Source organism: Pituophis catenifer, unplaced genomic scaffold (genome assembly GCF_029215685.1).
Source record: "Pituophis catenifer annectens isolate HBS135680 unplaced genomic scaffold, rPitCat1.0.hap2 SCAF_6, whole genome shotgun sequence".
Lineage (NCBI taxonomy): Eukaryota > Metazoa > Chordata > Lepidosauria > Squamata > Colubridae > Pituophis > Pituophis catenifer.
Genome location: NW_027256886.1, coordinates 26,207,124 through 26,279,212, shown reverse-complemented (window position 1 = coordinate 26,279,212; position 72,089 = coordinate 26,207,124). Strand labels below are relative to the sequence as shown.

At 36.0% G+C, this 72,089-nt stretch overlaps 1 long non-coding RNA gene across 1 annotated transcript; it reads left to right on the top strand.

Annotated features, from left to right (window-relative positions):
• The first annotated feature begins 27,117 nt into the window (after positions 1-27,117).
• Positions 27,118-50,450, top strand: LOC139318753 (uncharacterized). The gene is made up of 3 exons (XR_011600526.1): positions 27,118-27,192; positions 28,744-28,823; positions 50,379-50,450. It is a non-coding gene; the product is annotated as an uncharacterized lncRNA (long non-coding RNA).
• Positions 50,451-72,089: the final 21,639 nt, after the last annotated feature.

The window sequence follows — 72,089 nt, the reverse complement described above, 5'->3', positions numbered from 1 at the left end:
TGAAGGCTGGACATAAGGCTAGAATATGGCAGTGGGGCTGCAGAGGACGCCTCCCCCCATGTCTTCACGCACACCTGCCCCCTAACCTTGTTCAACCCTAGGAAGTTACTTAATGAAATCGGGCCAGCGCTGACAATTTCTACAATAGGTCAGTCCCTGCCACGGTTGCTTTCAATAGGAGCCCCTACTCCTCCACTCCCCCCACCCCCAGCATTTTGACTAAGAGGTATTCACTTCAGGCTTTCCCTGGTTCCCATGGTCAAGTTTCTCTCTGGAGCCAGAACACGAGTTTCCATCAAGTCTATGCTTTTCTCACATTTGACGAGCAGTGGTTTTCCTCCCAGGCTCACGTCGGTGAGACTCACGCCTTAAGCAATGTTGCACAAGGCTCAGGTCTCTTGGAATTGGGAATAAAGGCTCTTCTATAGGTAAGAAAGGCGGAGGAAGGGATGCTGTAGGCGGGCGAACTATCTATGAGGACCAGACAATTTGTGGGATGCCAAAAGTTTATCCCCTTGTCGAAATTCCGGCACTTCTTAGATGAATACACCTTCCTATTTGGAAAGAAACCTCATCCGTCTAATACAGGGATGGTGTCGATCCGTTTCACCCCAGCCCTTCATGAGCTGCTTATATCCCAAGAACGTCGGTACTATGGATGGTTTCGTGACCCAGGAGAATTAACCCAAGGGCGAAAGAAGACCCTACACACCTAGCGCTGAGAATCTCCTCTAAAGCAGTTTTGGGTTTTCTGTGCCCTGTGAAATGAGAGCGGTGCCTCCCCTGAAAGTTTTGGAAAGTCTGCTTTTATTGATCCCTTCCCTTCCTTCGTTGCACTGTTTGAACCAAAACAAACCGGATGTGATTGTCTCTTTGAAAGACGGGCATTCCAAAGGAAATGCGAATGAAAACGGTGTAGGGCCAAGAAAATGTATTTAAGAGACCAGCGAGAAGTGCAATCTTAACAGCACTTAACGGGTTTGCTTTAGCAGACCTTGGCTTTCCTTTGCTCAGTGGAGATTTGTTGCCGGTGGCTGCATTCCGATGACTCACCTTGGCATTTAATTTCCAACGCCGAGTCAGATCAACTTGCTTCCAAGAAAAAGCCTAATTTAGCCTGTTGGAAAAAGCGTCTCAAGGCTGGCTAGTCCTATCATGAAATAGTGCTTAAGCTATTAGCTCGATGCCCCCAATCTTTTTTTTTTCAATGGGACCCCGTAAGTAGTTTTAAATAGGCTTGGAATCGATAGGATATCCGTCTGAATCGAATCTGTGCTTGGTCCTCTGTAAGAGTTCGAATCCCATTGTCATCAATGATACTGAATTCTTTCTCGGGGGGACAGTTAGAAGCGGGGCTCCCCTGTCGACCGACCGTACTGTACTTCGTGGGTTTGGGATTCGGATGGAGATACAGATCTTCCAAAAAATATTTGTACTGTATTGAGAACAAACCCCAAATAGCTGGCTAGGCTGTCGGTGCTATCAGTCCTTCTCACATCCCTTTTCTTGTCTGAAATTTGCCAAATACAAAGGCTTGCATTCAAAAGATCATACAGTTTGATCAGAGCTAAATTTAACAGACAAAACATCTGCCACCTTAATAAACCAGTGTGTTTTACAAGAGAAGGGTAAAAATACCAACCTTTCAGAATGGGAGAAATCGTGGCAAGTTTAAAAAGTGTTAATAGGGCAACTTCTGTTGCAAAAATTGGGTTCTAACAGATAATATCCGGCAAAGAGGCATAGGCTGTAAATAAATTAAACTGTTTAAATAAGTTAAACTGTTTCCAACCAGGTTTTAATTGCAAAAATTCACATTAAAGCTGATTATAAATCCTTCCTGTCCTATCTGCATTCTGCAGTCTGTCATTTTTTAGGCTGCTTTGTTATCTCTAGAACATTTAGTTAATTAATCATGCCTACATTTTTCTTTTCTTGTCTGGAACACACAGTTTATGGAAAGCAAAATCGCTCAGCATAAAGTGCTCTTTTAAAAAGGCTGTTTACTTCTCTCTCTTTTCCCCCTCCCTCTCCTTATCACCGTTTTAGCATGCTTGGTGTAAGGCAGAAGTTCGTATCCCAAGGCAGGACTATCGCCCTATTGGTATGCTATGTCCAGACTTAGAGCACAAGGATCATTAAATGGGTGGAAACTGGAAAAATTAAGTGTGTGTCTCTTTGTGGGTATAAGCAATGTCTTCTAACCTAATATTCATTGACAAATTTAATGTCGATTGTATTAGCATCTGAAAGAAGTCCATATCGATTACAACAGAATTTCTTTTGCCTATTAAAATTAGGATCGGGAGGGGGGGGAAGGGGCTGTGTATTTATTGGAAGATCAACTTCCTTTCTTCCTGCATCTCTTTCTCTTTCTCCTTTTATTGGAGACAACCATTATAACGAACACCGGTCATCCTATAATTCAGAACTAATCCTATTAGTTAATTCTATTGTTTATATCTGGAAACTGGAAGAAAGTATTGTGTGAAGTTATGGATCTGATGCAACATTGATGTCACTGTCCCCACGAAATGTTAGAACAGTCAGCTTAGCCTGTCTGAACCAGTATTCTTCCTATTTAATCAGTTCTCCTGGCTTTTTTCGCTCTTGCTTATCGCTGAATGTTCCTGACTGCAAGGCATTAAAGGCTGAATGGTAGATACATTTGAAGGTGTGTTTCCATAGACTTAGGGAAATCCCTTGTATATCCTTTGAATTAACTGGTTTATGGATTGGGGTAGTTAAGAGGAGCAACAGACAAGTTCTTTTCCCTCCTCTCACACACAAAGTATTAACATATTATTTGTAATGGGATTCCATGCATAGGATACTTCCATCCATCTTTCTTATCCTCAGTTGGGACATTCCTGTTGCTTTATTGGGCTCCAGGTCAGATAATAAATCACAGATGCTGATAAAATGAATTCAGGAATGCAGAAATGCTTTTGATGATTGTTATATTTCCCTTGAATTGAGCGTTTAGATTGCAATTCGGCAGTCATTGGTAATGTACCAACAAACTTAATGTTTTTAAATATATATATATACATATATATACAGAGAGAGAGAGAGAGAGAGAGGGAGGGAGGGAGGGAGGGAGGGAGGGAGAGAGAGAGTGTCCTGGGATAAATATATGTACTTTATAATGATGATGTTGATGATGATTTTCAGTTCCAAACATTTCAATTAAGAAATATAATTGTCTCCTCTACATGGGAAATGGGAAGTGACTGTAATGAATATTAAATATATTTCCATTAATAAATGTACTTAATTCTAACCCAGAAGAACTATTGAATTGCTGTTTACTGAGTCTATTCATACTCTTTAGTCAACATCTTTATGATTCTAACAGGCCAAAGTAACCCTTAAATAATTATTGTGAAAACAATTCTACAACCAATACTTGCATAATCTTTAATATTTTTGCTTATTTTTTTAAAAAAACTACCAACACAGTTACAAAAGAATTAAGGCAAGAAGAAACATAAAAGCTTTGTAGTAATGTTTTACCACCATTATCAACAAATGAAAACTCATTTACCTATCTTCTTTTAAAAATAATTTAACAGAATGAATGAAGGGTTATCAAAACCAAATAATTAACAACATGCATTTGATGCATTTATGACAAAATCATTTCAAAAATGCTTATGATTTTCTTTTTAATGTCATAAAGTCAAATTCTGTAATTAATTTCAAAGTATATTGATAATATTTATGGTGTTTTCATTTCTTACAATCTTAAAGTATCCCTTGTCTTACTGATTTCAAAAACTTTTTCTCAGAATGACACTGAAAGTATAAAGAGCAATAATAGTTTTTATTTTAAAAATACATATCCATGGATCATCTCACAATTGCTTTTGACAAAGGGCATAGGTAAAGGAATAAAATATTGGGAAGGAATATCACTGATTTCACTGTTATCTTAGTGTGTATGTTTTCTAGTAATATTTTATCCTTTTCTCCATACATTTTGGATTATGACATCAAGACAGGCACAATTTTATTTCTTGTTTTAATAACAATAGTGAATTTAAAATATATGTCTAAGCCTCTCTCTATGTATATACATTTATAGATATCTATCCTTCTGCATATCTGTCAGTCTAGATACATGCATAAAACACAGGTGTATTTTGGATCCCGTGTATTTGGATCTCTATGACGTTATTCATGGGTCTTTGTCCAATACAGAATCTGCTGTGCTTTAACTCCACTGTCAGGAACAAGTTTAAATATGGTCAATTGGTATTGTGTCATGGCTAAAATTAAACCATCAATGTAGATTATTATAGAATGTTATGTAGAAAAAAAAATGGGATGCAATATCAGGAAGGAAGGGAAAAAACCCCAACATTTATTCTGGTTGGAAGTAAGCTGTATCAGTATCAGTTGCACTTTTTTATAAGTAAACATAATCAAGGTCAAGCCCCTTTGGAGGACCATTTATTACTTATAATCAGTAACTATTAATAGATATTATTGATACATTAATGGCATATCAGGATAAATAAAACTAATAATCCTTAAAGATTGTTGGCTTGTACTTTTACACACAGAATACTTATATAAGAGGCTTTATAATCAATGGTCTTAACCATAGATGCCATAATGATTGCTAAAAATTTATGGAATGAAGAGATACACACTGTATATAGCCCCCGCCCTTTCCCCAATACATTTACTTGAATAGCTATATACCCATATAGGCATTTAACAGGCTGGAAGTCTGTTAGAAGTATTTTTTTTTTCACATATGCAGAATGTGGACTCCTCTTCTCTTCTCTTCTCTTCTCTTCTCTTCTCTTCTCTTCTCTTCTCTTCTCTTCGTTTGAAAAACTTGTATGGGAGTAAAAGAGCAAATTTTTTTTAAGGGGCAGTATAATATATATGTAGAGAAAAGAATGCAAAAGGTAATTTAAAAAAAAAGTCAAAGAGTTTAAGGAAGGCAAATTCTATATTAGAAAGCAGGCTATATGCAGAATTTATGGGAATGAATTGAAAGAATATAAACAATCTGGTGCTATAGAGCATATTTGCATGTGTTTCGATATATTTTTCTTTTTTTTTTATCTATTTTCTTCCTACAATGATGACTTTTAAACCATGCAGTGCAATTTCTCTAAATAGGTGTACACAAATGATACCATCTTTCGAATAAAGACTGTGTAAGCTGTTTGATAGCTTGCAATTATGGCAAACCTGGATCTATGCTTGGTGTACAACTATAAATCCTAAAAACACCTTCTGTTATTTGTAACACACCATGCTGTATTTTAGAGAGGTCCAAGAATGTTGTTCCAAGGAAAATAAAAATAAGGAAATAATATAACTATTAGATTCTATCGCTTCAGCATACGGCATGGTAAATGTATGAAGATTTACAAAAAGGGTTGTGACAACATGGTGTGCAGCTGTGCACAGCACCATTTAATTGTCCGATTTAATAAAGTAGTTTCTCAGAACCTCACTGACAAACAGGGATTGCACACCAAGTTTTGGAATGTCCCTTTTCCAACACCTTTATTATTATTCATCCTCAAATCAGTTCAAAAGCCCATTCTTCTCTTGCTTTGAAAATAATATTTATGGCACTTCAAAGGGAAATCTAAGAGAAGATTGAAATGCTTTCTGTAACACCTTTATGCAGCGTTTTGTCCATGTTTCCTCCTAATAATTTAAAAGAGAGCTTGTCAATTTTCTTGGATTACATGATGGAACACACATGCTTCTTTCTGGAAAAGACTTCTTTCTTTTTTTCAAGACTCAACAGATAGTTCTTTTAAGTTTGTCTTGGGCAATAAGTGGTTATTTGGAGTATATGCAATATGTCTGTGATTAGCAATATATTCTGCCATGAAAGTCTCACATACTTAGCATTCATGTAAAACTATTATCTTAGAAACCATACAGGTTTAGAGGAGGATTTAGATTGCCATGTTGTGACCAGAAGATTCTGTCTGCAGCTACATTCCACACTTTGCTTCCTTATTGCTTGTGTCTCTTTTTCTTCCTTGTCATCTTATAAAGTGATCTTATAAAGGACAAAAAGCTAATAATATAAATAAAAAGAGAAACCGAGCTGGGGCATATCATGCATCAATGCACCAAGGAGCGATATCATTTTCCCAGTCTTCTATCTTCCTACTCAGAAACAAAGCAAAGTGTTTTGCTTTGAGTAAAAGTACTACAAAACCCTTCTGTAGACACAACTCCCAATGTTTGAGGTTATGTCTCATTCCATTTTTATGCAGTTGCCCAGGATTCTTAGATGCGTCCTAATTTATTTGTCTGACAAAAAGCACTGCTAAAAATGTTAATAAAAATAAAGCTTCCATTTATTAATAGGTGCCACTGTGGTGCATAAATACCGTGTATATTTGTGTGATTCCCACAATCATAACAACAAGCAGAGATGATAGAAGCCAAACTAATCACGTAAGCATTGAGTGACAACTCATTCACTCAATCACTCAACATAGGCAGATGCAGGATATGCTTTAAATACAGGAGAAATGTTCTATAAAGCTATGAGCCAGCATGGAGTCAGGCAGAGGTGAAAAAGCAGCAGTATAGACAAGGCCCAGAGGGGAATATTGCAGTGTAATAAGTAAACAACAAATAAACAAAACAGATTGGTTTTCCAGCACGGAATTTAAAATCCTTATTTCTAAGTTCTACATAAGCAGTTAAATTCTTCACTGAAAGCTCAAGACATAACTTACTTTATTTCACTGCAGTTCATTGAACTGAAATAAAACTAACTCCTCTTAAATTATTGGGGGGGGAGGGTTAACTCATTTAATGCTTTAATTCTTCCTATTTTGCCAGACTTTGGAATGATACTAGAATTCTAAAGATGGGAAGAAGATAAAGTGATGTTTTGAGGGAATATGAAAATTTGGTCTCTGAATCTTAGTGGAAATTTTACATAAGCATACAATATTGTTTCATTTTTGCCTCTGGCATAAGATAGGGAAACTTCCCCATATCTAGTTACTTATTATGTGATGAAAAAAATCATGGAAGAATGATTGGAGCCTTGTTAATCTTTAAGAATACAGGAAATTAAATACCGTCAAAATGAATTTTACAATAATCTATGCATAACATGATTAATTTTCAATTGATTTTGCTATTTTTTTGAACAAATATTTGTATACTATATACCTCTGGCTAGATTCCATTCAATAGGATTAACTGCTGAACCTTGCTTAAGCTATTGGTTGTTATGTAACCCCATAGGGGCAGATACTTATTTCTCAAGATAAATGCAGCCTAATTCCAATTTATGCAACAATAGCTCCATTAAATACATGAACAATCCATTGTGATATATGATTTCCTACATGGAAACATTTTGTGTATAAATAACAATACTGGAAGACTTGCAAGGGTATTTTCTAATTTATGACAACATACATTTTCTACTAAGATGTTAACTCCAACATATAAAAGGAAACTAAACAATCAGAATGATTAAAGAATGATCATGTTATGCTGAAGCATTTGAAACGTCTTCATAATGCAAAGGTTTGATTTCTTTAAAACATTTATCTATCAGATAGCCAGAATTTTTTGACAGCCACATACAAGAAATTATAATGAGAGAAAATCTTGTATCACTGCAAATCTTATATGGGCTTTTAGCTTAGGGGATTGTGTCCCACAATGTTTCATATATTGTCTTTGTATTGTTAAGTGAAGGATCACATTCAGACACACACACACACACACACACACACACATACACACACACACACACACACACACAGAGAGAGAGAGAGAGAGAGAGAGAGGGAGAGAGAGAGGGAGAACTCCATATTTTTTTTTAAAAAAAAGACAATTTCTTTGACTACAATTTTAATAGCAATAACACTTAGACTTATATACTGCTCCGTAGTGCTTTATAACACTCTTTGAGCAGTTTGCAGAGTTAGCATATTGCCCCCAACAAACTGAGTCCTTGTTTTATCAATCTCATAAGGATGGAAGGCTGAGTCAACCTTGAGCCCATCAGGATCAAACTCCAGACCGTGGGCACTGGGAAGAGTTAGCCTGCAATACTGCATTCTAATCACTGTGCCACCAAGGTTCTTACAATTTTAAAAACATCAGAAACAAACATTTAATTAAAAAACCCCTGAAAGTCTCACCTATATTATTAAAGGAATTGTTTATTTGGAATACAGTGGATATAAAAAGTCTACACACACCTGTTAAGATGCCAGGTTTTTGAGATATAAAAAAAATCAAGCCAAGATAAATCACTTCAGAATTTTTTCTGCCTTTAATATGACTTATAAGCTGTATACCGTATTTTTTGGACTATAAGATGTACCTAAATTTAGAAGAGGAAAACAACCAAAAAAAAAAAGTTTTTGGCCTACCTTTTTTCGGGTCTTTTCCAGTCTTTTTTTGGCCTGTTTCTGGGGCTTTTTTCGGTCCATTTTTTTTGGCTTTTTTCGGCCTGTTTTGAGGCTTTTTTGGCCCATTTGGTGGGCTTTTTTGGCCTGTTTTGGGGGCTTTTTGGAGCCATTTTCAAGGCTTCTTTCAGCCCATTTTTGAGGCTTTTTTCCAGCCCATTTTCAAGGCTTGAAAACGGGCTGAAAAAAGCCTAAAAATGGCTCCCAAAAGCCTCAAAAACAGGCCAAAAAAGCCCCCAAAATGGGCCAAAATAGGCCTGAAAAAGGCCAAAAAATCCTTGAAAATGGGCTGAAAAAAGCCTCAAAAATGGGCCGAAAAAGGCCTGAAAAAGGCCAAAAAAGGCCCAAAAAAGACCCCAAAACAGGGCATGCGGAGGCAAAAAAATGGCTGGTGGATGGGCAGGGCTTCAGCAATATTTGGTCTATAAGATGCACAGACATTTTCGCCCCCTTTTGGGAGGCAAAAAAGTGTGTCTTATAGTCTGAAAAATACGGTAATTCAATTAGAAAACAAATTGAAATCTTTTAGGGTGGGGACAATAAAAGAAGTACATTAATGTGGTTGCATAAGTGAGCACACCCTTAGACTAATCCTTTGTCTTTTGGAGGTGGGGTCAGCATGACACATCATTATTTACCAGCACTCTTCCTGGTAAAAGTGCTCTGAATCTGTCAGATTGTGAGGATATCTCCTATATATAGCCTTCTTTAGGTCACCCCACAGATTTTCATTTGGATTCAGGTTTGGCTCCTGCTGGGCCATTCCAAATCTTTGGTATTCTTCTGATGAAGCCATACCTTCTTGATTTGAAGGTATGCTTTCAACCATTGTTATGTTGAAAGATGAAATTCTTTTCTACCTTCAGCTTTTTAGCAGATATCTGATTTTGCCAACAGTGACTGACATTTGGAACTCTTCATAATTCCTTCCACCTTGACTAAAACCATAGTTCCAGCTGAAGAAAAGCAGTCCCAAAGCATAATGCTGCCATCACACATGCTTCACTGTGAGTATGGTTACTTTTGGTGATACATAGTGTTGTTTTTGCACCAAAAATAATGCTTGAATGATGGCCCAAAAGTTCAACTTTGTACTCATCAGACCATAACACATTTTTCCAGTGTTTTTGTCAGACTTGATGTAGGTTTTTGCAAAAATGTAGCCAGGCTTGGGTGTTTTCTTTTTAAGAAAAGACTTCCACTTTGCTACCTTACTCCACAGCCCAGACATATGAAGAATATGAGAGATTGTTGTCAAATGTAGTACACAACCCAGCATTTGCCAGCAATTCCTGCATCTCCTTTAATGTTGCTGTAGGCCTCTAGGCAGCCTCTCAGACCAGTTTTCTTCTTATTTTTTCCATCAACTTCAGAGGGACCCCTAGTTCTTGGTAATGTCACTGTTGTGCCATATTTTTCCACTTGTGATGACTGTCTTTACTGTGTTCCATGGTATGTCCAGTGCCTTAGAAATGTTTTTGTACCATTCTTCTGATGGATATCTTCCAACAATGAGATCCCTTTGTTGCTTTATAAGCTCTTTTCAGACCCTGGCTTTTGCTGTTAGAGACAACTGAGTAAATGTTAGAAAAAAAATCCTAGTAGAACAGTTGAACTTTATGTGGGCTTGATCAAAGTCACTTTAATTGGTGGCAGGTATGTACTGACTACTATTTAACATCAATTTGAATGTGATTGGTTAATTATGTACATAGGTATATCCTTACTTATAAGAGGGTGTGCACACTTTCACAACCACTTTATTGTATGTTTAAATTTTTATTTTTCCCTCACAAAGATTTCAGTTTGTTTTTCAATTGAATTATACTGCTTATATATTATATTAATAGTGGAAAAAAATTGAAATGAATTATCTTGGTATGATTTTTTTTTTACATCTCAAAAACCAGACATTTTAACAGGCTTTTTATATTCACTGTAGCTATGGACTACATTTGTTACATCTAATTAATCCTTGTCTCTAAAGAATGTCTTTGAGCAAGCTTGTTAGAGAGCTAGGTAAATGAGTAGAAGAAATTATTTGTTTTGAGCAGATCATATGTCCTTTTTGTAAACTTATGCAATTGTGTGAATGAGTGAGGAAAAACTTCTAAAGCATCTGAATGAACATTTGGAGGTTATGAGCAGAAGGAGAAAGAATTACATTTGAATCCAGAAAGAGTGGAAATGATAAAATGAACTTCTTCTCTCTGTTCCCCTCTTACTCCCCATCCTCATCATCAGAGAAAACATTTTGAAAAGTTTCCTGAAATTGGGGTTGATTGTTGAGACGCAGGTTAATTGTTACTGAGCATTCATTTTAGATTAATATAAGATCTTTTTCTTCTTCTAGACATCACAGATCTTGCTGCATTGGTCCATTTTTCTAGGAGTGTTCAGTTTGCTATATATGGGACAGACTGCAGCTAAGATATTTGACTGCTTTATATGGAAGCTCTACTGAAAGCAATTCACCTATTTTGCTGTATCCCATAATATAGTTAAAATTGGACCCTAGGGTAAAAATTATGTAGCAAGGGACAAACAGGTCCAACATGACCAGATGTGTAAATATGGTCATTATAAAAATATACATTATTTTTTTAATATATTTGTTAAATCTTCAAGAATTTGAATTCTATATAATGCAATCAGAATAATTCTAGTAAATAAATAAAACAGATATAGAAAAAGGACAAGATTTTTTAAAAATTTCATCATGTATTTTTCCTTAATTCTGGTCATACCTCTAAGTCAACATAAGCTGCTAAAGTCTCAACAAGGTTAAATAGTCATCTCTTATTTTTTCCCCAACTGATCCTTAGTAATTTAAAAATAACTTAAAAACACAATTATATTTTTGTTTATATAGAAACTCCACCAGTTCTGAAAAAAACAATTACTTTTCTCTATTATATAATTTTGCTGAGAGATACAGATTTATAGGCCCCAAATTATTAAAACTAATTAATATAATTATATGAAATAATTAATGTATGAATTCCACGCAACATGTTTCTAGTATATTACAATAGCTCCTTAAGTTCCTGCTATTAAAAATAATAATGGGGGATCTGTGATGAAGAAAGAAGCTTTATTCAGGCTTTGATGGCTCTTAAAAACAGTAGTTCCCAACCTAGCATTCTCCATATGGGTTGGGAATATAAGTCTTAGCATTTCCAGCCAACAAAACCAAAATCCAGGATTCAACTGAGAAAATTTTAAAATGGTAGACCAGAACATTTGTTCTTATTCTCTTGCTATTCAAATATACAGTAATAGAGCCACTGGGGGAAAAAAAACCCCACTTGATTGATTGAAATTGTTATAATAGAGTGTAATAATATGCTGTAGTATACAAAAAACTAAGCAAAGCGAAATTATGTAGCAAAACCAGCACACCAAATCAGACTCAACAGGAAGTCACAGCAAATCACAGATTATTGAGACGTGAGTATTTCTCAACCTCAGCAACTATAAGCTGTATGGACTTCAATTCCCAGAATTCCTTAGGCAGCATTGCTGAGGTAAAGACCATACAGCTTAAAGTTGCTGAGGTTGAGAAACACTACATTAATTAAGTGTAATTCATATTACCTGTCATTTAAATTTCTTTTAGGACCCATTTCTCATATAGTACTTGATTCCAACCCCCAGTGCTCAATCCTATGTGAAAATGAAGCATGTTAATTTTTTTTTAAAAAAAGTTTCTATGGCACTGGTGTCAAACTTGTGGTGTCATGTTGCCATCACGTGACGTTTCGCGATGTTTTTCCCTTCGTGGAGCTGGGGTGGGCGTGGCCTGTGCATGACGCATCCGGCCCATGGGCTGCCAGTTTGACACCCCTGTTCTATGGGCTACCATTTGTTACCATTTTTCCCCCAGCTACATGGTATTTATTATAATCTCTTCTTTCTATGAAGCCATTATTATAGTATATGCTGTGTAAAGGCTTTGGATAATGAGTGGTGAATTGTTATACATATTAAGACAAAACTTGTAAAAGCAGAATGTTTTAAGCCCATTATTTTTAAGAATTAATAGTCACTACTTAGTAAGTGTTCAAACACTCCTCTTTATAACCCAACAAGCTTATTTTTACAAGTTGCTCCAAAACATTCAGCTCAATTAATTACTGGAAAACCCAAACACCAAACATTTTTATAAGAAAAGACAGAAGCTAACACACTTCAGGATTATTGGCTTGTTTTCCAAACACCATCCTAAGGAATTACTCAATTTCTCCACTGCTATTTAGTTACAACAGCACATTGTCTATACTGCCTCTCTTGAATTCCAGTGAGAATATAAAAGTTTTCAATGTATATTTTTATCTTCATTAAAAACAAACACAGTACTAGGTTTAAAAAATACCCACAAAAGAAGATGGAGACATTTCAGTGCCACAAGTGAGACATTTTTATATAAACCTCAACTGAATTAAATCATTTGGCATGTCATACTTCTTGCATGATAGAGCACATGTTGAGTAAAGAGTCATTTTTACAAGGTTGTATGGAAACGGGGCTAATACGATGACAATTTTTCAGGGCCTGACCTTATCGCAGTTGTGCACTGAGGCTACAAATTGGACACTTGCAACCCTATTACATGGAAATAAATTGGAAATGACATATTATTTATACAGATGTATACATGCCTCTTGATATTTGGAGGGAAGAGCATTTAACTTTTATTTATTGCTCCAGTAAAATATAATTAAGTAGTTGCTACCTTGACATGGCAGGTTGGCAGGATACAATAACATTGCTTACATATCTGGGTTGGCTTATTACTTTGCAGCTGAATCAATTCTTTACAAAGGCAGAGAAGACCCATCCTGGAAAGCAGTCCAAGACAGACCTACAAGCTATTTTTATTATGTTTATAAGAAACAGGTTGATACCCGACACATCAATATTTGTTTGAAAGCAAGTCCTATTATTTTTGATGGAACACATTTTAAAACAGGCTGAAATCTTCTGTACATTTAGTTAGAAGTAGGTCTCATTGGATTCAGATAAATTGGATTGCTCCCTTTACATTCTGCGAATTTTCATAATTTGAACAGTTGGAATCAGATCCCTTTTGTTATGAGATATAAAATTATCTGATAGCAATATTATCTGCAGCTCATCCCCAGTGAACCAAACAAAGTCTACACTGGTGTGTTGTAATCCCATGTACATTTATATGTAAGAAAACTCAACTGAAATTAACAGGATTTATTTTGAAGAAACAGCATTTGCTTGCACAAATATTTATTGTTCATTTTATAGTATCTGCAAATCCTAGGGTTGTGCATATTTCAAAAATGACTCTGGAAAAATGTTTTGCACTTTTTATCAACGTACACTTCACAGCTGTTAATTACAGAAACCTGACTTTTCTGGCTCCATATGAGTCTGAATAAAGATGTCACTGCTTTATGGAATAATCCATAAAATTAATGTGACCGTTAACCCCTGTCGCCTCAAATCCTGACCCCACATAATTTAAATCAGAATTGTGCATGTCTGCATCCCACTTTTTCTTTTTTCTTTTCACAGTCCTTGAATCTTGTTTGACCATGTCGAGGAAATGTATCACCACAATACGCAGCATTTTGGCAACAAGAACCTGCTCAGATCATCCCAACCCTCCCAGAAAGCCCTACCCTTGTCCAAGGATGCGATGAAGTTCTACACACTCTCAGGATCCCAACGCCTATGGCTTCCATGAACTTCTTGCAAATGTATTTAGAGGTAGTCCTTGATTTATAACAGTTCATTTTATGACGGTTTGAAGTTTTAACAGAACTGTGAAAAAGTGACCTATGACCATTTTTCATACTTACGATCCTTACAACATCTCCATGGTCACGTGATCAAAAGCAAAATTCAGATGCTTGGCCACTGACTCATATTTATGGACGGTTGCAATGTCCCGGGGTCATGTGATCTCCTTTTGTGACAAGCAAAGTCAATGGGAAAGTCAGGATCACTTAACAACCAAGTTACTAACTTAACAACTGCACTGACTGTCTTAACAACTGTGCAAGGAAGGTCATAAAATGGGGCAAAATTCACTTAACAAATGTCTCGCTTAGCAACAGAAATTCTGGGCTCAATTGAGGTCATAAATCGAGGACTACCTATACTGTATTTCCAAAAAAATTGATCATCCCTGAAGCAAATCTAAAGGCAAATAAACCAGTGGTGAAATTTAAAATTTGTTACTATCGGTTCTGTGGGCGTGGCTTGGTAGTGGGGTAATGTGACTAGGTGGGCGTGGCCAACCTTTTTTTTTCTTTTTTAAAGCATTTTTTTACAACCTATTCTGGCGAATAGTTTGTAAAAATACTTTTAAAAGGTAAAAAAAGGCTCTAACAATCACAGCTATGGTGTGTGATCATCAGAGCCTTTTATTTACCTTTCAAAAGCAGGAAGTAACGATACCTGAGTGGGTGGGCGGAATCTCATGCCGCCATTGCTATGGTTCTCTGAACCACCTGCCACAATTGCTACCGGATTACCCGATCTGGTCCAAACCGGGAGCATTTCACCCCTGAAATAAACCCAAAGGAGCTGACATGCTGCAGTTCATTGCTACCACTGCCTGTGGTTCACACTCAAGGTCCAGAGCAGCCTTTCTCAACTTTTTTTTTTACCTAGGAAGAAGCCTTGACATAATTTTTAATTAGATTTTTTTTGATTAGGGATGATCTTTTTTTGGAGTATGATTATTGATAAGCTATGAAATACTGTGTTTCCCCTAAAATAAGACGGTCTTATTTTCTTTTGAATCCCAAAATAAGGACTTGGCCTTATTATTGGGGGGGGGGTTATTATTTATTATTATTATTATTATTTCTTATTATTTTTGGGGTGCAGGAGACCCGGGCAGCCTGCGCACTCACAGCCGGAAGTCCGGCAGAGAGAGGTTCCCTTTGTGCACCGCCATCAAGCCCCTCCCCTCCTGGGGTGTGTGTATAGAATGTGAGCACCAAGCCGCGCAAGTGCCCACCCCCTCTGCTTGCGCGCCTCCCAGGCCTCACCATGTCGATGTGGGGGAAGCTGGTGAACACCAGGTCCTTGAGCTCATAGCAGAAGCCATGGCCTGGGCCAGCTCTCCCTGCAGGCTCCAGTCCAGCTGTCACCATAGAATGGGAAGCACATTCCCAGAGTGGCCGTTGCCCTGGCTGGGGTTTGGAAGCTGCAGACGCAGAGTTTGGGGGAGAGAAAGAAAGACTTCTGCTGCTTTTGGCTGCATGCAAGGAAAGCAGTAGAAGCACCAGAAGTCTTTCTTTCTCTCCCGCAAACTCTGCCTCTGCGGCTTCCAAACCAAAGCGCAGGCTATGTGGACGCGGTACCTAGGCGCGGGGGAGAGAGCAGGCGGGCTGCTACCAGGGAGCAGGAGCAGGCACTCAAAGTTTATGGTTGGTGCCATGGGCGGTGAAAGGGGTGGGGGGGCCGCAGGAGTTTGCAGGTTGCAGCCTTGGGAGGACTGGGGGAGGTGAGGGACCTGTGTGTGTGTGTGAGAGAGAGAGGGGGGGGTTATTTTCAGGGGAGGGCGTATATTTAGGCCCACCCCAAAAATAAAGCTTAGCCTTATTTTCAGGACATGTCTTATTTTTGGGGAAACACGGTAGGGAAAGAAGAGATTTGTTAAAATTAAAGAATGACGGAAGAATCATCCAAATTGCTTATACAATGCCTGGAAGGAGCGGGGAAGAGTCATTTTAATATTTTTTTTCTTTTCTTTCTTTCCATTTCTTTTTCACTTTTCTTTTAATATTTTCTTTAGATTCTATTAGATTTTCACTGTGTTTGTAAACTTTAATAAAATTATTGTTAAAAAATTAATAATTTTTAGCCCTTAGGAACCTTTGCATAGGAATGATTATATCTACAGCTAATATTGCACAGCAGGCAAAGTTAAAAAAAAAACCAGTGTGTTTGTTTGGGAATGCATGCTTGTGTGTGTATGTGTGGGTTTGCATGTACGTCTTTATGTGGTTTGCAACGTCTGTTACAGGGTTTATAGGATCTATAAAATCAGCATTGCTTCCTTTTGTTCTAGAGTCATGGCTAGCGCGATTCCTTCTCGCCAAGTGAAAGGGGAAATGGCTTGCTGACATTTGTCATTCTCAGTTGTGAAGAAGGTTCACTCTTCCGAGTCCATCACCCAAATAATAGAATTAACTCTTCATTGTTACCTAATTATGTTTTATTCAATGAACTCAATTGCTGGGGCTGGCAGAAGATACTTAATCATAAATTAGCCACATAGACTGGGCTCATGCAACTCACCAGATTTAATATAATTGGCTATGTTAATAGTTCACGTGTCATGTAAATATAAGCAACCTTTTCCCTTTTCATCTTGCCACTGACTTGACAAGCTAAGTTTTAACTACTGACATAGAGTCACATTATTCTTTAGGGCACCCAGTGTCTTCCCCCCTCCTTTTAAATATCAAGGCCCCGAAATGCTTGGATGTTGTATTTCTAAAAGTAGAACTGCAGATATAGCTTTTCCTATTTACACAGCTCAATGGCATCAGGGCCGTATCTGGGTTTCTTTCTGTCATGCAATTCTTGTTCAAAGTGGTCTCATTTCAGATCTGGAAGATCAGAGCAGATGGATCACTGTCTTGTTATGTAAGGAATGAGAGTGTCCCATCTGAATGCTGCCAAATATGCTTGTCAAGCACAGTAAGTAAACTATATGACAGATAACTTCCTAGTAAATTATTTTGGAAAAGGAGCAAGCCAGATTTAGTGAAGAACTGTCTACGTTTGATCAATGTCTGGTTCTCCATCATATAACAAAAAAGGGCATTTCTTCCTCTTAGGTCAAATGTTGTATGTGCTTTACGGATTTAACGGCAGGTTTCAGTCTGATTCTTAGAAACAGGCTATAGGGGAAATTGCCTGTTGATTCTTCATCAATTAGGGTTGTCTCACCTTGGTCATAAAATACAACAGAATAGAATAACAGAGTTGGAAGGGACCTTGGAGGTCTTATAATCCAACCCCTTGCTTAGGCAGGAAACCTTATACCATTTAAGACAAATGGTTATCTAATCTCTTCTTAAAAACTTCCAGTGTTGGAGCATTTATAACTTCTGGAAGCAAGTTGTTCCACTGATTAATTGTTCTGACTGTCAGGAAATTTCTCCTTAGTTCTAAGTTGCTTCTCTCCTTGATTAGTTTCCACCCATTGCTTCTTGTTCTACCCTTGGGTTCTTTGGAGAATAGCTTGACTCCCTCTTCTTTGTGGCAGCATCTCAGATATTGGAAGACTGCTATCATGTCAGCCCTAGTCCTTCTTTTCATCAAATCTCATGAAAATAATTCTATGCAACTCTGTTGTGGTTCTCCAGACCTTCTCTCCCTGTCTAATCCCTAAGTGAAAAGGAATGAAACAAGAATGCACCTTGTCATTTATCCTTTTTCAATTCCAATAGGTTCCCTGGTTTTGTCTGAAGTGGAATTTCAATTACAATGCCTTCCAAGGAACCTATTTCAATTCTTTTGCATGCATAAGAGATAGCCTTCTTCTCTATAGCTCAAGTGGGCTTCAGATGTTTTCTACAAGCATCCTGTAGGGAAGAAAGTCTAGTCATCAAAACATGGCAAAATCAAAACTGTTGTATTCTCCAAAAGACCTGCAACTTGCCACCACTCTGGAAAATTGATGATATCTGCAATGATCAGTCCAACATATTCAAAGAGTGGAGTCTTTTTTCATGCAGTGCCATTAAGAATGAACATTAAGGGCTGTTCATATAATGTTGCAACTACTAGAAGGGCTTGGGTATATAATGTTGCAAATACTATTCTGTGTTATGCAAATTATAATGGTAATAATCATATCCCCAGCTGCAATAAAAATTTATAGAGCAAAGGTCACGAGCCTTTTGGCTTATGGCACCCAAATTACCATAATTTGGCTTGTCTGTAAGCCATCAAATGTAAATGTTTAAGGACCTTGCTGTGATTTCCCAGTGTATTCTCAACCCCTTGCTAAGGCAGAAATTCAGTTTCGCTTCCACAGAGACTCATATGTAGCTTTGATGCTTGAAATTTGGGTTGAAACCCATTTTCTTTGAGAGTTTCCTGGCTATCTTGACCTTACACGAGAAATTCACATCATGGATGGCAAAAATCAATTAGAATTTAAATGTTGTGGCATATCTGATGGAACACATGGTTTCAGTTCAAAAAAGGTTTGCACAAATTGAAAAAAAAAAGTATTTTCAACTCAGATTCTGAAAGATTTAAAGGATAGGCTAACTTGTTTAGGTTTACCTTGATGACATGTTCCACTTGAGTCACAAAATAGCTCTTTAATATTTTTTTATTTATGATTTTGCTATTAGCAATGCTGAAAGTTTTAATAAAAATTTTCAGCAAATTGCCTATTGGAAGAATTTTAATACTTTCTGCAGGTACTTCTTCACTGCAGGTACTTCTTGTACAGCTTGCCACAAGGATCTAATAAAGAAGGTAGGATGATCACAAGAAAAACATGCACATTGAGGAAATACCTTTATGAAGAGTTACATAGTACTTGCAGAGTTAACTGATGTGGGATGCAAATTCTGGATGACCATTAAATTTCAACAAAGTATTTTCTCTACTTCTTTTCAGCCATCTAGTTGTGACCCATATTTTGGTAGCTCATCTATATGCTTAAGTCTCATTTCAAATGTTAGGTCATAATCGAGATATTTTCCCATAAGATAAAATTCTAATTGTAAAGGACCGCAGGGGGTAAGATAGTTGGGTGGAGCTGAATCACTGGTGTACAGGTGAAGGTGCTGACCTAGAAACCAGGCGCAAAAGCCATCTGGTTGACTTTGGGCCAGTCACTCTCTCTCAGACCAACCTACCTCAGGAAGTTTTTATTGTGAGGAAAATAGGAGGAGGAAAGAGTATTAGCTATGTTTGTTTCCTAGAATTACTTATATAGTAATAAAGGTGAAAAGATAAAAAGATAAAAATCAAGCAAACAAACAAATAAATAAACTTTGGGTGATTATTTGTTTTAATGATGTTAGACCTTCCTTCCTTCCTTCCTTCCTTCCTTCCTTCCTTCCTTCCTTCCTTCCTTCCTTCCTTCCTCCCTCCCTCCCTCCCTCCCTCCCTCCCTCCCTCCCTCCTTCCTTCCTTCCTTCCTTCCTTCCTTCCTTCCTTCCTTCCTTCCTTCCTTTAAATTTGGAAGTAATTATACTGCTTCAAAAAGATAGAAAATCAAAATCTGGCAGAGTTGATAGAGAGAGGCTTGTCGGCTTTCTTTTTTTTAAGTGAGTATAAGTCTGGTCTGTATAGTGTTAGGCATAAGAACCAAGGTTTAGAAATATTGAATTTGGCAAAGTTTCTTCTTCTGTACTGCTATGAAAAATAGAGCTCCATCATTGCACCCAAGTAGCCATATGCAACTGATGATGGCTACATTATGTGGTAGTGATCTTATAGATATTGTATTCATAGAACATTGAATCCAAGATTAACATACTCACAGCTTCTTCAATTTATCCAATTTTGCTGTGTACTTTTGACACATTAAGCCATAAATTAACTACACTGTTTCATTTGTACAGTAACATGATTATTTTTTGGACATTAATATATTGTGGAACATAGCTAGTTTTCATCCCTAGAAAACTGATCCAAATTTGCTGTGTTTCTGCTGTGAAAAGCAGTCCAGGAAGAGAGATCAGTTGGGCAATGGGGGAAATGGCCAAGGTTTTCTGGAGTTGTTTTTCTGCATCCTGTGTGCTGATCATCATGTTGACCATCTGTGATCTGGATTATTTTCTCTTCTGACAGCTGATGATTTTCTATTACCTGTTCATTTAACAAAAGACATCAGATATTGAATCTGGGTTTGCTAGCTGAACTTCCTTTAAAGGTTATTGACATTACCTGGACTGATTTGATAATATAAAACTCAGGATTGCTTGCACTGAAACTGAGATTAATATACCTTTTAGAACTAGAAATAGGACATCATTTATTTCATATACAATTTACAACATGGCATGCATGCATCTGTGCCATAATTCTGAAGGATTCTTGGTGTTTAAACATTCACAAAAATTAAGATTAAATTTTAAAAAATCATACAACATCTCAACCTCTCAATAATTCATCAGTCTTCAATGCAGTGGTGAAATCTGAACCGGTTTGCTACTGGTTCACTGGTTGCGCATGCATGTTTCGTGCCAAGCACGTGCTGCGTGCACACACATGTGCAGTACGTGCCAAAAGGAGGCTTGGGAAGGTAAGTAGAACAGTGAGGGGGGGATCAGCTGTGCCGCGTGGTTTAGCTTTGTTAGAAAGCAGGATTTCCTGCTTTCTAGAAATGCTAAACTGCACGGCACAGCTGATTGTGGGAAATACTGGTTCAGACGATCCGTGTTCTGTCCCCCCACCTCACATAGGCAGACACATGAGCAAAAGACGTCTACCAGTAATTTATTTTTACAAGCTGACCTGAATCCTTTGGCAGATAAAAGTTCTGGCAGCTGCTTTCCGAATGCCTGACAAGTTTCTTAACACCTCTAGAAACAGGAATCAGCTTATCTGTAGTCCATTGCTGGGGCAACCAAGAGTTCACAAGGCACAAAAGAGTAGTCAGAAGTCATTCACAAAGTCCAAGCCTTAATTTCAAAAGCTATCCCATCTGAAGCTCAGTTTTTGTCCGTCACAGAGCCTGCAGAGCAACCCCACTCACTTTTATCCCTTGTGGGACATGGCTCAGTGACTCAGCAATCTCTGGCCCTTCCACACCTCTTCCTTTGCTGCGCATGCCTCTCCCTCCGACGCTGCCTGGGATCAATCCAAGATTGATCTTCATCACTCCCTATTAGTGGGTGCTCTGACATACCTTCCTCCTGGCCTTCAGTTGGAACCTGAGGCGTTGCCAGAAAGAAGGGTCCTGGAGAGGGAGCCCTTGTCAGTTCCTCCCCATCACTTTCAGAGTCATCTTCCTCCATGAGGACAGGCTCGGGAGCCAGAGTCACAACAATCCGGTAGCTTTTTTTTTATACAGGTTTTTTTTTTATTTGATTTATATGCCGCCCTTCTCCGAAGACTCAGGGCGGCTTACAATGTGCTCAGCAATAGCCTTCATCCTTTTGTATATTTATACAAAGTCAGCTTATTGCCCCCACAAACTGGGTCCTCATTTCACCTACCTTAGAAAGGATGGAAGGCTGAGTCAACCTTGAGCCTTGGCGAGATTCGAACCCTGCAGTAATTGCAGGCAGCTGGTCTTAATAAGCTTAATAACAGGGTGCCTTAAACCCCTGTACTACCAAGCTCTTTGCCCGAACCGGTAGTTTTTATCATTACTGGTTCGCCTGAACCAGAGCGAACTGGTAGCATTTCACCCCTGCTTCAATGTACAGCACAGATAACATTATGTGACAAATGTTTTCCATAAAAGCTCTGTATTTAGTTGATTCCAGAAGGTAGCCAAAGTAGGGCTCCATCTAATTTTTGTTGGGGGCAGGGGCTATTCCAAAGGCCTGGTGTTATTATTGAAAATCATCTACAAGCCTCAACTTCTTTCAGCTGCCAAAAGTAGTATTTCCTGGCATGATGAAATTGGTTGAGTATCTCTAATGGAAAATGTGGTCTTGAAGGTAATTTGGTGCTAAGCCATAAAGGGAGAAGAAAATTAAGAAGCCACTTTGTAAGAAATGCAGGCTCTGATGTCCCCCATCAACAAATGCTGACTAACATGGGGTGTGTGTGTGTCACAAGGATTATAAGGAAAAATGTAAAATATCCAGAAATATTGAAACTGTGGGGGGAAAAGTCTATGTTGGAAGTAGAAAAACACTAGAAATTTGCGGAAAATAAAGTATATCCATTAACAATCACGTAAACCTTTTGTGATCTAACATTTTATGAATACACAATGCAATATATTGAACTTGGTTTATTCTCACTGGTGTCATTTATTCATTAAATGTGAAAGTATAATTTAATCATTAATTAAATTTTAAAAAGTTTTTAAATATTTCTCTGTGCCTTTTTTTTGAACCTAGTCAAGAAAAGATCCACTAATTTCTAGTTTAAAAGTCAGCCATCAACAAGCCCCAAGCTAATCAGACCTTCTTTCCTTCCTTTAATGGTAGAATTGTCTCACCTACTTGCGAGAGCATAAATGCGTCTTTGTCTTGCAATTGAGAGATGTCTTCTGTGTATAGATTCTGTAGTACAGGTGGTCCTTGACTTACAACAGTTCATCTAGTGACCATTCAAAGTTACAAAAAGTGACTTATGACCATTGTCCACACTTACGACCATTGCAGCATCCCCATGGTCACGTGATCAAAATCCTGATGCTTGGCAAGTGGTTCATATTTATGACAGTGGTAGGGCCCCTGGGTCATGCGATGAGCTTTTGTGACCTTCTGACAAGCAAAATCAATGCAGAATCCAGATTCACTTAACAACCATGTCACTAGCTTAACAAATGCAATGATTCACTTAACAACTTTGGCAAGAAAAGTTTTAAAATGGGGCAAACTCACTTAACAAATGTTTCACTTAGCAACTTAAATTTTGGGCTCAATTGTGGTCATCACTCAAGGACTATTTATTCTCCTGTGCTCTCACTCTTTAATCTTTCTATTACAAGTTAATATAAACCATTTTTGGAAAATGCAAGTTGGCAATATATGCACATCTTATATTAATGGATTAATTATTCTAACAGGAAACATTTTGTTAGAACGTCTTAACTCTTTTCATTTTCATTTTTTTTAAGACAGCACATACCTTGGGGAACATAAATAAAAACCACAGCCTAGGCAATGGTCATGAAAAAGGTATCTCAACCCACAGAAGGAAAAGAGGGTAGGAAACAACATAGATGGGACCTTCTCTAGTTTTCTGGAAAGTAAAAGCAAGAGGAGGAGAACTGTTTTCAGACTTGCAAGATTCTGTTACTGTAACCTTGCAATAGAGGTGGTGTTAGTACTCATGGTTTGTGCTTCTTGTATAAACTACCTCCAAGGGCTCACATCAATCTTGCATACCTCCACAATATAAACAAAATCCATAGAATTTACATCCTGATGAAAATTCAGCCACCTAATGTGCAGCTTTTTAAAATAATGATGGCACGGAATCATTCTTGGGTGCAAAAATGAATTTCTGTATTTGGTATTCATGTTTTTTGTATTCGTGTTGCCTAGCAACCAGGTGGAGTTAAGAAAGTTTTGGCCTGACTTCTGTGTTGCTTGCTGCTCTTCTTTTATTCTGCAGTAAGCCTTTCTATATCTGATAGTACTTAAAAACTGCTTTGAATCTGTCCCAAATATATTTTATTTCTGACAAGAAAGGTTTCCGAAATTCTTAATTTAGTGGGTTCTGTCTCATTGTTGAACCAAGTGAACAGATTAGTATCTGGTTCTTCATTGTTTTCAGCAAGAAGAAGAAGAAGAAGAAGAAGAAAAAGAACACTTTCAATATTTTTATATACTTTTTTAAAGCAGGCTTTTCTAATCTGATGCCCTCCAGATTATCATTATTATCATACAGGGATTTTGTGAATCCAAGATAAGAAAGCTTTCCAAATCATGCTTTTTTTTTTAATTTGATTTATATGCTGCCTTTCTCCGGAGACTCAGGGCGGCTTACAATGCATCAAGCAATAGCCTTCATACTTTTGTATATTTTATACAAAGTCAGCTTATTGCCCCCACAAACTGGGCCCTCAATGCTTTTGATTTATTATTTGTATATTTCTCTTAATTATTAAGATTTCATTTGTAAATCAATTATGTCATCTTTTTCCACATCACTCTTATAATCTCTTTTTTTTAAAAGGCCAAATCCACATTCAAATTAGCCTCAGTCTCTATTTTTTGCAATAAAATCTGTTGTTCCATATTATCTATTATAATATCAGACAATCTTTTAAGTATTTTCTGAGCATATTGTTACTGAACAGCCTTAATTTCTTCAATAGTCAAATAGTATTGTTCCATTGCGTTAATGGGCTGCTTCTTTAATTATATCTAATTCTTTCTGGTTCTCTCTAGTCACCCTTCAATGTCTCTTCTTATCTTCTATTTATTTTCCAATCACCAAAATTTTCCCAAAGAGGATTTCTTACAATTAATTTCAAAGTCTTCATATATTTTTAAATAAAATTTTAAACACCTCACAGGAAATATTCTTTCAAGACCATCTAAACCCTTAACTTTCTAAATTCTACATTCTACTCTTCTTTTACTGTTTTCCAAAAAGTAATGCTTTTAAAAAGAAAAGTCTTAAATTTACATAAAGCTTCTTTCATCCAGGGTTAAAGGAGATTCATCTGGCATAGTAAAGCTTGCCTTTCACAAGGTTCTTAACTTCTAGTAAATCAGTAATGAACAACTTCCTAAACTAGTTAAGACAGGAAGTGGGTGAACCCAGTATCTCTTTAAAAGTGCCAAACTGTGGCTTAACCAAGATGTTTTTTCCTCATGGTTCCTAGAACTCTCAAACCCACTAGAAATTGCTATTTTACAGTATCTTCACAGGGAGATTCTATATGGAACAAATTTATGTGTGATCCTTGTCATTTCTTTGATATGGAGAGAAGTTCCAAGGAGCAGATCCATTCACCATTTCTTCTATTTTCTGTCATCAGTCTCCCACTCCAATCACAGAGTGCAATCATGCAAAAAACAAAATACAGTCTCACATTCATTTTCCTGAAAATATTCCTGAACAGATTTCAGGGAAACATTAAAAAATATCACATAATAACTGTTGACCATTGAGACCGGAGACTATATTACAATTCAAATTGTCAGACAGATGGGCAATCAGGGCTTTCTATCTATTTTAATTTCATAGACTTACTAATGTTTTAGTATTGCTTTAATATTTTGCATTTTAGACTGTATGGAAGACATGAACCTATAAAAGAAAATAAAGAACTAGGCAGAATCCTGAAAATTGTTATGGCCAATTTTATTTCAATTAAACCAAACTGCACTTTACCAGTTTAACTGCAGAGAGTAAAGAATGATATTTTCTAAGTAACTTCTATCAGCCTTGAGTTAAAATAGGAGTCTTATTATGCCTGGTGAAAAGTAATTTACTTTTAGAAAACTCTCTACTTTATTAATACCTCATCACGCATATTTCAAAACTACAAGTCAGTATTATGCAGTTTTTTTTTTTGTTTTTTTTTTAAATTTGATTTATATGCCGCCCTTCTCCGGAGACTCAGGGCGGCTTACAATGTGCTCAGCAATAGCCTTCATACTTTTGTATATTTTATACAAAGTCAGCTTATTGCCCCCACAAACTGGGTCCTCATTTAACCTACCTTAGAAAGGATGGAAGGCTGAGTCAACCTTGAGCCTTGGAGAGATTCGAACCAGCAGTAAATTGCAGGCAGCTGTGTTAATAACAGGGTGCTTTAAACCACTGTAGTACCAAGGCTCTTAGTTTCCCAAATAAAATGCACCTTCATAGCTTATAGAGGTAAATTGAAAATGAAATTTGTCAAGACAGTGATTGATATCTAAAAGTGTTTTGTTTTCAGTGACTGGCACTGCCAAGTTACAACCATCTATCATCTAACAGGTAATTAACCATATTTCTCATCATGAGCTTTCAATCCTGCTGTTTCATTATTGAAATATCACAAATCAGCACCTGAATGCAGATAGAATTCCTTGTCATGGCCAAAGAAAATGCAATGTGACTCTAATATGTTCGAGGAGAAGTCAATGAAATGTAAAGCTCAAAATGTTAAGGAGACACATTTCTGTTTTGTGTTTTGTAGAGATGTTCGTAGGTTTCAAAAATGCTTATTAAATCTTGAAGCACTCAACAACTCATTTTTTTATTTCACCGATTTTAAGAGTGGAAGTATTCAGTAACTCATGATTTGGTTAACTGTTAGTCTTTTCAAGATACATGAGAAGCAGGGGTGAAATGCTTCCAGTTTGGACCGGATCACCCGATCCGGTAGCGATGGAGGTGGGTAGTTCGGAGAACCGGTAGGAAAAATCCCTGCCCGCCCCCTATGTCCAGCAGAGGCTTTTTCTTTTAAAAGACTTTGTCGATCAGGCAACTCAGCTGGGATCGTCAGAGCCTTTTAAAAGCATTTTTTTATAACCTCTTTGGCTGAAGAGCTTGTAGAAAAAATAGTTTTAAAAGTAAAAAAAAAAAAGTTGGCCATGCCCACCCAGTCACATTACCACCCCCCACCAAGCCACGCCCACAGAAACGGTAGTAACAAATTTTAGATTTCACCACTGATGGGAAGTATCTGCTATGCCTATACTTTTAGTTCAATTTCAGCAGAAACTAGAGGAAAAGTATAAATACATTGAAAAGTCAATTGTCATATCTGAAGTCGATCAACTTCTAATAATTATTTGCTATTTTTTTGTGCTTTACACCTTTAGATAAAATAAGGACTAAGGTAGTATTTATTGGATTAGTGATTATGTGAAATGGAAACTGAATTGTGTCGAAAGGGTACAACTGGCTTACAACATGAAGCTGTGCAAATACCCTCCTATCCATGATTACCACCTATTCCTTGAGTATGTAAGTCTAGAAAGAACCTAGATTGCACACTGGCTCTGTTTGGAGTAGTGCCACCTCATTCATTTGGCAATCTTTTTTCTTTAACTGTAGGGCTTTTCAAAGGGAATGAAATATCATCATCATCATCATCATCATCATCATCAACAACAACAACAACAACATCAACATCATCTTCAACTAGAGCCAAGTATATGAGGATTCATAGCATTATTGGTCCACCATTAAAAATATATATATATATAGTTTGCTTTGTAGCAAACCAGTCACTAGTACTTTAGGAAAATATGCAAAAAAATTAATATAATAATGTTAATGGCTTTTTAATCAAGTAGAAAAAAAGGGCAAGAACAGATCTAACTTAAATCTGAATTGATGTCTGCCTCTGTCTCTCCACTAAGCTATATGACTTATCATATACTCATGGATATCTATTGCGTTCACTTTGCATGGATCACATATTTTTTTACAATACAAAAATTAAACTGGAGAATCAAAACAAGAAATAGATTTAAAACTATGTGACCTGAAAGGGGGTCTATGAACAAGAATGGGAAGTCACATAGAAAACAAGACAAGGACAATAAATATATTTTTAAATGATTGTTACACACTGGCTCTTTTGGTTTACTCCAATTTCTCCCTGTAAGTTTCTTCTTCAACTATTGAACCATTTTGTTCCCTGCCATCCTACACCTATCAGCAGGTTGTCTGCATTGCTTATACTTGACCTTTGCAATTACATAATTCATAAAACACTTTCTCTCTAGGCAACCACTAAGATGCTAAACATTTCTTCAATAGAGCGAATTTATATAATGCTATATAATCAGGATATTTTATCCTTTGAGTTACTACTTCTTACATTTCCTTTGTTTCAAATAATTGCAATTTCACCAGGGCTCTGAAATTTTGTGCATAAACGAAATTACATCTTTTATATAAACATAGAACTATAGCCAAGTTTGAAACTTAGCAAGATCTTTATTCAGAGAAAACAATTATAAAAAGGTTCAGGAGATGTCCTTCTTTTTCTTTCTCGAGTGTGTTTTACCTACTTGTGTACTTTAGACCTATAGATTAATGCACATTATTATGACAAATCTGATTTTAGGATCACAAGTACTGAAGAAATCAACCAGTCTTTTGAAAAGCCCAGCAATGAGTAAAATAAATATTATAGAAGTGGTCAATAAAGGTTTTTGCAACTAATGCTAATGCAAAAATCAATTGATAACATTTTTAACATTCTGTTTTCCTTTTTAGCAAATGTGTTCATGCATAATTATTTTATTACTGATTAAAAGTTTTATATCAATAAAGTTAGATAATGTAAGAGAAATAGAATATTTCCTAAATCAGGCATATAATATTATTTATTTAAAATAAAACAAGAAATGTAATTCTTACTTCAAGCAATCAGGACTTCCCAAAAAGTTAAGAAGCCTTCTGAATCTTTTTTTAAAAGAAAAATATAACTTGGATAGAAAATAAATATCAGGGCAGCATTTGAAATACTTTTATTGAACTCTTGTGGTCATATCCTCTGTGAAATGGGTAGTGAATTATTTCTAAAGAGTTTTACAATGCTATTTATATTAAATTCCACATTAAAAATGGGAACTTCCTATATTCTTATAATAAAACAAGAGTGATAATAATTAATGAAATGGATTAAAATAGCACTTAGACTTGTATACCACTTCATAGTGCTTTACAACCCTCTCTAAATGTTTTACAGAGTCACCATATTGCCCCCAACAATCTGGCTCCTCATTTTACAACCTGGGAAGGATGAAAAACTGAGTCACCCTTGAGCTGGTAAGAACTGAACTCCTGGCAGTGAACAGTGAACTAGCCTGCAATACTGCATTCTAACCACTGTGCCACCATGGCAATACATTGTTATATTGTATGAAAAAGGGCCTGTGCATCTGGAACTAAGGTGATATGACCTGAGTTCTATCCCTTACAGATTTGTTTATGATGTCTCAAAGCAAGTACAAAATGGCAGAGTTTGCATCACACTATTGTGATACATATTTATTGTGTATTTGTCCCCTAACGTCTTGACAATTCCTATGAAGTGAATGTCTGAGCACTCTTTTCAATACAATCTCAGAGTTTACCTCTAGTGTGATAAATTATCTGCCTGGTTTTTTGGATCCCATTAGCAAGAATCGTTAGGGCAAATCTAGGAGAAGTAGAAGACAATATGTTTTAAAGCAATGATGCTTAAAAAATCCTATATTACGTGAGTGAAATTTTACATGCTTTATTCCATCATAACACAGGAAAAATTATTCCACTTGTGAAAAAAACTTAGGATCCTATTAGAATATGTGTAGGGTAAAAGTAATAAAAGGATCATAATGCTTAAAAATAATATTGTACTCCCAAATACTGATACCTGGCATGGTTCAACTTCATGTTCACATTTGTTTTTGTGATTTGGATTGTTCACAAATGCTTTACTGAACAAGTTCCTAGTGGGGCTATATAGTAGAGTTCTACCTTTTCTCTGTGTTATATATTTCGTCTAAACAATTTGGAATAGTCATAGAGGAAATAGCAAACGGAAATGGCTTGGATGGATTAAGGAATTTCAGCTTTAAGACATTTTTAGTTTAAGTCTCAAATGGTAGAAAACACAAAGGACAATAAATGCAGCTCGAAATGAGATTTTGGCAGAGAAAGCATTATTCATGGTCTATTAGTTGGCCATAAATTACTTGAGGAAAATTTGGGAGACAAGTAAATAACCAGTGAACAAGACTGAATTTGGGGAAAGCACATTGTCTTACCCATATATATTCTAGAAAGATAGGAATTTGTCACAGAAAAATGGAAACAGATTGTAACAGGTTGACAGGCTGGGAACATAGAAGGACCCACATAAACTTCATTATACCTTTCTTTCACCAGTTTAAAGTGGTCTAACTTACATTCCAGGGTGATCTATTACAATGGGATGGTAATGGCACATAATGTTACAAAACATGAGTATAAAATTGGAGCCATAATGCTGTCAAGGACAAAGAGTAAACAACATCAGTGGAAAGAATCTGAGCAAGAGAAACTGTTTATGAAATGACCAGTTTGAATATACATGGGGTTCTAGCTGCTTTTCAGCTACCTGGAAGACCTTGCCACGTCTTCCATCAATCTCCTTTTTAGTAAGCCTATGTTTCTTCATGAGACATGGTTTCTATGTCCCCTGATTCCCTGTATTTGTGGCTGCACTCTGAATCTATTTTATCGTAACTATATCTCTTTAAAAAGGTCACATCCTGATGTAAACAAATTACTTCAGATTTGTTTGTTTACTCCTTGTTTACTCAGAATTCTCACAGGGTTTAATTGGTTTTATTCAATTTAAGAAGGATTACCTCTGAATAGATATGTGGGTGGCACACAACTCAAATAAATGAATGAATGAATGAATGAATAAATGAATGAATAAACAAATGAACAAAAAACGAGTGAATGAATGAACACATACATACATACATACATACATACATACATACATACATCATATTGACTTTGTGATGCTTGAGAAGTGAGGAAATGCAACACAAGATTCCTTTGAGATTGGACTCCTTTCTATAATGGTATAATAATTATAATAAGGAAGATGGTGATGAAATTGTCTGGATTGCTTGTGTGGCTGAAACCAGAACTGCAAGCTAGCAGATGAGTTCCCCTAATTTTATTAAATTCTATATGACAACGCAGTTAACACTTCAGTCTGTACTGAGATTTAAGCCTTACCTCCCTTTCTCCTCCCTCCGTTCCTCCATCCCTCCCCTTTTATCTTTCTCTCTCTCTCTCTCTCTCCCCCCCTCTCTCTCTCTGTCTCTCTCCCTCTCTCCCTCTCTCTCTCTCTCTCTCTCTCTCCCTACCCCCCAGAGCAGGAATGAGCAACCCATAGAAATATTACAATAGTCCTCACATCCTTACTTTACTCTACTTTTCCTTTTATTAAATTTATATACCGCCCTACTCCCGAAGGACTCAGGGCGGTGAACATCCTTTTAAGATTATGTGGCTAAAATTTGGTACCAGTGTGATTTTTGCTTTATTAGACAAAAATAGCAATGAAAATAGATGTGCTAAAGCTCTGCTCTGCACAATATCCTATTTTTGCATTGAATTTCCCAGGTGTCTTTGCCTTCTCCCCACCCAAGCCAATAATTTCATCCGTACCCCTCTAGAGAAGTCGCGGCTGATGATCTCAGAGGACAACTTATAAACAAAAATTATTTCTCCTTCAGCCCTGCAGAAATGCTGCCTGCCCATATAAACAACATTGGAATAGTTAAGACAATTGCATTTTAGGATGAACTGATATAAGAAAGGAGTAGAATTAATTCATAAAGTAAAATAATATAAAATAAATGATGAATAAAATAATATGGTTAGATAGTGAAGAAATTCTAAATGTTTTTTTAAAAACAAATCTTCGGCAAACATCTGTTCAAATGAATTTACTGTTAACATTCACAGAAAAAATATAAAAGAGTGACATGTGGCACTGAAGATTTCTTATTATATCCAACAGCAATGCACATACGTGATATATGACATCCTTCCATAAATCCTAAACTTACACAGTATGCTAATCCTTGATTCCATATTTCTTTTTTAAAAAATGATTATACCCTGCTGCTATGAGCAAAGGCATACTAAAATCAGTTTTCTATGCTTTTCCAACAATGAAATGCAAGGCTGCACGCCATATAGCCAATACTTACCATATGTTAGAAGTTAATCCAGTAGTCTTTAGTCACTGGTATGATTTGCGTAACTAAAAATCTCCCATTTTTAAAGCAGTAACCACAGTCTCCTTTATTATTATTATTATTCTTCCTCCAGCAAACCATTAGAAAAATGTTACTATTAGACAGAGAATGATCTCCTCTCCTGATACCACTCTAATTTTTTTTTATGGCTCTTTCTATGACATAATTCCAGCTAGATATAAGGAGGGGGAAACCAGCATTTAAATCATTCATGGAAATTAATAAAAGCTCACATATTTATTCATCGTATTATGCAGAGCAGCTTTAAGACTGACCTAGTATATTGCAAGTTTTGTGAAGCAATTAAGAAGGATATTACCTTATGCAGTTAAAAATTAGACTGTATTACAGAGAACTACATATTTTATGGCAAAAAAGATGAATATATATAATACATTATCCATAAAGCTGGCAATTAATTGTTATTAAAATGGCTGCAATCCTATATCCCTTTTAACCCTAGGAACAAAATTGCATTGATATCGAAATATTTAGGCACACCTAATACATTTTTGTAGTAGTTTTTAAAAATGAAGTCATAGAAATATGCCACGGATTGTAGTATGTGGAAATTAATATCATTTTGAATTGAAATAATAACATGGGGATACAATTACTAGTTTCAGTTTTTATATTTTATATGAAATTTGTCTTACACAAGAATCATCACAGGTTTTCTTCTTCACAATAAACCGTGGATGACAACTAGATTCAGAATACAGTACTATCTCTACACTTACACAGCAGTGGTGGGTTTCAAGATTTTTTTTTACTACCGGTTCTGTGGATGTGGCTTGGTGAGCATGGCATGGCTTGGTGGGCATGCCTTGGTGGGCATGGCAGGGAAAGGATACTGTAAAATCTACATTCCCACCCCACTCCAGGGGAAGGTTACTGCAAAATCCTCATTTCCTCCCAATCAGCTAGGACTCGGGAGGCAGAGAATAGATGGGGGCAGGGCCAGTCAGAGGTGATATTTACCAGTTCTCCGAACTACTCAAAATTTCCGCTACCGGTTCTCCAGAACTGGTCAGAACCTGCTGAAACCCACCTCTGTTACACAATCTCATTCCACACATACAATCTCATGAGTGTTGAAAGTAGTGCCTTAATTTTTAATAGGAAATTAAACAACTTCTATCCCTAATTTTTTTATGTAACCTTCAGCGTAAATATGGCCCTACAAATTTGCCAACTACAGGTAGACCTCAATTCACGAACACAATTGAGTCAATTGCCAAGCATCTGAGGTTTGATCACATGACAATGGGGATGCTTCAATGGTCATAACTTTGAAAAATGGTCACAAGTCACTTTTTTTCAGTGCCATTGTAACTTCGAGTGGTCAGTAAATAAACTGTTGTAAGTCGAGGACTATTTGTATTTTAAACTTCAGTGTCACAGGCAGCACTGGCTGTCACTATTGCTGAGAGTCAGATCTCTGATAATTATAGATTTCTGCTCCTTTCATGCTATATCTATGCAAAAAAAGTAGACCAAGGACATGTCTCATAGAACACATCATTTTTTACAGAAGAACGTTGATAGTGTAATTCTCCTTTAAACTATTTCTGATCAGCTTCAGAACATTCTTGAATAAAAGCATGTAGCCACAAGAAAAATAAATGTTGATTTTCTATTGTGTCAGACCAAAGGTCTATATAAGTAAACGGTGTTTCTTATTAGGTGAATATTGGAAGCAGGATATGTGCTCTGGTATCTCAGCATCAGGTGGCTGAACAGTAATATAAAGCAGTGGTGAAATGTAAAATTTGTTACTACTGGTTCTGTGGACGTGGCTTGGTGGAGGGGGGTATTGTGACTGGGTAGGCATGGCCAACTTTTTTTCTTAACTTTTAAAAGCATTTTTTCTAAAACCTCTTCAGCCAAAGAGGTTGTAGAAAAAAATGCTTTTAAAAGGCTCTGACGATCCCAGATGAGCCGCACGATCATCAGAGGCTTTTTTTGTTTACTTTTAAAAACATTTGTACAAAAAATGCTTTTAAAAGTAAAAAAAAAAAAAAAAGGGATTTCTGCTACTGGTTCTCCGAACCACCCACCACCATCGCTACCAGATGGGGTGATCCAGTCCAAACTGGAAGCATTTCACCCCTGATATAAAGGCGTTACAGTTGTTCAGACCGAACTGGTGTACTATTTAGGGCTCTTCTTAGACTTTTGGCTCCTGGTACAACAATGGAATGGTCATGTCTAGGAAGGCCTTTGTACAGGTCCATCTGGTGTGCCAATTCTGTCTGTTACTTAATCAGCCTGCTCATGGACACTCATGCCATGGTTATTTCCAGTTTGGTATTACAAGATGTTTTGCATGGGACTGCTCCTTAATTGGTCCAAAATAAAGCAATGTGAATAAATAGCAATATCAATAGCACTTAGACTTATATACCGCTTCATAGTGCTTTACAGTCCTCTATAAGCAGTTTACAGAGTTAGCATATTGCCCCCAACAATCTGGGTCCTCATTTTTACTGCTCAGAATTAAACTCCTGGAGTAAGCTGTGAGTAAGCCCTGCAGTATTTCCTTCTAATCACTGAGTCACCATGGCTCTAGGGGTGAACCTTGGTATGCCCATGCAATACCAGTACTTTATGAGCTGCACTGGTTCCCTATAGAATTCTAGATGCAATTCAAGATACTGGTTATTGTCCATAAAGCATTTCTTGGCATAAGGCTGGATTGTTTATGAAACCATCTGTCTTGAACTGTTCCTGCTTATCCGATGAGATCTGGTAGGATGAGCCTGTTTTGGGTCCCTTCTATGAGATATTATCGCTTGGCAGAACTCAGGAGGCATGTCTTTTCAATCACAACACTTGTTCTATGGAGCCTTATTCCTACTCTTTTGAAGCCATTTTGGTTTCTGCTCATTACTACATTGCTTAACAAACTGCTATTGAAGAAACACTATCTTTTGTCTGCCCTCAGTCTCTCACTAGTGACCTGTCCTGGATAAATCTGAGTTCTAATATTGTAAGAAAAATGAAAATTTCCCTCTGTTCACTTAATTGTATCATGCATAACGTTAACATTTTAATCGCTCTACATAAGAAACTTTTAATAGTGTCTTGATCAATTTGTTGAGCTTGTTAACTTGTTCTCCCCACCACGCATTCCCCCTTGTGAAATGTTTTTTGGCCAAAACCACACACAACTACCTACCTACCTACCTACCTACCTACCTACCTACCTACCTATCTAGTTGTTCATCTCAGGCAAGTGGTATACAAAGAACATGGAAAAAAACAACAAAAAACCTAACTACCAGTAAGATAATTCTCAGACTAATGATTCCTGCTCCAGAAGAGTGTTTTTCCATCCTGAATTTCATTGCAGTTGCTATTGCTATAATCCTTATTTGTTAACTCAGCTGTATTACTTAACCAAATAAGTAAATAACCTAAAGCATTTTAAGACTGTCTTATGGTTTCCTAAACATAGATCATTAGTACAGTTTTGAAAACTTGAATAAATAATATTAGACATTGCCCTACAAACTTGGAAGTAAAAAGGTGAAATCAATACATGAAACAAAATGATGTATATTCAGTTAACATGAATATTATGTTCACGCAATACATATTTGTAATTGCAATTTTAGTAGTGTAGGCAGAAATCCCTCCACACTAATGAGATGAATTTCCAGTTCTAAAGGATATTTAGTTCCATTGTGAATTCTTTTATAGAGCATTCAGCTGTTTAAAAATATTGCTTATTCCAGAGCATATATAATGTCTTGAATATCCTGAAAATCAAATCAGCAAGTAAAGGCAAGTACATGTCCATGTAATTTACTAGAAAAGTATAGTTAATACACTTCTAATATTTTGCATAATTTTTGTATTATTACCAATTGAATTCTATTTTAAAAATACTTGCTTTCATATTCCAAATATTCTAAATTTAAAAAGTGATCTCTTTTTCACTTACATTCTATTTATTTTCCAGTATTCTTATGAAAATATGCATTCCACAAAGTAAGAAATAAATTTCTATTTAACACATTATATGTTGATTATATTAATTATCTCTTTAAAAATTTATCTGAATGAATTAATTTTACTGCTTATAAAATATCCAAATTTTATTAAATATACTAACAATCCATATAAAAACGTTAATAATTAATTGCCAACCATTTCAGTAGTAATTTACAACATGAGGTCAAAGTAACATTCTTGATACAAGAAAATTTGCTGAAAAAGATGAGGGATTTGAGATGTATTTAATCTAAATGGACTCAGAACAAATTTTCTTTGTGCTTGGTGGGGCTTTCTTACCAATTAATGCATCATATAATAATATTAGCATTGCTTAAAATAAGCATTGAAAGTCACAGTCACACGTCCTGTATTTTGGACTCCACAGGAATGGTAAATAGTTGTTGAATAAGACTATATCATGTACAGCTATTAGCATGTGAATTCTAAATTTTTGTCCTTTCTAGAGTGATCTTTCTTAGAGTTAGATACAAATAGAACTGAGTTTGGATAAATGTCTCTAAGTTAGCTAACTATAACAAATCACCCATAGCAATTCTGGGAAGAGGTATTTTACCATACTTGACTATTTGTAATAAAGATTATCAAATGAACATTGTCCACTATACATTTCCATTCTTTTCTGGCTTTGCAATCCATCCTTCTTGTAGCCATATCAACACATAAATAACAGAATAACAGAGTTGGAAGGGATTTTGGAGGTCTTCTAGTCCAACCTCCTGATCAAGCAGGAAACCCTATGCCATTTCAGACAAATGGTTGTCCAATCTCTTCTTAAAAACTTTCAGTGTTGGAGCACCCACAACATCTGAAGGCAAGTCGTTCCACTGATTAATTGTTCTAATTGTCAGGAAATTTCTCCTTAGATCTAGGTTGGATCTCTTCTTGATTGGATTCATAAATCGACTTTTGTTCTTATTAATTATTTCATTCTTTTTATTATTTAATCTTCATACAACAAACCTTTTATATGCCATGATGATATGGAGCCTTGGTGGCGCAGCAGACTAAAGTGCTGTTAAGTAGCACTTAGCTGCCAGCTGCCTGCAATTACTGCAAGTTCAAATCTCATCAGGCTCAAGGTTGACTCAGCCTTCCATCCTTCCGAGGTAGGTAAAATGAGGACCTGGATTGTGGGGGCAATAAGCTGACTTTGTATAAAAAAGAACACTGCTTGGGGTGGCCGAAAGCCCTACTAAGCAGGTATATACAAAAGTATGAAGGCTATTGCTTAATGCATTGTAAGCCGCCCTGAGTCTCCGGAGAAAGGCGGCATATAAATAGAACCAACAAATAAATAAATAAATAAATGATTATGAGATAGGCCAACAGATATTAACTTGCCATTCGATCAGGAAATATGGTCATGTGTTTGTGTGCAGTCATCATAACCCTAGAACCGTGATGGCGAACCTATGGCATGCGTGCCACAGGTGGCACGTGGAGCCATATCAGTGGGCATGTGAGTGTTGCCCTAGCTCAGCTCAAGTACACATGTGCATGCCAGCCAGCTGATTTTTGGGCCTTCTGGGCCCACTGGAAATCAGAAAACAGGCTGTTTTCGGCCTCTGGAGGGCCTCCGGGGGCGGGGAAAGGCTGTTTTTGCCTTCCTCAGGTTCCAAGAAAGCCTCTGGAGCCTGGGGAGGGTGAAAAATAGGCCTACCAGGCCCACTGGGCCATCACATGCCAAAAGCGGGGGAAGTGCAGGGGGGTCGTGTGCGCATGGGGGGGGTGGCGCATTGAATTATGGGTTTGGGCACATGCGTGCATGACACCCCCCCTGCATGACCCCTGCTTTTGGCACATGACGGCAAAAAGGTTAGCCATCACTGCTCTAGAACTAGGACATCAGTAGCTTTTTGGGGAGGGAGGGATTTCATTGTAAATTTGAACAGATACCAAACTACTAATCCTAAATCAAGGACTACCTGTATAACCTTATATTGCATTCCCTAAACGGGCTCTACTCTGAAAGGTAAAGAAATGTTATATGGACTTTTTGTTAAAATGAAAGGGGTTAGCTTTGCCTATTAAAAATGCTTTAGTTTTATCTTTACAAATGTGCAGGGAAGGTATAATATTCAATAGAATGCATATTGTCCTAGAGATTAATTTTAGGAGGGAATTCCCCAGCTTTTGCAAATTCTTTTTACAGACTTGTTGAGAGTGTAACCATCAAATTACATAGACAAGGCAAGTTACGCATTTAAAAAAAAATACATACATAAATCATGTCATAAATGTACACATTAATATCATCTAGATGTCAGAAAGTGGGAGGATGAACAATCCAAACAAAGATGTACTAAAAGAATGAGAACATTAAATACAAAGCCTATAAAATATGAAACACATTTGATGTCAACAGTTAAATACTTCTTAGTACTTACAGAACATATATCCACATTTATGTCCTTAATTAAATATGGATTATGGAATATTTTATATTAATCATCAAAGGTGATTACGGGGCTGGAAGCTAAAATATATGAAGAATGGTTGAAGGAATTGGGCATGTCTAGTTTAATGAAAACAAGGACTAGGGGTGATATGATAGCAGTGTTCCAGTATCTAAGGGGCTGCCATAAAGAAGAGGAAGAAAATATAAAGGACCTGAAGGCAGGAGAAGAAGCAATAGATGGAAACTAATCAAGGAGAGATCCAACCTAGAACTAAGGAGAAATTTCCTGACAGAACAATTAATCAGTGGAACGACTAGTCTCCAGAAGTTGTGGGTGCTCCAACACTGGAGGTTTTTAAGAAGAGATTGGACAACCATTTATCTGAAATGGTATAGGGTTCCCTGCCTCAGCAGGGGTTGGACTTGAAGACTTTCAAGGTCCCTTCCAAATGTTAATCTTTATTCTGTTACTCTGTTATTCTGTTAATCTTCCCATTGGATAGCAATGTGATTGTATGTAATAAGCAATCAACATTATTTTTCTATTTTGTAATAACAATAGGGGAAAAATGGTAGTGAGTCTTATTATTGATCTGAGGAGTGACAGAACCATATGTACAGCTTACTGTGTGGGGATATTCTTTGCATCATCCTCCCACTCTTAAAAGAAGCCAAGACAATATTTCATTATGCCTTACATATTTTACATCAACATTAGAATGCCTTAGTGTTCTCCTTTGGTTGGATAATGCTGATCCTATGTAATCCCTAGATCATAGTTTAAATAACCTAATGACTATTTCCATGTATATTGCAAAACAATCACCTTTGGATTTCACAGAACCAATATATAAACATTATTGTGATTCGTTCCTCCACCCCACTTTTAGGGAGATCTATTAACATGTTCATCCCAGTCTTAATCAAATACACATTTCCTGAAATAAAATGTTGGTAATCTTGGGAAAAGTAAGAAATGCAGGGAACTCATCAGTCATCATTATATCTATTTCCCACCAATGAAAATAAATTTGGTTAGCCAGTCAAGACAGACAGAAAAAACAACAACAAGCAACATGTTACTAGTCATTATATTGGTAGAGCAAAGGGTGATTTATGCAAGAGGTCTATTGAAGATTTTTTTTAGGATTCATGAGGTATTAGCTGTACAACCACAGTCTAAAATATAAATCAGATACATACTGGCATTTCATGCAAGAAGAGACCGTTGGGTAGGTATTCCACATTCTTCAACAAAGTTGGTTGAAACGTTTAGTAAATGAACTTTGTGTTTTATACTCTTTATTCCTTGATCAAAATATATTCAGAAGATAGTATATGATTGCATATGTAGCCATTGGTTAACACCTGTAAAAGTCCTGTATGTTGTAAGTAGCATGGTAATATTCAGTATAGTAGTTTGGCAGTAGAATAACAATCTAAATATATAAATAGGTAATAGAAGTCCAGTTCGGAACAAAATGAAAATGAAAATCGAAAAATCTATTTTGAAGAAGTAGTATTTCAGGGCATTTAAAAATTACAATGTATGAGACTCCCATATAGCCACTTAATATATTATTTCTGTTTTTAGCCACCTGATATATTATTTCTGGGTTTCTTTTCTGGGTTCAGTAGCATGCCCCTTTTCTTCCACTCTTCCTTTCCCTCCCCAATGTAATATTTCTCTTGTTTTCTTCAAAAATTTTCTTAAGATCACTTTCCCATGAAATCCTGGCCACGGCTGTCTATTTTTCTTGCTCTAACAAAACCTAGGTGTCTATTTATTAAAAATATGATATATTCTTTTTCTATTTAACCTTGTTCCCTTTTGGTTCTCTTCCTTTGATATCTCTCACTTGTAAACTCCTTGGAGAATGAAAATAACACTATATATTTTATAAATTAGATAAAGGCAGAATGACAATATATGGATAATCAGAGATTATAACTGCAATCAACGAAATTATATCACTGAAATGAAACAGATTCTAATATGATAAAAAGGGTGTCCAATAAATTTACATTCTGTCCACTATTACTGGAAAGAATAGCTACTGCTGGTGCTATATTTTAAAAATATTCTTTCTGCTGCTGCTACTGCCGCTTCTGCTGCTATTAAAATTAAGCAGAACTAACTAAAATTGTAATGAAACATTATAATAGCCAGCCTAGGAATGGTACAAGAATATGAGCAATCAGAGACTACATATATGCTGTTGTACATATTTAATATTAAGGGAAGATTGAGAATGAGATCACATAGAAATGGTTATCAGATAAGATAACTGCAATTATAATATGTACTTAACACTGTTTTTCTATTACGAGAAAAGAATGAGAACGTAAGAGTCATGAATATGGCATGTGGTCAAAATCAATAAACTCTACAAGGGTAAAAATGGCCTATAAATTGTAATATTACTTTAAAAGTAGGCTGCTTGTGTAATCATAATCATCATTTCATAATAATATTAAATAATAGATATTTATTATTTATATTGTTTGAAGTTTGAAGTTCAAAGGACTTAAAATATTCAAGAGACAATTATGCCAAAATCCCTGTAAATTTACAACATTGCTTTCTCTATACTTGATTTGATGGACCTTAAATGCATGATTGCCAGTATTGCACTTAAGGATAACTGTAGCTGTAGGAGTTCTAATCATTCTTGGATGGTTTATTTTCACATTGCTGCTTTTCTGATACTGCCTTCTTTGGGAAATCATATAGCTAAATGGGTAAGTTAAGATTAAATTAGTCAACAAGCAGGAATCAACAAATTGTTCTGACCTTGTTTGAGACATTTTGTCCTTGAAGCTAAAGGAGAAAACAAAAGAAACTTTAAACAGTGTAAAAAACCAACTCTAAACCAATGAACCTCAAAATAATATATATATATATTCCTTTTTGGTTACAAGCAAAGAGAAAATGGATTTAAATCTTAGTGAGTTCATTAGAAATAGCAAATGAATCCAGGTACAAGACTATCTCATAAATCTAGATTGTATCCCGGACTTTAGCCATTTCCACACATTCATTTCCACTTCCAAAATCTCACAAACCAATGAATGGCTTGTTCTCTCCATCGCATGTTATGGGCTCTTTTGAGCTAATCAGGAGAGCAGCACAAAAATCAGCAACCAAGTTGTATTCCACCCTTGTCCTAAATAGGACTCGCCATTGTGAAAAGTGGCTGCAAAGTCATAGCCTTACTCCTTTAAACACACTAAAGTGGGCATCCTATAGCTCAGTGCCTTATCCCTCCATGGAAAGAGGAAAGATGAAGAATCAAGAGGTAGGGTGAACTGAGAGCTTCTCTCAATGGATCGATGCAGGCCGCTGAGGTCCAATGTTTCAGCTGTAGAACTCCTGTTTACAGCTATGTTTTCTGTAGTGCTGATAAACCAGAAATTAATCGTCTCTGTGGCCCAATAGTGAAGATAGAATGGGATTATACAAATGCAGAGCCCACCCTGGAGTCGTGCAAATGCTACATTTGGAGGAGCCTTGAGTCATATTTTGAGGACTAATTTAAATCCTTCTGATTAACAGGATTAATTAAATTCCATTAATTCTGGATCTAATGCAATACATTTATGTACCATTTCTTTCCAAGCAGATTAAAAACCTCTACATTATTGAATTAAAACATTTAGAGAAAAGAAATAGAGCCTACATTGTTTATAACGTCTCTCCTCGTACATATTTTAATACAAGAGGAGATTATGTTATCTTCCTCCTATGTTAAGTTCTGTTGTGCTCATAATAGCAAATTTCAATTATATCCACAGAAGATTCTCACTTTCTACAGGGAAATGTAAATCTGTCATATTTAGTATGCTACAATGGAAGGAAGGAAGGAAGGAAGGAAGGAAGGAAGGAAGGAAGGAAGGAAGGAAGGAAGATTACCATTGCTTTGAAATGAATGGCAAAATCTATGCAATAAAATGTTTTGTTTGCATAATCTTTAGTCTTAAAAAATACAGTATTTCCCCCCACCCTGCATGCTACACATCTTGGAAGAATATACTATTAAGCATAGTATAAATGTAATGGATTAAAATCATATATAATACATAAGGTTGACTCAGCCTTCCATCCTTCCTAAGGTAGATAAAATGAGGACCCAGATTGTGGGGGCAATAAGCTGACTTTGTATAAAAAATATACAAAAATATGAAGGCTATTGCTTAACGCATTGTCTTTGGAGAAGGGCGGCATATAAATCAATTTTTTTAAAAAAAAATACCAATAAAGAAGAATATTTACAGCCAAGGTTGAAATAAAGGATCCTTGATGTTCTCTGAGCTTTCTGGGTTTTCTCTCTTTTTTTTCTTGCAGACATTTCATTACCCAAACAAACTAATGTCATCAGTGCTAGTCATTACTATATATGAAAACCAATGAATAACATGACATAATGTTGAGATATCAAACATCAAGGTTAATAAAAATGCCTTCAGCTTGTATTTCATTCATAACAAGTACACACATGATTTATTTCTAGAGACATACCTCTTCTCTAACTATAACAATCACTGATGATGAGCACAGTAGTTGGCAGATCAATTTATTTGTTTAAAAAAAAGTTTCTTGGCATTTTGGATTCAACTTGTTCAGAGTCTTTGAAATGAACATATTCTTCTTCCACTTTATAATAATGAAGTTCTATCAACTGTCCACTATATCTAAGGACTCCTTATGGACACTGTGGCATTCCAGAAAATAAAGACAGTTTATGGTAAGAGTGGGACAACTCACTGCAGCCAACTCACCATGGCCACTTTGCCATGGCCAATTCACCATGGCCAACTCGTTGGGGGACAACTTGCTGCGGCCAATTTGTCATTGGACAAGTTGCCACATAACAATTGAAACAATTCAATTTAATTATTTAAAATAATTTTAAAAATATTGTAATTGTTGTCATTCACATTTTATTTTACTCCTCCTTTTTCATCCTTTCTTTAATGATTTTATTCCACCATTTCTTCAATATTAGTGTAACTCTTGCCTTATGTTGAGCTGTCCACAGGAAGTTGGCCATGGCAAGTTGTCAAGTGGTCAGTTGGCCACGGTGAGTTGACTGCAGCAGGGCATTTCCTGATTCAGAGAGAATAGAGCAATAGAATCAGGAGTGAGCCTCCTGCTTTTCTCTCTAGCAATAACAATAGTTTGCAGACAACTTTCTGTAGCCATCAAGGACTAGAATATATAGGGCAGTTCCTGGGCTCAAAATACTTGTCACTTCTGACATATCATAAAACTTTATTTCACATTTCGCTCTGAGTGACCTAATTATTTTTAAACAATTATTGAATGCAAGTAAATAATTAACATTTTTTAATTACAGGTGCAATGAATAAATACTTCTTAAAAGAGCCCAAGTATGATTATATTTATATACAGATGTTATATCTAAGGGCTGAGTTAGAACTAACAGTCTAATAAATATGGGCTTTTACGGATTAAAAAATGTTATTTTTGTTTTTTCATCAGGATGAATTGTTTTTATTAGCTGCTCTCATCAGCATTCCTTCTCTCTATCAACATTGCTCTGTTTTTTGTTAAAATAGCACTACGAAGAAGGAAGGTCAAAAATGTTCAAGATAGTTTTTAAGGTCACTGTAATTTCAACAAATCTATTTACCTAGAGGGAATCTTAATGAAAGATTAAAGTCTTTTGGATTTAAGAAAAGGAATTAGTTTATTTGCATGGCATTTCTATTGCCCATCACATTTTCAAATTGTTCTGGAATTTGTTTTTATAGATATCAGTGAAACAGTTTAGCCGGTATTCAAAAGAAATTGGCTACGTCAGGCCAATTATAATTTCTTTTATTTGGCTGTAATACCGACACTTATTGATAACACATATAGATTGTGCTTAATTGTTAGTAATTTAATTACTGCAATTATTCAAAGAATTCATCAAATAAGAACTGAATTTATATTTCAATAAACACTATTGAATTTAGTCTTCAGTGTTTCTGTAAGATACAAGAATGTGATGTGACTATTTTGCCAAGGAAACATTGTCTCCTCCTGATACCTTTCTTTGTACCACAAATTCACAACTATATGAATTTTCATTATTTTGTGTAGTAACATTTACAGCATTTCTTTCACAGAAAATTCCTTCATGTGTATGGTCACATTCTTGACTCGATAACCACAAATAAACTTAGATTTCCATGAAACAAAAGCATTGCAATATTAGTTAAATGTGCTTAGGTTAGGTAGCCTGGTGGGGATTGAACTGTTTTCATAACAATATTCTTGGCTGTGCTCATTCTCCACATTTGTATACTCTTTTAAAGATATGCAATTATTTTGCAAAAATACATAACTTCTTTTTTTGCTCTGTTTAAAAGTAGCTTGTGAGCGCTGTCATGAAATGGCCACCATAGGAAAGTTTGCTTAACCATAAAATGGCTGCCTTAGTAGCTATGGTTTATCCCAAAATTCCTATTTATTAAAATTTATTAAATTTTATATCTAGGTTAGTTAAATTAAATTTATTGAAAATCCCCCCCTTCCCTGTTCTTCTGTATCGCTTTCTACTGCTTCACATTTCATCTGTTTCTTTGCCCTCTAAGCAGGTAGCACACCTGCAAAACTCCTTTGAGGGACAACCACCTGCCATTTCTTATTTTCTATGAAGGTTTATAGAATCTATACCCCAAAGGCATAGATAAAAGTAAAGATGAGGCAATAGGCTGGCACTCTGTTGTTCAGTATGCCACTTTTTTTGGGGGGTGGGAGAAAGAATCTAAAAAGGATTTAAACATTTGGGACTGGGATTCTGGCAGGTACCAAGGGAAGATTCTTGGGCACGGTGATGCCAAGGAGACCACATTACTACCTCTTGCAGAAAAGCATTGGGTAACGATCTGCCATAATGATATTGACCTCACTCAGGAGGCTTGTAGGGCACCGTCTCAATGAATTTTCAATTGGCATACTGGCATGTAATACTCAACCATAAATTATTAATGTCCCTGGAAACTGAGATAGTTATGCCTATAGCTTACTGAAGCTCTATGAGAAAACATTTTAGCAAGGGTAAACAGGGGTAAATACTTGGCTATATTCTATTTTCCAGAATCCAGATGTGCTTAGGTTACCGTAAAGTTATTCTGCCCATTTATGAATTAGTAATTACATTTTTTGTCAAATTTTGTATTATTTTATCCAGAAGTTAAAATAGAAACTCCCCACTCCAAAAAGAACCAAAACCAAGAAGAAAACTAAGAGGAAAAACAAAAGAAATGTTTGTTAAAGGAAAAAAAATATATACCTATATTGTCTTCCCCTAGTTGAATACTGATAAACTTATTTCAGCACTGGTAGTTTGTGAAACAATTCTGCAATATATAAGCTTCTACAACTCTATTTACCCAAACAATGTGACCTACTATCTATTTACTCTAAAAAAATATTTAACAGGTAAGCCTACCAGCAAAACTAAACTTCAAAGCCTTCAGTTAAGCAATCTGTTATTGTAATTAACTCACAGAAAGTCCACAATGGCTTCAGATCCACCATTACCCACTGCAGTCATCTGGTCCACCCAGGATCAAATATTCTTGGCTGCTTCTTAATAATAAAACGTTTTCCTTAAAATTATAACTAGTATTAGTATATAGTAACATTGAATTAGTAATGACATTTAAGCAACCTAGACAATTTATTGGCTGCCCTTCTGACAAAACTTTCCCAGTTATGATCTACCATTTGAAAAAATACATGTATGCATTTTTAGTGCATTGCATGTTTATTTTGTAGACTTAGGGTTTTTTTTTTCTTTAGAAACAAAAGCAAAACTTAAACCAAATCTTAACTGAAGTTTAGTATCAGAATCAGGAACCAGATGAAAGAGATTAAGGAATTGTATCTAGACATTTTATAATTTCAGAAACACAGACTGGTAAAGTCTTCATTTGCTAATAGTATGTCAGTTATCTCTATTTATCCATTAACACATTTAAAATTATTAGCCAGTTATAATTCATTCTGATTCTCCATTTCACATTCCCCGCTCAGCTTGGCAAATAGACAAAAATGGATCTAAATATACTTTGGCAAATTGTTTTTACATGAAGTCAGTTTTAAGGTCACCAGCCATAACTATTCAAAAATGCATAGGTTCTGAGAATATGACAGTCTAATCATTCAAAAAGATTTTATAGACTGGTAACTCTAGAAACTTGAAGATTGACAAAAACACATGTTAGCTATGTTTTATTGTTAAGAGAATATGAAATATAGTGAACTTCTGCAGATATCTGTACTTATGAATGTATAAAAGTGTATAATATAATCAGTAAATACAAAGCAACTCTATATCAATATTTCAATATTTCCAAAATATACCAGTGAACCTGATGTATTAATTTAAAGATTAAAATTAAAAGATTATATGACAATTTAGATTATGCTGGGATAAAAACTGCTGACGGCAAGGATAGTCTGATGCACATTCGGTCAAAAGTAAGACCCACTGAACCAAGTGGAATTAACCTTTCTTAGATGTGTACAGAATTGCAAGCTCAGTCATTTAAATACAGATTTTCTGATAATTAAATTGAAGACGGTGCTGCCAATCACAATAATTTTTTCCTACAATTCTAGTAATATGATTATTGGATGGACAAGCATAATAGTTTTTGGTTTGTGGATTTTGTTTCCACAACAAAGTTTTTCTGAGGCCATCAGAAAAAAATAGTATGCTGCCTTTGGCCAGTTCTGCATGATCAGCTTATGTCAGGGTGAGCACAGGTCACTGACCATTTCACAAAAACAAGAATTCATAATATCATGTTCTACCAGCACCCAACCCACTAGAAAGGCATCGTCAAAAGACAATTCATTGTAGGTGAATTGGATGGATTAACTGAAATAGTGATGTCCAATTCATGCTGTTCTTCATTCTTTTGGGGGCAAAACTTCATTCCAATTGGTTATTGAATCCAGTAGGCAGAATACTACTTGCCCTGCAATCACTGGCATTCACCACCATTTTTTTTTCAAAGTTCACCAGTAGAATTGTGAATTGCAAATTACAACTGATGGGACAATCAAACAATAGACTTTTTAAGTGATGGACAACTGGATAGGAAAAGAAGACAATCCTGTCTTTCTCTTTAACCAAGTGAAATCAGACTGAAAGGAGAAGAAAAATGGCAGAATTGGGATGTTTTTCTTTTATTTCTCTTCTCAGTCTTCAACCAGTTGAAAAGAAGAGGAATCTGTCAACCAATGTGACCAAACAGAAGATTTGTTCTGTTCAAACAGAAGACTCCTTTAGGAACTAAGTGGCAAAAAATTGAAATCTGGAAAATAATTTCTTCATTCCAGCTGGTTTACATTTGGAAGTCCAGCAGCTTAAGGTTGCAGCCCACAAAACACACACACACACACACACACAACACACCTGAGTTAAGGACATGATTGGCAGTCTAATTATTAAAATGGCTTTAGTGGTGATGGTAAAGTAACATCCTCAGCATGGATGTATTCCTATGGAGGAATACCCAGTTTCAGTTATGTAGAACAATTCTGTCCTTCAAGAGAGATCAGTAGCTAGAGATGGGGTGGGGATTATTGAAGATACAGCTGAGCTTCATTGCCATTGCTGCTCACTGTCTAAACTAACCATAGAAGGCAGGAGCCTGCCCTTCCAGAATGATTGATCTTCACTCCTAGCAGATTGTCTTTGCAAGCTCTTAAAATAAAGACATAAATGAAAGCTGTTGTAGCTGAACTATTTATTAACTATTGTTTGTTCTCCCTCCCTCCCTCCCTCCCTTCCTCCCCCACCCCCTCTCTCTCTCACACACTATTTATCTGCCTTATGAATTAGGCTGAAGAAAGATTACTGTGACAGAGTTTGATTACCTTTTCATTCAGGACTACTTTGTCTTAAAAATATAACCTAGTAATCTGCTTGACTACAGCTAAAATATTAAGTAATTAGCTGTCACAGTCATGAATATTATTTACATTTTGCAAGTATAATTTATTATTAAGCAAATGCATATCTCATGTCTTTTCCAACAGTTCGTGGTTGCTATCAAGCGCTACATGTAGACTGGATTTGGCATTTTTATCCACCTTTTAAGTCTTTCCCAAAGACCTGCATTAGGCAGATGTTGTTTGATGATGTTAAAGGTCTCATTGCAAGATTTTAGGTGTTTCAAGTAAAGCTGAAACTCACTAGCAGGGAGAATTCCATCCATATATTATTCTCTTCTCTGGTTTAATTTTATTTCTTAGTTATAATTAAGTTTTTGTCACTGATTTTATCATTGTTTTTATTTATATTTTTAATTGAAAATATGTTTTTATTATTTAACTTGCCCTATTATCATAAATATAAAAAAGTGTACAAACTGTTTGCACGTGATTATACCTCATGTTACATTTGACTTGAGTTAATGGATCTTAGAATGCTCCTTGAAAACTGGAGCTTTGGTTTTCCATACTTGTGATATGTTATAAGCAAATATCTATGTTACTTATAAGTATAGAATAAAAAAATGAGCATATGTAGTACTATGAAATAATCCCACTTCTATAACAGATTATAAATGGTTTTATATGATAATTAAGAACTAATGCACTACCCTTTTTATATTCATATACTTGTTTTGTTTTGTTTTCAATTTGCTGCAATGTAATTTGTCTTATATCTAATCAGTCAGTCAAGTAATCTTAATTACTATAAGATGAAGCTTAGTTTCACCAATTCAAACATGTGTATTCTATAATTCATAGAGGAAAATACTGAAGAATCTGCAATGTTACATTCCAGTCTTTATCATTAGTATTTGTACATCACAACTGCCTTCTTTACCTCCATTGGTATTCATGTAATTATTTCTATCTAAACAAATATAATCCATTGATTTTAGAGATGAAAAGGTTCTAATGTCATCTAGTGCACTATTTATAGATGTGGGAAAAAGAAATAGAATTGGTAATAATTCAGGAAACATAGTTGACTTGGAAAAAGTTACAAATTATCTGGGATATTTATAATATAATTTGTGCATTGTGTACCACCAGTTTGGATGGTAGTTAAGGTACCGGCCTAGAAACCAGAAGTGAGTTCTAGGTCTCCTATAAGCATGAGAATGATTGGGTGGGTTTGGGCCAGTCACTTTCTCTCAGCCCAACCCACTGCATTGGAGGCAGGAATATTAAATATGTTTTATCCCTTGTATTGACCCCCTGCCTCCCCCAAAAGGGCAGAATAAAAATACAATAATAATAGCAGTACCAATAGTAATAGGCCCCTTGGGTGCAATCCTAAAACAACTGGAGCACTATTTGAACATCATCGTTATTATAAAAATCATCATCAGTCAATTGCAAAAGACAGCTTTACTTGGAACAGCTTACATCCTTCAGTGATACCGGTAACACCATCAAACATCCACATTTGCCCATCTCAGGTCCTGACTTGATAGGTGGATAAAAATGCCAAATCCAGTCTGAACATCTGGCTGACTGTGTGATGAGCCACAATAACATCACTTGCAGATTTTGGGTTTCTAAGATTTCTTAATATTGTAAGCTGCCCAGAGTTGCTTCAAAATGAGATTGGGGGGGGGGGAATAAATATAATAAATAAAATAATTTTTTTTGCAGCTCATGTATCATGGTCTAGAAGATAACCTGGCAGGAAAGATACAAAAAATGTTAGTTGACATTCTGTGGTCATCCAGATTGTTGCAGCTGCTGTGTACTAACCCCATATTTATCTGGCAAATTTGCAGCTACTTTGTAATCTTTAATAAAGATCCTCAATATGGATTCCCCCCCCCCCAATTAACAGAACCTCTGCTGTTGAATATGAAAACCAGTGTGACAGTTTCATTTACGACTTACACAAACTTTGCTTGAAAATAAGGCATGAATTGATGGAGGGAAGAATAGAAAGAAGATGTAAACCTTGGGAACTACTTAAAGAGAAGGAAGGCTAGAGAGAGAATTTAAATCCACCAACATTTTGAGTAAGTACTTCTAGAAGCAACATTGGTTGGTTTATTGGATGTGATCTTTTCCTAAATCTTGATTGCTAGGTCTCTTAACTAGAGCAAGGATTTGCTACCTTGTTAACTTCTGTTTTTTATTTTCAGGCAATGGATGATGGAACCCTCTTCTGCTCAGAAAAAAAATTCAACAGCAAAACCCCATGTATACAAACTTGATATATGCTAATAATCATAATATGCATAAAATATAAGAAATTGCATTTTAAATAGTTAATCTGCTCTTTGCTGTGAAAATTCATGAAGATATATACTGGAGAATATGCCTGAAGCACCTGCATTGTTTTTTTTTAAAAAAAATATTTTGCATTAATTCTTATATTAGATCCTTTTTGTTTTCTAATAACCTGCTGTTGTCTTTTACAACAGGATACTAGATTGAGTAAAGATTGTATGTTTCTTTGGTATCAGCTTCTACTTGGAAGACTCAGAGAGAGAGAGAAAAGAAAGAGACAAAAGTGTCAATTGTTTCTGGGCTATCATTGTGTTCTAATTCTTTTAGTAAATTCACACAATAATATTTGAATAAAACCGGAACAAATTCTACTTGAGAACTGCATGGAACTAATGAGGAACAAAGAGACCATGTTATACTCTTTGCTGTCTGAACAATGGCCTTGTTGCTGTTTGATCTTTTATTTTGTTGATTTCCTTCTTTTCTGAAAGAAGCAAGTTATATTATAGTTCAAAGTTCCGTTCATTGCTTCAATCCTGACAACCTGTTCTGCAGATTTAAACAGTTAATAAAGGAATCACCATTTGTCTTCCACATACTGGACTCTACTAATATTTATCTTAGAAACAATGAAACCTTTTTTTGTGTAGATGCATGAGTCACTTTGAGGTATGTACACAATGTTGTGTGTCATTGAAAATTCTAATCTCAGGTCAGGTTTGCTACAGGTTTTGTATTTCCTTTTAACTTTTAACTTGATTTGGCTCCTGATTATTAATAATGAGCATCCTTTTAAATTAACATTGATACATGTAGTTTCACTTTTAAAAGTATATGAAATAAAAATAGAGGATCTCCTGAAACAAATATATGAATATATAAGAGTCTGTATATGATAGGCAGAATGCTGTTTAAAGTCAGATGCTATTTTTTACTTGAAGATTCTGGATCTCAATTATTCTTTTTTAAAAAGATAACTAATAAATTAATAGTAGCTTTAACATCTGTAAAATGCTGCATATCCTTTAAATTATTAATCTCATTTACAATCAAAGTGTGCTTCTTTTATTAAATTGGCATCTTGCCTTTTGAAACTATGATCTCTTCAGCAACTTTATGAAAAATTAGGCTATCATCAGTCAGTGAACTTGTATAGCTGATTGTGGATCAGACTAAGTCCAACACTTAACCACTACACCAGGTAGGTGTATGTTTGGGTATCTACAGCTAATGATTTTTTTTTTCTAACACAGTCTTCCTATAACCAAAACAATGTCTACATATATAGACATCATGAGATAGAATTTACAGAAATCAAATTGATCATACTATTGATGCAAGGATATGGAAAAGCCCAAATATAATAGCAAAGACATGGTAAAGAGTTAACTGTAGAACAAACCACAACCTGTTCTATGCAAATACAATTTGAACTATGCAAATATATAGTTCAAGCTAAAGCAGAAGATCAAGGTCCATCAGCTTTTAGGATATGATCCTGCACTTTCAAGCAGAACATCAGGAATTGTTTTGATGACTTGAACTTCATGAACAGGGAATCATTATGGAATGAAATAATAGTTCTCCAGAATGAATGAGAAAAGAGACTGCCAAAGCTAAGAAACAGAAGAAAACTTGATGTCAATGCCAAGAGTGAAAACTGGAAGGAGAAAATGGAAGTCCCTGTTAAATATAGATGGATTAGTTTACGAATCTTGAAAAAAGTTATTCTGTGCTACATATTTAAATAAAAAAATTAACCTCCTGCCTTGAAACTTACTCTATTTTAACAAATGACTGCTTTCAGAAACTATGTTCAGTTTATCAGGAAACCCACTCTCTGACAGTACATCTGCAATGACTTGCACCTGAAACTATTGACATTCAGTGAGGACTGCCCATTGATTGTCCTAAGATATATCATAGATTAAAATTTCTATTAAGTATTTACTGTAATATAGAGACCTCCAGCAAAGAAGATGGAAAATAATGTTGTATAGGAATAAAAGAGGTCAACAGCTTATTTCTTTATTTAGCTAGACGCCTGTAAGGGGCTGCCTCAAACATGATGTACATCTTACTAAGGGATATAACACCACTGCCATTCTTTGCAGAGAGCTTCAAAGGGTAGTTTAATTGAATGGACATCTCATGAATATGGATAACTAACTATACATTTTCCCACTAACAAAATATTGCTGCTTAGGTGCTGTGAAAATGCTGTTTCTTGATGTGATATTACAACAGATGTGATAGCTAATGGAAAGATCTTTGAATATTGCACAATTATTTAACAACAATTGCACTTTTTATTGCACTTACAAGCATAGAAAGGCCTGAAGCAGAATTATAATATATCAGGATTTCTGATTTATTTTGTAAATAGGATGTGCTCCAGTGGTTTTATATGTTTGAATATATTTCTAAATATACTGAATTCCAAGTACAATGACCGTGGATATAGTCATGATTAAAGTCTAAGATAAAAAGAACATTTCGAATTATTTGGGAGGGAAACAAAATCAGTTATCTTAATCATCTTTCTGAGTCTCATTCACTTTACCTGGCTTTTCCTCAACAGATCAATACCTAGAAACTTAATATTTGGGGAACCAAGTTTTTATTTTTTTTAATAAAACATTAATAGTTCCTGCTGAATAAGTTGAGCTGTATAAAATGACAATGCCTGTTTGTCCTGAGTTAGGCTTTCACATAATACTTTGTAATAATATATAGAGAAGGTATAGAATTAGTTACTAGAATAAACAGCAATGGTGCTGTTTAATGGTGCTAATGGTGAAAGTAGTACTGATCAGTTTGGACATATTTTGACAATATGCTACAAGTACATCTAACATCTGGTTTTATCTGAAGCATGTTGGTGTTATTTCATGCAAGCTAGAATCATTAGTCTAGAGACTATTTTTATATTTTTATTTTATTATTTTGTTTTATCATTTATTTAGAAGCTCTGTCAAGAAAAAAGAAATAAAAAAACAACGAAAAAGATAAATTTATAGGCTTTATTAATTTGAGCAAAAACTTTCAAAGCTAACAGATGAGTATTAAATATATCATTTAAATTATAATTGAAAGCAAATCAATAATAATTAACACAAGTAACCAATATAATAAAAATAATCAATCATAATAAATATGTTTTCCTGTAATTTCTTTTTATAAATGTATCCTTATTATAACAAATCAGGCATGCCAAATATTGTAAAGCCTTATGTAGAGAGAAACCCAAACCTTGGATGAGATACAAGTCCATGTGGAAAACCAGGCTCTAAATTATTTCCCAATTAAATTATATTCATTTTTTAAATACAAAGTTATTTTTTTATATTAATGCATACTCTCACAATTTAGATAGAATTGTATGTAATTTTCAATAAGAAGCATAAAACAACCTGAAACTATTATATACAGAATCAACTCCATGTAGCAGTTTAGAAATATAAAGAATTATTAGCAGAAAAACAACTGGCAGAAAAGAAAACTTAATATTTAAGATTTGATAAATTCTATGTGAATCACCTTCCAAAAATGTTGAACTTTATGATATTGCTACCAAGTATGAAAACATGATCCAGCATTTCCAACTATGTTTTGAATACAAGTTATTTATAGTTTTTTAGGGTTGGACTGGTTCACTGATGTCATGGCGATCAATAATGTAGCTATTCGACTTGATAGCAGTGTGATTGCCATCTGTTACAATACTAATAGTCTTCATTGTGCAGTTGGTTGACCACTCTGAATACAGATTCCTGGATTAGATGGGCCGGGGGTCCAGTCCAGCTGTTGAATAACAACTCTTCATATGTATAGTAAGAGTTACAATATTTTCATGCATAAGAATATGTTCCTGACCATTTTCTGATAAAGAAGTGAGAGTTGAGTACTTCAACAGAGACAAAAATCAAAGCAAAGAAAGCATGAACATGATATTTAACTTGTGACAATGGAACACATGAGAAAATATAGTCAATAATAATGGATGATGACTCCTACTATAAAAATAAGTCAAAAATATGAAAGAGATACATTGGATTAGTCTGATCATGAAGAGAGAATGAATGAGCATTGCAAAATAAATATATGAAGAAAAAGTGAATGAATCAAGAGGAAAAGAAAATTGACACATGTTTCAAAGCAGCTGATGAAATCTTCCAAGAGAGAGGTAAGATTAAAGAACAAAAGTCAATGTATATAGTAGTATGTAGATGTGTGGAAGCAATGGAGATTTATATGGACAGAAAATTATAGACAAGAATGATGATGCCAATAAAGGAGAATATTTGTAGCTCAGGGTTGAAGTCAGGGATCCTTGGTGCTTGCTTGTTTTCTTGTATCACCTCCTACTGACGCTGACAGGGAAAGCCACCAGAATGTAAACTGACAGGAAACAGCACTCTTTATTAGCACTGATGATGTTACCTAGTTTGGTAATGAAATGTCTGCAGGAAAACAAGCAAGCTCAGAGAGTACCAAGGACCCCTCAGTATAGTGAATCGTATTGCCTTAAGCTAGTTTTACCTATGATCCCCTTTCTTTTTTCTTTTAATCTTATGATTTTAATTTATTTGCCTTACTGTTTCTTTATCTTTTCTACAGTATATTCTGTTGCTTACTCTGAATGGGTCTATTGTGCTGAGTATGTATGCAACACGTATGTACAGTATCGTATTTCTGTGTTTAGTCTTTTATATCTTAGGGCTACTAGACCTGAACTGCTAAAACCCACAGACTTAGTTTTCTGTACTTCTTTGCTGTCTGGATTTCTGCAGCAGATATCTGGAAGTCTTGTTGTATCCATAAATAATCATGCAGGATTACAGTCATAGTATTTTCTAGTGCTGTAATATCATGTGCTCATTTTGTTTAGGAGGCATACCACTATTAGCTTTGAAATATTTTGTTTGTCCTATAATGTAGGATAACAAGCAGGATCTAAAGTAATTTCATTCCCTGATAGTTTTATTATTTTCCTTTCTTCTTTCTTTTCCTTTAGATATGGACTGTGGGCTCCGTACCCCCTGAGCAGGAATACACATATGTTTCTAATAGCAAGAACATGAAAAAAACTGACCTTCCTGGATCTTTACAATTTTCTTTGCCAAATCCACACACACACACAGATACATACATACACAATCACATACACACGCACACACACACGCACATACATATAAAGAGAGAAACATACAGACAGACAGACACAGAGAGAAACAGAGACAGAAACACAGATACAGATACAGACAGACAGACAGATAGACAGACAGACAGAAACATAGAGACAGACCATTATTAATTGTATGGAAACAAAACATCTACTACCAATGTTGTTTCTTCTTAGATGATGCCTGACTACTGACTACTTTCCTTCAAGCTCAACTTCATGGAAGGAGTCTTCTGCATGATTAGGCATTATTATTACCCAATTTTAGTATATATTTAAACAATTTTATTTAATCCAGTTATCAGATGGATATATCTCTTCCCAAGCAGGCACAAATAAAACAGAAAGTAAGTGGCCACTTGGTAAGGTTTTGTTTTGTTAAGTAAGCTAAGTGTATGTGGATGGTTTGGGAATTGAAGTAGGGATTGACTGAAAACTAACCAAGGGGTAATTGTGTTTTTTACATGCATGGTTCTTTCATAGCCATATTTGCTCTAGGAATCTAGCAGAGCGACATTTGTACATTGAAAAGTGCAAAGAAGCAAGCCTAAAGCATATATTTAGCCTATGTCTACAAAACATGCAGAACATTAAATCAGCAGAATGAAAGGCAAGCAAACAGAGAGGAAACATAAAAATGAGCTGGCTACTTCAAGGCACAGCTACAGTAATTATTTCAGTCTTTTGCTTACGGGGGTACCAACTGTTTACAATTTACTGGCAAATTGGGTATTGGCAAAGCTTGGTATTCTCATTTTCCCTCCTGGTTCAGGAGTCAAAAACATATGCTACCTTTCGTAATGAACTCGCCTAAGATTTGAAGCTATCCATATTCATGTCACCAGAAATGTTTACGCAGAAGCAAAATGCTCAGATATCCATATAAATCAGAAACATCTCAAAGTTTATATTTCCTTATGCTTCTTTGGCATTGCAAAGCAGACAAATGTAATTTAATTACAAACAAAAAGAAAAAAAATGGAAATCATTGTTCTTTGAAAATAATGCAAGCCAATGCAAAGTTTCAGCATCCTTCAAAGATTTATAACCTATCAATAGATACAAAAGAATATAGAATATATTGTATATACCTTGCATATTTTCCATCTTCTCTGCATAAATTATACATTTATTATCATAATTATAATCTTATTTGTAGATTTTCACAACTCTTTTCTTATAAAATGTAGCTATATAGTAATATTTGCAATTTTTAAAGGAAAAAACACACTTCATTTTCTACTTATTTACATTCTGCCAAGATTCTCAACCTGTCCAGGGTCTCTTAATGTATTTCTGTTGGAAAAGCTTCTGCTTTAAGCAACCCTGTTATATGCAAGGCTCAGTAGTACTCAGGGATGAAATGCTACCGGTTTGGACCAGTTCAGCCGAACCAGTAGCGATGGTGGTGGGTGGTTCAGACAACTGGTAGCGATGGCAGCGCGAGGCTCCACCCACCCACCTGGTCATCGTTACTTCCTGGTTTTAACCAGGATATAACCTTTTTTATCCTCTGCACATGCGCAGAAGGGTTTGTGCATGCACAGAGGGTCCACGTGTGCGGAGTGTGCACTTCCGAACTGGTAGGGAAGGTAAGTAGATTTCATCCCTGATAGTACTGTATTTGAATATTGAACAACATTTACTGAATAATGGGTCATTTTTGTGTTTGACATTTGATTAATAATTGCCAATGATTAGATGAGTAGGCTCCATAACAATAGAGGTTCCATTATTATACCCTATAACAATAGAATTGTTCTTATGATGTCTGTTTCTTAACCTGACCTACTTTGAATGGTGGACAAAAAGGTTCAGAAGAAGCACACTTTCTCCATTTTGTCCAACAAAATGGGGAAAGTGTGCTTCTTCTGATCCTTTTTGTTACCCATCAAGGCAGCCAATAGAGTTTCCACTGCATGCTCAGGTATGAATTCTAATTGAAAAGGACCCAAATAAAAGGATCCATTTGTCTAAAACAGTTTGTAGTTTCTGCCCCATTACTCTTCTCAGGCAATAAGTCAGGATTTGGAGAATCGTGAATCTGAGATTTACTCAGGGTAAAAGAGATAAGAAGATTCCCCCCAACCTCACAAGGAACTGTTTGTGAAAGTGAGTAGGTGTTGGAAGGAAGAGGGGGGAGCTTGAGATGCAATGTTTCATCATTTCCAACCTTAAATAGTCCTGATTCTTTATGGAATATCCTTAATACTATCAGTCTTTTGAATACATATAGTAATGTAGGTGAAAATAGAATCTCTCTAAGTATTCCTAGACTCTTCATTATGCCCTGATGGATAAATTGATTAGCTATTGTGAAGATATCTTATGTATTCAAAAGAACATACAGTAATTGTTTTAAAAGGTATTAAATCTGTCCATTTTATAGGCAGCATAGTATTGTAACTGCTTTGTTGTTTAGCTGCTTTGTTGTTTAGCCACATCTTTATTTTAGTTATGCAGCCTCTGTCTTCATTATTATGTCTATATATAGTTTGTATATAATGTTATTTTGTTAGCTAACATGGAATCTGTAGTTAAAATGCAATTTTCTGCTACTAAGACAAAATATAAAGTCAAAAGTCAAAAATCCTCAATAGGATTTGGAAGCCACTGCCCCAGGAGACAGCTCCTATTATCTCATACAGCCCCATGATGACAAATAGGATATCCCTTTCCATATATGGTAACTATACAAAAGAAAATGAATTACTAAATACTAAAGACATAGCACAGACCTAGATAAAGCACGGATTTAGATAAATTGTAGTGCATAAATGCAAATTTATAAATACATACTATAATTTAAACACAATCCATCTATTGTATTGGAGAAGACTATCATTAAGATGTCCTATTTGTATACTTAAATTGTTTCCAGAAATTTTCTGTTGATAGGAAATTCCAGTGAATGGTGGAGGATTGTCTTGTGTAGAATGGAACTCATGGCTAAGTTTAGTATGCATGAAAAAAGTATGTCATTTTTTTTAAAGGAACAACTGCCTTGATTCCTTTTCCTTCTGCCATTCTTCTCTGTTAATGAGCTTTGTATTTGTTGGACTCTATATCTTCCACATCCAATCTATTTAGGAAATATTAAGTTGGTGATCACTGGACAGTAACATAGATTGATTCCTGAGGGAAAGGGTGCAGCTTTAACCAAGGGTGGGCTTCAAAAATTTTAGCAAGGGCTTCTCTGCCCAGTTGCTGGGTGGGCGTGGCCATGGTCTGAGTGGTCTAGTCGGCCTCCTGCACCACAGCGGGTGCTGGTGGTGGTGGTGGTGGTGGTGGTGTTTTTGCCCTCTTTCCTCGAGCCTCCAGGATGCTCTGGAGGCCCTCTGGAGGCCGGAAACGGGCCTGTTTCTGGCCTTCCCGAACTTCTGGTAGGCCCGTTTTTTGCCCTCCCTGAGCCTCTGTGCGCATCCTGCACTTACCTGCATCCAAAACAGTCTGTGTGGGGCCTTCTGGAAGGGGCGGCATGGGCAGGGCCAGCCAGGAGTGGGATTTGGGGTTCTCCAAACTGCAGAGAATCTTAGCTAAAGGTTCTCCTGAACCCCCACGAACCCCCCAGCAGCCCACCCCTGGCTTTAACTGATGAGAGGGAAGGTAAAACTATTCATGTTATGGTAGTCAGGTTTCCAATATTTTTTGTCTTAAATATCCTTCTATTTTGATGATGGCTCAGAGAGGCAAGTTTCAACGAACTGAACATTGAACTAGACAATGACTCTACTATGAGGCAGCCAATCAAAACCCTGCTTCTTTATGTATTCAATTGTTTTTATCTTTTTAGTTACAAGACTGCCTTTAACTAACTATGTTTTCCTATCATCTGTGGTTAGGGACTCTCTGCTTATTAATGCTCTATTCCTCTTAGACTGTTATTATCATTTATCAGCCAAACATTCTTAATGCTTTCAGTGTACAGAATGTCCTGTGAGGTCCCTGCGATCCCATATATTTCAAGTGCTTTACTTTTTTTGTGGGCCCACATCATGACTTCTGGATTTTATCCTATTAAAATTTTGGATATTAATGTTTACATAATAACAATCATAAGTTTTTGTTAACAGCAGGCATGTGCACTTATGCTGTCTTATGAAACATCTTTATATTAACAGTGATTAAGCACTTTCTAAACTTCTGGGCTACTGTTACTCATTTAATATATTGATTTACCATGTTCAATGAAAGAACAGAGTCCTGTACATTTATAAGTAGTTCTGCACATGCATTTCAACAGATCTAATTTCTTCCATTGTGATAGTAGAAGCTGGTTCCGATGAAAATAATCTTTTATTGGCAACAATGAATTCTGTGTTCTATATCAAATCCAGCAATCTATACTCTTTACTGTGCGTGAAGAAGCAATTCAGGGCAAAACAAACAATAAAAATCTAAGCTATTATATAATGCAGAATGATTAAAATGGAAAAGAGAATGTATTTCTGTTTCATCAGCTTGAGAAAATGCTTCTATTTTTCCAAGTTTTGCTTGGTTGGACCTTCCATATAATATTGATGAAAACAGACAGTGAGACTGGGGATTCAGCAAAATAAAAGCAATTCTTTAATGGGTGCACCCACTCAAGTGACTAAGTGAAATAGTGCTGTCAGTTAATCATAGCACATGTATCTCATACCTTGGGGCCATCTGCCCTTGGTGGGTTTATGTTTTTTCAAGAACTGTTTTTCTAAAGGCAAGGGAGATGGAGTGTGCCAAGACTGGACTGCACAGACAGTGGACTCTTGTTTTACTCTCTTCCATTGAGAGATTTCTCACACTCTGATCTGTGCAATATAAGAAGCTGGCAGCATAGGCTGTTACTGCTTGGATGCTGGGAATGGAATGCTTGTGGCTGATCACATTTTCCCCTGGAGGTCATGTACAAGCATGTAGTGCATGTTGCAGTAAATGAAGATCAGCCATTAACTTCCTATGGATATTTTATACAGCCATGTATGCATGTGTGTGTTTGTGCTCATGTGTATATGTTCTTGAATAGGTAGCAGTCAGAGGGCTTGAAACTTAATGTGTATTTTTTTTTAAATAGCATCTGTTAGGGATGAAGACATAATAAGGATTTTTAAAGAAAGGGACCCCTGCAACGGCAGTCATTGGTGGTTCCTTTGGAAAAGCTGTTTGCATTAGAAAAAAGATTCCTGTTGAACCCACTGTAGAGAATCATTTCAATCAAATGTATTATTTTGTGAGGGCTGCAAAATATATGGATTTCTCTTTTCTTGCTTGCAGTAGCAGCAATCTTGACACTTATAATTCCCCACCACTATCAGAGAAGGCAGCTAGTATAATTAACCATGACTATTGATATTTTGCTGATGCTACAGCAGAGTAGAAACAACAATACCAACATGGCACCATACCAATCGTTAAGGATATTCTTGGCTCATAACCGATGTTATGGATTATTGAGCAGAGTATCCCTTGAGAATGCACATGAAAGCGGCTGAGAGTGAATATCCACACTTAATATACTGACACACTGAGTTGTGGTAATCTTTTACTTTTAGAAAAAAGTAAAGCCAAGTCCAATAACAATCCAAGTCATACACAGATAAGGCGATAGTTAAAATATTAATTCAGGGATATTCCAAGTACAAAGTCTTCTTATCAGTTGTTGTCATTACACAATAAAACAGTTCTTCTTGAGATTCAAACAGGAACAAGTTCAGTATTAAAACATTCAATAAATAGTAGAAAGCAACAAGTAGCAATGATCAAATAGTGATCATGCAGAGAGATCAGGTAGAGAGTAACAGCAAATAAGCAGATAAAATGGTGTAGTGTTTCTCAAGCCATGATTCAGGCTTCCCCTTAAGTACATTGGCTACAGAGTTCAGCCAATCAGGATACAGAATGATGCAATACAGTCTTAAAGCAATATAATACCTTTTGACAAACATGTATTAATAGTTTATATATTGCCTGACCAACTATTAGACAATAGCCATTGTCCTAACATCAATGATATTAACACCCATAACTATGTCTTGAGAGCAAGTTTGAGTTTGGTATAGTGGTTAAGGCACCAGGCTAGAAACTGTGAAACCATGATCCTAATCCTACCTTAGGCTTCAAGCCAGCTGGGTGACTTGGGCCAACCTTAGAAGCAAGGCAATGGCAAACCATTTTTAAATCACAATTGTTTCCACAACCATTATCTTTCATGTTCCCATCATCTATTGCAATTTTTTGGCTTAGTGGAGACATTTAGAACTCTGGGATCATGTTGAGGAGAGTTTCAGACAATTGCTGCCAAAATGGACATACAGTAGCTACTCCCACATTGTTGCCAAAAAAAAGGTTGAATGACCATGCCTACGAAGTCATAAAGATAAAACCCATATTTTACATAGCTATTAGCTATCAATCTCTTTCATAAATATTTAATATTTTAAAAACAATATTAGGTTTAATAGTATTTTTACTAGATGTATGCTTTTAGTATATCTATGGATAGTGTATTTTTCTCCATAATAGCAATGCTGCGATTGAGACTAGATTGAAAAAGAGCAAATAGCTTAAAGTCACCCAATGAAATTCAGTGGCCAAAACCTAGAATTTGAATCCCATGTTCCTAGTCCATCCCCTTAACTACTACAGTGGCTCAGTGCGTAGCTTGTCATAAAATCCAGGGTTGTTATATTATTGCAATCTTTAAAGATTGACTGGTTCCCAATTTATTGATCCTCAGTCATCTTTAGAACAACTGCATATGGCAATTAGTCTGACTCTGATTAGCTTTTTGGATGGTTACTATATTGGAGCATTTAAAAACTAAGTTTTTTAAAGACAAAGCGTGCACCAAATCTGTCTTGTCTACTCAACATGATCCATTCAAATATAGAGCTCTCTGAAAGGAGAATACAGGATCCATTTTAATATGCACATTTTGGAGAAGAGGCATAATTTTTGGAATTTCAAAATGTTTGGAGATTTTTGTGAAAACTTGAATAATGAATAACTTGTTCAGATCAATATAAATGGTTTTATAAATAATGAAGCATTAAAAGGGTTTACTAATACCTCAGGGAAATAAGCACACAGCCCATTAGCCTTCAGAGGTACAGTAACAGACTCAGGGGGAAGAATATGTAGCCCTCCAGATATTGCTGAACTGCATGTATAAGCAAGTTTATGCTATCAGTGAGGGACTTGACAGTAATTTAAGACCTACGTAGACTGGAAACTGAAGCTGAATTCAGTTTCTTTGGCAGGGATCATTTATGTCATCACAGAGGACTTAGGTTTCATTTCTAGTTTAGCTAGTTTGGAAACAATGTGTGATATTTGACCTTAATGGGCCCTGTTCCATGTGAGAGCTTGTATCAGGGTCCTTGTGACGAACTTGTTTCACACTAGAATGACTAAACATCAGAAAGCAAAAATATGTACCTTGCACATCCTGCTCTTCTCACTGTTCCTGACTAGGTCTTTGTCTCTTGAAGAACTAAAGTTTTGAAGTATTGACATGTACTAAGAAGACTTTTGGTCCATAGAACACATTAATTCCTCACATAAATGTCCCCGTATAAATTATTCGACTAATTTGCACCCCATTTCTGATAACTCAGATTAGTTGTTATACCTATTATCTCAATTAATTTCTCACCACAGAATTCAGTCTTCTCTTTAAAATCAATTTCCTCTCCATTAATTACCTAGGCTTCATTACCTCCCTAAATTAAGTTCAAAATAAATAAAGTATTACAGCTACGGTGTGCAGTTCCTTTTGAGATGAGCTGAAGTGCTATGGTTTTTCTTTTTTCTTCCTTTTTTTCTTTCTTCTCTGTCATTTACCTCAGCGAGATGTATTTATTTATTTATTTATTTACTCAAGTTCTGTAGCCACCCAACTCAACTAAGATGTTTCCTTTGTCTTTCCCCTTTCTTCCTTTTTCAATTTACCTGAACATTTGTAAGCTCAATGTGAAATCCATTTCTTTTCTAGGGACACTACACAGAACAAAAAAATCTTCAGGCTGGGAAAAAAAATTAGAAATGGTATTACCTCTCCCAAAGCATTTAAAGCCACTCATCATGAAGAGAGAAGTAGCTCAGTTGTTGGCTGGGATTATGCTCCTTTTCCACACTGAAGCATGCTATTCTCTACCAAAGTCTTCTAATAATACTTACAGTTGGTAGTTGTTGCAAAATGGGAGTCTTGTCTAGACTTTAAGTCTTAATTAAAGAGAGCCAAAATTATGAATATACTGACCCAGTCCCGCATGAAAAGTCCTAGCTCTTATCCTAGGAAATTACCATTTGGAAATCCATGAACAGACTGCTATATCAATATCAGCTTAGCCAAGTATACAAAGGTTAAGTAGAAATGCTGCAAATAGGAAACTAATCAACCAACCAACCAACTAACCAACCAACCAACGAACCAACCAACCAACAAATCCTCTTCACCCCATATAATTTATGAAGTAAGTAATTTACTATATTATTGTATCTATATCTTGCTTTTCAGCTTTTGACTGTGGTTCTGATTTTGTGAGTAGAAATTTTTATGCAACATACACTTATTGTCCTTTGGCAATGGGAAATCTAATTTGGTATTACATCAAGGCCAAGTGGGGATGAGAAGCATGCCTAAATCATTAACAGTGCCTATTGCAAATATTTTCTCCCATACTGTATATTTCTAAAGTACTATTTCACATTAAGATAGGATTAAGTTTTCATGTCAGACAGATTTGGAAGTGAGTTTTAGATATATTTCTACAGTAAGTAGAAATTGAGGATTACTTTATTTTTGAATGTAATCATCCTTTTAGACATTATATCCATTCTGGATTTGGTAAAAGACATCTCTTCTTTAGATTAAATGGTGTGTCTACTGATTGATATTGATTCCTAGGTGATAGTTAGGATGGCTAAATTCCTTGTGTAAGCAAATAAGATTAGAATATACTCTGTCTCTTTCTTCTGATATCCTATATGTATATTGTTGGGATTAATGCGACATTAGTTGGTTACAGTGGGAAATTAGATCCCCATGTTTAGGCAAAAGGAAAGACATATGCAAGTTCTGCTAGATAACGATTGATACCTGTATTCTAATGGCAATTTGATTCTGTGAGAATTTGGATTGAATAATTGCTGAAGGTACTTATGCTAACAATTTATGCTCATTATTTTCATTACAATGCCCTATTATAAAGATTAAAAAGATGCATTATTTTATCTTTATGTTCTGCTTTTTCTTTTCAAATAGACTACATAATATCATGAAATAAAATGCATGTACAATCTTAATTGTTTGACTTTGTTTATCCCATGGAGAAACCAATACAGCACTTACAGTAATTAAGATATTTTTTCTGGTCTTCTCATTTTGTTAATGATATCTTATTGAAAGCCGAGCAGTAATTACTGCCCACTGAGGTACACGCTCCGAAGCAAACTAATGGCCAATGACCAATAATGATTACATTAGTAATTATCTCTTATGAAATATAAGCAAACAAGAAAAAAAAGTCTGAAATTAAAACCAGTATGTTTGAAGCTAAAATTGTTTATCTTATTAAATAGTACTAAAATTGTATTTGCAATTCATCGGAAAAATATACAACAAGCTGTTTTTCCCAACTGAATGCTAATGCTTTACTTTTTCAATTATATCTCGAAAAATGTTTCTTTAACCCACTGTCTAAGGAACAATTGAAAACAACAGGTGCCAATTTTCAGTGGTGATGCTGTTGTTCACATTATGAGGGGTATAATGTTCCGGATGTATATTTTAGAATATTTAAATACATGTGTCCCAAAATGTACATTTTTTGTCTCATTAATACATCTAAAGAATATAATATTCAATTTCTTTCATGTAAGAAAGAATATACCTCTCAAGAGTAAAACTAAATTGAGGTAAATAGTTTGAGAATAAAATAACTTAAGAAGGCAATACACTTTTATCTATAGTATTTGATAGACTACTGTAGCTCCTAGTCGTCAAAGCATCAATATGTGTGGAACGACATAAACAAATAAAAGTGCATGAATGGTATTTGCATCTAATTTCAATTTTATACAAAGAAAACGTACAGTTCCAATAACTTATATGAGGTATCTTTGTCTCTAGGGATGCTGCACATGTTTTGAATCTGAAATGTTTTCAGCTTCAGACACTTCCAGAAATGTCAGCCCAGCCTTTTTCAAACATGAAGCAACTATTTCAAACTTGAAACAGAGTGTTTCAAGCTCAACATATTTCAGATCCAAAACATTTTGCATGATCTTTTAAATAATAAAATCTTTATGCATAAAAATGTATTAGGGTAGTTGTGAACTACATTGGAAGATCTTGAACCTAATCTAACACAACTGATTCTGGAACTCAATCACACAATAGATTCAAAAGTCCAAAACAAAATGACTCTCTGTCCTGATGCTTGTGCCTCACCTGTACAGGAAGTAGGATTATATAGTGCCACAGGCAGAATGAATTGCATATTTCAGCCACACAAAGAAACCAGTCCAAATTTCATCTCCATGAGAGTCCTCCAATTTCTTTTAGTGATCATTTATTCCTACAGTATCTGCTGTTTCCAGTGTTTATCCAAGCATTACTCGAGACTATTTAGACTCATAATTTCTAAATATACTCAAGCCTTTTGATTAGGACTTTTTCAAAAGCTTTTTGGAAGCCCAAATATGTTCTGCCAACTGGGTTTTTCTTTCTATATTTGCTTGTTTCTCTCTCTCTCTCTCTCTCTCTCTCTCTCTCTCTCTCTCTCTCTCTCTCTCTCTCTCTCTCTCTCTTTCTCTCTCCCTCCCTCCCTCCCTCCCTCTTCCTCTCTCTCTCTCTCTCTCTCTCTCTCTCCCTCCCTCCCGCTCCCTCTCTCTTTCTCTCAGCAGCAAAGAAGATATGGAAGAGGGAATGACATTGACCAGGGGCTCAATGGCTTCATCCCTCAACTCCTGCAGACTTAAAGATGGATGGGAGGAGCCTGGTCTGGCAGCAGAAATTTGGAGAGACATCTGGGCATTGACCAGACAATGGTCAGACTGGAGCATCCATAGGATAATGGATATTAAAATACTCAAGGAAAAGAAAGTTTTTCTCTTTACAAATAAATATGCCTCTCTTAAAACCCAAACAACTAAATAACACTCAAACAACCTCAAACCTAGGGGGAATAATGTTAAATGCACATTCACTAAACCTTCACATCATTGATGTTATGCCCTTTCCTGGAATTGTCTAAAACAGTGTTTATCAACCTTGGCAACTTGAAGAAGTATGGACTTCAATTCCTAGAACTCCCCAGCCAAGATGGCTGGTTGGGGAATTCTGGAAATTGAAGTCCACACCTCTTCAAGTTGCTAAGGTTGAAGAACACTGGTCTAGAAGCTTTTTGTCATCTAGTAAAATTCTGAAGAGTGCCTTTTCTCTTGCTGCTAACATTCACTTCAGAGTGACATAGGATGCAGATGCAGTCAGGGTTCCAAGTAATACACTCATAGCGAACATAACTCTGAGGCAGGTAGATTCCTCAAAGAATAGTTTTATTGGATATATCATATTGGCACAGTTCTTATAAAAACCAACTCTGAAAGCCCCCAAGGTTTTCACCTAATTAAAAGTAAAAGTTTTTTCCCTTTCCCAAACAATCAGTCACATGGTCCAATCAAGGTGCCATCCGGTTGCCTGGTGACATCACTCCTCCTCTCCCTCTGGCCACCTGTGGGAATGTCCTTGGTTCATAGGAGAAAGTATTTTGTTTGGCTACAAAACCCCAGATATCTCTATCCCCCCTCTCTATCCCTCAGCTCCAGTGTGGCAACACTGAAGCTTCAAAATGGCTTCGATCAGATCAGCTTCAGGGTTGACAACTGCCTGATAATTATCTTTTGTACTGTTTGTTATAAATGCATGCTCTTTTGGCCCACTTTTATACACACATATACCCTGGAGATTTGTTCTTACTTAAAGAGAAAAACCTAGAAAAAAATTCTAGGATGCAAAAAAAAAAAAAAAAAAAAAAAAAAGCCCAAACCTGTACGTATTCAAGGCTTCTTTATCTCTTTTCTACCATTTAGTAGTCATTTGGAATGCATATCATAAACAAAAGTTCAGCCTCCATTTCAGATTCCATGCAAGACTGCCAGAAGAGGAGATTTTCCTAGCCTAAGCTGTAATAGGCACTGGGCACAGAAGCTCAACTAAGAACATATAGGCAGGCAGGGAACAACACAGCATTTTCCCTTCCTTCAGTGACACTCACATGTCAGAAGACAGGGCTATTCTCTCCATCTCTACAATAGTCTCTATCATCCACTTCTGCATGTTCTGTTCTGCTGTCCTTCCACTGTCAGGTTCGCCTTTTCATTCAAGATGAGAATCAGGGGTATTTAGGCTTATGTACAGCCCCATAGCCCTTTACAGCACTCGCTGGGTAAGTTTACAATATAAACAATATTTGCATATTGCCCCCAACAATCCGGGACCTCATTTTACCAACCTCAGAAGGATGGAAGCCTGAATTAACCTTGAGCCCCATCAGGATCAAACTCCAGGCTGTGGGCAGAGTTTGCCTGCAATACAGCAGATGATGGGGCTTGCAGTCGAAAACATCTGTTGGGCACCAGTCTAGGGCTGTCTTTGAAATTCTTGCAAAAAATATTTTGGCTGTGGAAAGACTATCCTTACAGATTTTGCCTTAAATCTGCCTCTGAAAAGGAACATTCTGTACTTGCTGTCGTTGCTATTTGTCTCAAGAAACAAACAACATCAGTTGCTCAAGTGGAGTTATAAATCTGAAGTAATTGCAAGCAAAACCTGATACTACAAAGTCAAATTTAAACCTAGCATAATGTGTTTGTGCCTTTATATCTGGCAGCAAATTTGGCCCAATATATTTTATTCCTAATTCGCACCTTAAATCAGATTTTCAAAGGCTCAGCTGAATAAGATATGCCTCTGTAAAGTATGTTTTAAATTAGGAGTGGTGGAATACTGTGCTTTTGATTCCAGGATGAAATGTATATCCCCTTGGAACAGGAAAAAAAAATTGCTTCTATTGGCTTCTACTCCTTCTCTCCTCACCCCCACCCTTGTCAAGAATTTTAGGATCCAGTAAAGAGAATTTCTGAAACAAAAAACCCTTTTTTTTCATCCCAACCTCCACATTTTCTTCTAGGTGCAGAGAGATGGTTTAAAAGGGCAAGCTATGTTAGGCCAAAGTATTTCTATAGGTTAGGGAAAGAGTTGAGCTGCTTTAGGAGGAAAGGAGGTGGAGTAAAAGAAAAAAACCCACAAGGCTTCCAACTGGTTTTAATTTTATTTGTAATGTTCATGGGAACCAGCCACACATGCTTGGCTGAACTCAGGACTTGGATATTTGGCAGTTTTTTTTATGACCCCATTTTGGCAAGTTTTCAAACTCTCCAGATTGCTTCCATTATCTGCGAATAAGCACGAACCACCAGTTTAATCTTAGTGGTCTGATATAACTCTAATTAATGCTAGTTAAGAAGTAAAATCAAAATAACGTAAAATATTATGCTGAGTTCCATTGTATATCTGCAGTAGAAAAATCTTTTAGGATATTTGTGTGTAAATATACAGTACAATATATATAACTGTTCCTGAGCTAGCACAGCAGCATTGGAAAGATTCTCACTACATGAGAATAAAATCTACTCTCGTTTTAACTGTGTCTCTCATGAAAGATGGCAACAGCTACTCTACACATTTTTAGGATTGTTTGGTAGCAAAGGTCTACACATAAGTGTACTCTAATATTTAAAAAAGCATCCCATGGCTTTACATGCCCTGAGTATGCCAAGATGATTCTGAATAGAGGATTTCTATTCATGATCATCATTTTTTTTAACATTGCATGATTCAATATTTATTAAATTTATTTGCTGCCTAACTCACTATGGGATACTCTAGGTGATTTACAACAATAAAAAGGAAGAAAAGAGTGTAAACAAAATAGAAGTAAAACAATAGAACAATAAAATAAACAATAAAAAAGAAAATAATGAGAATGCATCAGTATGGTAATATAGAGATGGATGGGTAGAAGCAGAGAGCAAGAGGAGGGAGGTGGAGTCTGCCATCAATTCTGTGGCATGGAACTGCCAGATTTGGTGTCCAAGCTAACTGGCAGAACCAGGTCTTTAGGGTCCCATGGAAGGATAGGAGTATGGGAGCAGATCTTACCCTAGAGGGTAGGATGTTCCAAAAAGTGGTCACTGCAACAGAGGAGGTTCTTCTTCTGGATCTCGATAATCAGAGTTCTTTGATCAACAGGGCCTGGTGGCTCAACAGACTGATAGCATTGTGATTAACACCAGCTGTCTGCAATTACTGTAAGTTCGAATCTCACCAGGCTCAAGGTTGACTCAGCCTTCCATCCTTTCTAAGGTAGGTAAATTGAGGACCCAGTTTGTGGGGGCAATAAGCTGACTTTGTATAAATATACAAAAGTATGAAGGCTATTGCTTAATGCATTGTAAGCCATCCTGAGTCTCTGGAAAAGGGCGGCATATAAATCAAATTAAAATTAAAATAATAATAATAATAAAAATAAAAAAAACAGGATCCATAGTAGGCCCTCCCTGCTGGCACGATTAGGACAGGTTTCTTCTAGCAGGATCAGACAATTTATTAGGTAGCCTGGACTTATGCCATTAATGGCTTTAAAGGTCATAACCAACATCTTGAACTGCACCTGGAAGCATACCGGTAGCCTGTGAAGTTTGTGGATAAGAGATGTCATATGGGCCAACCTAGAGACTATAAAGACTACTTTCATTGCTGTACTTTGCACCAGTTGAAGCCTCTGAATAGATTTCAAAAAAATAGATACCATGTAGAGTGCTTTGTAAAAGTCCAGATGACAGATGACTAGGGCTTGAGTAAGTAAACGCAGGGAATTATGATCCAGAAAGATCATAGCTGGTACACAAACCAGAACTATGCAAAAGCTCTCTTAGTCATGCCCACCACATACCCTTTGAGCAGAAGATATGAGTCCAGGAGAACCCCTAGGTTGAAAACTGGGTCTGAACAGGGTAATGCATCCAGAACTAAGGATAACAAAGACTTAGATTCTGAGGCTCAATACATCCAAAGCCACTCAGTCTTCTGGGGTTCAGATAAAATTTGTTGTCCCCCATCCAAGACTCTACAGCCTTAGGCACTGTGAGATGGCAGAGAGAGCATTAATCAGGCATAGAGATGTATAGCTGAGTATCATCAGCATATTAATAATATCTCAACCCATGGTGATGGATGAACTCACCCAACAGTTTTTTATAGATGTTAAACAGGAGAGGACAGAGTATTGAGCCTGTGGGACATTATAGTTATTTAATACTATATTAAGTCATTATAAATTTCCTGGAATAAATTATTACAGTATACTTTACAGCATGCCATGTACAATTAGCCAATGATCAAATCAGAGCAAACCAGCTCTGCCCTATCTCCAAATCTGGTGTGTGGTTCTGTCCTATTATCGTAACTTGGCTACCCGTGTCAGCATATTGCATAGCCAGCCAACCACTAACTATTTCTCTTTCAAAGATGGGACAGAATCAATAACTATGGCAACCTCCAGATGGCAGTTTCCCTTGGCTGCTTTCATAATGCGGTATATGCTGGAATGAGGTTGGGTGCAGCGTGAGTGGGAATCACATCACAAGAAAAAGGCACCAATGAATGTAGAAGCTTAGGCTATGGATTCTATATTGAGCTCTACCACCTGGACCAGATTAACTAACTCTTCTGGTCTATCATGCAGACTGATATCATCCAACACACTGCTGCCATCCTCTGGCTTGTGAGTATCAGCTGTGTTGAATCAGTGAGCTAGATGTTCTGGACATTTTCTGTATGGCATCCTTCCAAGCATTTCTGATTATGCAAATTCCACCTGCTACCTTGATTATATGTAAATGACATTGGGGTGTTATTCAAGTGTTAATATATTTTACATGAAAAGAGTTGATAGAGTGGAACCCTAGTCATATTTACAAGGATGATGTAAATCTCACTATTTTTGCTAAACTTACTGGCTTATATTTGATGAGGAAATCGTGTATAAAAATTTGAAAATGATTGTTCACACAGAAGTCTGTGTTTGTCTATTTATAAAATGTAGATCTTCCTTCCTCCCTCCCTTCCTTCTTGTCTTCCTTCCTTCCTGCCTTCCTTCTGTACTTGCAAAAAGACACTCAACTTTACATGGGAGCAATATAATTGTACCACTTTTTTTTACTTTCACAATTTTCATCTGAAGATAAGAAATATGTTTTGGTTGTATATATTATATATAGAGAAGCAACTTAGAACTAAGGAGAAATTTCCTGACAGTTAGAACAATTAATCAGTGGACTAATTGCCTCCAGAAGTTGTAAATGCTCCAACACTGGAAGTTTTTAAGAAGAGCTT